The following is a 72,089-nucleotide window of genomic DNA, read 5'->3' on the forward strand; positions in this document are numbered from 1 at the left end:
CAGTCCAGCCCGACCAGGCTGGCTCTGCGGCCCTCTACCACTACAACGTCCAGGTGCCCTTCACGACTCTTAAACCCCACTGAAATGGTGGCCTCCCCCTTCACCTTGACCGGCGAATTCTGAAAATCGGTCAGGGTTAATTTAGTAGGCCATAATTTAATCCGTTGCTTGCTCCGGCTAATTATGTGGTTAAGGGTCTCGTCCGAAATAATCGAGACCGCTGATCCGGAGTCAAGCTCCATGCTGCAAGGGACGCCTTGCAAACGGATTGCTAATCTAATTTTGGGTTTGAGCAGCCGGCGGCTACCTGTGTGGTTAATGGCCAGCCGGCTCTCGACATAGCCAATTTTTGTTTTGGTGGGGGCCCCAGTACCTTCGAACGGCGGTTCCTCCAGCTGCAGCTCGTGGATCTCCTCCCGGGGGCGGCGGCTATGGCAGACGGCGGCTATGTGGCCTGTTTTCTTGCAGGCCCGGCACGTGGCGGACCGGAACTTGCAGAGGCTGCGCATGTGGTTCCCACCATACCCTGCGCACCTCTGGGGAATGGCGGTGTTGCCGGGAGGCCTGGGCCTGTCTTGGCGTCTGGCTCGCTGGTCGGGGGTCTACTTCCGCTGGAAGAGGTCGATGCTCAGGTCGTCCTCCTCTGTGGCCCCTTGTCGGTGGACGCTGGTTGCCTGGTTGCCGGGCCGGGTTCCCTGGCAGGCTTGGACGGCCCCGCAGGCTGCTTCGTGGGCTAGGATGGCATCCTCGGCTTCCTGGAGAGAGACCTCCACTCTTTCGAACAGGCGCTCCTGCAACCGCCTGTCGCGTAGGCCACAAATCAGCCGGTCCCGTAGTCGCTCCTCCAAATTTGTGAACCTGCAAGCGACGGCAGCTTCCCGCAGGGCGGCGAGGAAGTTGGCGCCGGTCTCGTCGGGGCGCTGGTCCATTTTCTCGAATTGTGACCGTGCGGCCACCTTGGAGCGCCGGGGCCTGAAATGTGCATTGAGCCTGGCCACGAGGTCTTGGTACGCGACGGTGTTGATGGCCTCCTGGGGAAACAGGTTCATGGTGACTTCCAGCAGCGCTGGTCCCCCAAGGCAGAGCAGGGCGGCCGCCTTTGCACCGTCCTCCGATATCTGATTGAACTGCATGTACAGTTCAATGTGAGCCAGGTAACGGGTCCAGGTTTCGGGGCGGCTGGTCTCGAATTCGCGGGGTTGTCCGGCTCTAGCCATGGCGGCAGTTGGTCGTGGATGTGGCGCTTGGCGTTGCCAGTTCGGCTGGCGGTCGTGGGGGGAAGAAGGAAAAATGCCTTTCCCTTCAGCTCGTGGAGCGTTTCCCCAGTGACTTCAGCTCTTGGTTGGCAGCAATCCCACCCTCGTCACCACTATTGTGTAGTGGGTCCGACGCAGGAGAGACGCCAGCCGGTGTGTGAGTTCAGCTCTTTATTGGAAGGGGAAGTGAACTGGGGAATGAGGGCTACCTGGCCTCCTTATATACCTGGCCAGGTAAGCTAACAGCCAATGGGGTTGGCCCTAGGTTTCCCGCCGAAACTGTCCAGGCCAACGCCCCCTGGTGGCTGTTGCTATGCAGGTGCCTGCATACATAACAATGTCCCCATTAAAAAGCAATGCTTATATGTTTGTGGGTTTCTTACCTTACGGAAGTAGAGAATTGCTAATAGTTTCTCCCAGGCTGATTGTATTGACAGGGTTGAATCTGGCTGAAGAAAACAGTTCTCAAAGTACTTTGATACAAAGGCATAAAGGCCTTTATATGGCTAATTCAACAGCAGTTTGAATTGCACTTGAAACTGGTAGGAAGGCACTGGAGCTCTGGTGTTAAAATGTTTACACTGACTTACGTCAACCAATAACGAATAACTGCATTTTGGATCAGTTATAGTATCTCAGTGGTTTTCAAAGACAACCTCACATACAGCATATTCCAGACATCTAGGAAGAAGTAAGTCACTGTTTAGGAGGTAAGTTGTTACATGAGATGGAGCTGGACAAAGGCCCTCCTTGGAGATAGTGTGTACCTGCCCATCCAACTGTAGCCATAAGTTCAGGAGGATCAGAACATCACTGATCAGCTTTCTAAAGAGAAATGCAAGAGACAGGACTTCAGCTGACAGAGAAACTTTATGCAGTGGTACAAATAGCAACTATTTTGTTAGGAAATACTCCTTATTCCTATAGTTTAAATATGAATAACAAGCACATCTTAAATTCCTAAATTATCTCCTGACATCTTTAACTTTCCCTAATAACATAGTTTTAATTGAAGGTTTGGCCTTTAAAAGAGAATCCATTCATTGATTTAGCAGTATAGAAATGTTTCAAACAAAAGGAAACAAACAAAAAAAATCAATAAATAATACTTCATGTTGATTTTTAGCTTCTCTGTTTAAGGCTGATAGAAGTCATTATAAACCAGTTTTAATCTCCTTAACATCTTTTAGTATTTTCACACACTTCAATTGACAATATTATGTCAAAACTAAATTTGGAAAGGAAGAGAGAAGCATATGAAAATTCTGAAGTCGAAGATGATCACTTCTTGCAAACCTGGCTAATGTTGCCATTTCATCTCAATTCCAGTCAAAATGATAATCTCCTTTCAATCTATGAAAGGCTGAATAACTTGCAATGCTTACAAGAACTTTCTCACACTGTTCATTAATTGTTCAAATGAAGCAAAATATGAGGGTAAGGCTAATAGGAGCATCACAATCTTGCAGAAATATTCATTTGCTTTTAAATGGAGCTAAACATGGCTACCGCATATGGGGACAATAAGATCTTTACCATTTAAATTTTCAGTTATGATGACTCTAGGGAAGGGTTTCTAATTTTAAAAGACACATCTGTTACGACTCCCTCTTAAGGACCATGTTGTACTTCAAGGAATTGGATTATAGCTTGGAAAGAGCCACATAACATCTTTGCCTATGATGGGGAACCTTTTGTCAGCTTTGCCTAGTAAATAGTTGTGCACAGTGGTGTAGCGTGGGGGGTGCAGGGGGGGCGGGCGCACCGGGTGCAACATCTGGGGGGCGCACTCGCAGCTCTCTGCCCCTGCCTGGCTCTTGCGAATCCGATCCGAGCCGCCGGGTCGCCGCCCACTGTGGAGGGGGGGGTGCCAGGCGTGCGGTGCGGTGCAGAGAGAGAGCGAGCTAAAATCCACGGGTTAGGGGGTGCAAATTACTTGCCTTGCCCCGGGTGCTGACAACCCACGCTATGCCACTGGTTGTGCAATAATCTGGAGAGAAGAGAACGGGACACGTGTGCTTATTGCAATGTGCTTTTCATGAACTGACAAGAAATATGGAAAATGCTGTTGACCCAAGTTGTCTCAAAGATGTCTCATATTTCTATGTTGAAACAGCTACATTGATAGCCAGTGGCTTTCTGCAGCTAATTCAAGTAATTCACAATTTGATATACAAAAGCTTACAGGGCTAGCCACCTGCACCTATCACTGTATTAGCTACCCTGTAACTGAAATGACACATAGTTACTCTGACACTCTTTCAGATCTCTTAATGGATATGTTTAACATCGTAATCAAGCATCCCTATTACATTTTAGGAGTAAGTTTTCTATCTATCTATCTATCTATCTATCTATCTATCTATCTATCTATCTATCTATCTATCATCTTCCTTCCTTCCTTCCTTCCTTCCTTCCTTCCTTCCTTCCTTCCTTCCTTCCTTCCTTCCTTTAATCCTTGTCCTCCTCTTCCTCCTTTTCCTCCTCCTCTTCCTCCTCCTCCTCCTTCTATACGTGTTCGGATTGTTGTTCCCAATCATACTCCAGAATCAATTATTGAGCCAACATGGAATGGAGTAAACTATTTTGGGCTAGCTTCATAGACAGTTAAGATGCATAACCTTGCTGAATATATGGGGAAAAAATGGCACAAACCAAAATCGATCGGGTCATGCATCAACTACAACAGAGTTACTTTGCTATAATCATGCTCATTTTTCTCTTAAGCGACGAGCATTCCATTCCAGAACTGCTCTGTCATTTTGATATCAGATTAATTCAATTCCAATGATATTCAATTTAGATGTTCAGATATCAGAACATTACTGGGTGGATGTCATGGCTCTACTTATTATCTATGTACTGTACTGAAGCTTTTCTGTGGTGGATGATAAAAGGGTTCATTCCCAAATGTTCCCAACCAATTATGACTTTGGAGTAAGTGGGAATAAAATGATTGAACTGCTTTTATTGGATACCCAAGTGACCACATTTGACATAAGCACTCCTTCAAATCTGGGCTCTGAAATCCATATCTCTCTCTCTCTCTCTCTCTCTCTCTCTCTCTCTCTCTCTCTCTCTCTCTCTCTCTCTCTCTCTCTCTCTCTCTCTCTCTCTCTCTCTCTCTCTCTCTCTCTCTCTCTCTCATACATTGCAGTTTATTGTCTCTGAAAGTCTAAAAAATATGGGCATTATGATAACACATGAGACCTTTCCCCCTCCTTCTTCATATTAGTGACTTGTAGTAATTACAAGCAAATGGAAGAACAAGTCTAGGTAATGCCTCTGTTGATTCTTTTAAAAATCTCATTTGGATTACCAAAGAATGAAAGTATTAAACTGCTCTTTTCCCCTCTCTCCCTCTCTCTGTTTTAGAAGGGGCAGATGGAGATGATTTTAAAGAGAGTTTGCACATATGCTTGTTATATTTATGTCAATCCTACACATTCTTGAAAAGCCAATATATTCTTAATTTGTGGGCTTGTTTGCTTTTTAGGTGCTTTCTAGGCAAGTTCCCTTTTGTGATTTTTCAAAGACAATGTTATGATTTTCACTGGGGGAAAAACATTAAATACTTCCCCTATACACAGTATTGCTACCAATTGTGGACAAATAAATACAAATGTAACATTAATCATATATTGGATGTAAAGTGAAATGTTTTCAAAGAAAAAAACCAAGTAAGCCCAGTTGCCTTTTGAAAAGCATCTGTAGGACAACCATGACCTGGATGATTGAGAACCTCCATAGATAAATTTGGGTGATACTTTAGTTTGCATTCTGAACAAAATCATTACAGTAACTAGTTCTCAGAAAGAAGCTGTGGTAGATTTCTATTCATCTTTTTACTGATTGGGTAAAGAAAGATACAGTAGTTGGGTGGTACAAAATGCAAAGCATGAAGGAAAAAGAACATATGAACATGGATTGTGCATTAATTAGAAACAGCAATGGAAAAAAAGTGTCACCCAAGATAATTACTATTTTCCTCTGCTATGTAATGGTATTTCCGATAGGTAACAACCATGTCAGCCCCTTCTAATAAAAATTACAGGTATCTGCATTTTTCTTTATGAAGCTGATAGTTTTACAAAAATGATATAGAGAATAAGACGAAAGTAGTCTGATAAAAAAAATATTAGCATTAACTTCCTTACCATAATAATAATAAAAACCATCAACTAAAGGCTTCAGTGAGAATACAGCTGGCAATGAAATGGAGACAGGTCGTGCGTAACATAATTATAAAAAATAGAACTAATGCTAAGATATAGTATTGCATGCTGAAAAGTCTTTATATGTTACAAAATAATTTCCCAATAGATTTCAGAGTAGCTTATTTTCTTTACTTGCAAACAAGAGTAATTACAAATAATGGAATTTTTGCAAAACTAGTTTAAGAAGAATATTTTTTAAAAAAATCTGTCATATATACATAGAATATATGAACTTCTCTATATATAGAAAATCTAGACTAACATGAAGCCTCAGGGTGAGTGATAATCTTGGTTTTGCCCACTCTTAAGTGATTGGAATAGTAGCTATCTCAAATAAATATCTGGGAACCCATATAGAGAAGAAGAACAGGGGTGTCAAACTTGCAACATCACATGATGTGTCGTGACGTATCACAACTTTTTTTCCATTCCCATCAATGGAGTGGCTGTGGTTTTAGCATGACACATCCAGACTGCGGGCTGGCAGTTTGACACCCCTGAAGAAGAAGAAAAAGAAAAAAAAGGAGGAAGAGGAGGAGGAGGAGGAAAAAAGTAAAAATGGTATTCATACTTGTTGATTTCATGTGTACATCTATGTACATTTTCTGCAAGCAATACAGAAAGCAGCGTATCACTCCTTTTAATCATTTTTAATCGTATTTTCAGTCTACCTAATAGCTCTGGTATTTTCTGACAGTTTCACATTCAAGTACAAATTAGGTCCAAAACCAAATTATGATTATTTTTTGGCATTGGTCAATAGTGGCTAAGTTCAAACAGTAAAGGCAAAGAAGGCTACTCTGTCCAGTAGTGTTTGACTCTGAGGGGAAGTGTCCTCTTAAGCAAGGGTGGCAGCATTGTCTGAAGAGACTTCCATGGTCATGTGGCCTACATGACTATATGCCAAGGTGCACGGTATGGTGTTACCTTCCTGCCAATTTACCTACCCACATTTACCTTCCTACCTATTTATCTAACCACATTTGCATGCTTTCAAATTGCTAGGGTAGCAAAAGCTAAAATTTAGCACACAGGGCATAGTTTCCTCTGATGGTGGAAGCTCTACCTCTAGGTCAGACATGTCAAACTCGCAATGTCACGTGACGTCGCGAGACATATCGGGACTGTTTTGTCATTGCCAGCAATGGGGTGGGCACGGCTTCTGGATGGCACGTCCAGCCCGTGGGCCAGCAGTTTGACACCCCTCCTCTAGGTCCTTCAGTTCGAAAAGATATTTTAAGATGATAATCCCAAATAACAAATAGAAGAACTTTGCCAGATTGAATGCATCCTCCAATGAACAACTCAACAATATCTCAGCAATATCTCACCTTGTAGGTTTTTCTCTGTTAGGTGGGCCATAGGCTACAACATAACATCAATTCTAAATGTCTGAGAGTGAGAGAATGATATATTGCAACAAAGGGTCAATATTAATGGAAACAAATTTTGTTCTTGTTCAAAAACCACCCAACTTCATCTTCTCATTTCTCACTTCATTAGCAGCAAACTGTATGATGAGATTTTGCCCTCCCCCCACAAAAAAAGCAAACAGGGAGATTTTCCAAAACCAGTGGAAGAAAAATGGGACACAATTTCACTAATTGCTGAATTAACCCTGACCTATTCTTGAAAGTGAGAAGGCAACACAGTTCCTATAATTTGCCACAATGACAGAGTCTCAGTTTCTATAGGGAATAGGAGGGCCACTTAAAGCAATAATCAAATTTAACCTATGCTGAAAGTCTTGATTTAGTTAAATTATATATTTTATTCCTCAAACCATTCCCATGTATTCACACTTTTACTAAGGAAGAACTGGGGAAAACCACAATGTACTTTCATATTTCTCCAGGGATCATCAGGAAGTTAATACTAATAATAATAAGTTGGAAGAGACCTTGGAGGTCATCTAGTCCAATCCCCTGCTCAGGCAGGAAACCCTATACCATTTCAGACAAATGGCTGTCCAGTCTCTTCTTAAAAACTTCCAATGTTGTAGCATTCACCACTTCTGGAGGCAGGTTGTTCCACTGGTTAATTGTTCTAACTGTCAGGAAGTTTCTCCTTATTTCTAGGTTGCGTCTCTCCTTGACTAGTTTCCATCCATTGCTTCTTGTCCTGCTTTCAGGTGCTTTGGAGAATAGCTTGACTCCCTCTTCTTTGTGGCAGCCCCTGAGATATTGGAACACTGCTATCATGTCACCCCTCGCCCTTCTCTTCGTTAAACTAGACATACCCAATTCCAGCAACCGTTCCCTATATGTTTTAGCTTCCAGTCCCCCAATCATCTTTGTTGCTCTTCTCTGTACTCTTTCTAGAGTCTCAACATCTTTTTTACATCGTGGTGACCAAAACTGGATGCAGTATTCCAGGTGTGGCCTTACCAAGGCATTGTAAAGTGGTATTAGTACATGATCTTGATTCTATCCCTCTGTTAATGCAGCCTAGCACTGTGGGGTTTTTTTGGCAGCTGCAGCACACTGCTGGCTCATATTGAAGTGATTGTCCACTAGTCATATTGAAGTCCATGCATTATAAAGTTGCCAGGATTGGAAAAACCTGTTTTAGATGGACTCATTGGTCAAAGAAGCAAGCTCCCTTTCACTTTCACTTATGCCAATTAAAAACAAACAAGGAAGTGTTTCAGAGAAGGCTGGTGAGGACTAGAAATTCTTTGCTCTTTTATCACTTAGGATTTCATATTTCATTCACAGAGGGTTTTTTATTTGTTTTGTTTTGTTAGTTAATTTGTTTGTTTTTGAGGTGATGGGCTTTACGAAAAGCAGGTCAGTCTAATGTCATTCCTAAGTGTTAAGACTTTAAACAAAAGACAGTTCTGCTACACTGGCAGCATTATAGACACCAATTGTTTGGGGAATACTTAATTAAATCATAATTACAAAAAAAATATCCTTGTCGGCTCAACAGGACTATAGGGAAAGCAAAAGACACGTAGAGGAGAATCTCATTATCAGAGATCTGTTTCCAGCAAATTAAAATTGACTTCTTCCAAACAGGCTAGATGAATTAGAAAGCCAGTCTCTTTATGAATTTACAAAGTAGTTTTAGAATACCACTCAAAGAAATAAAAGAAAAGGAAGAAAAAGTTCTGGAGATACAAAAATATTTAATTAAAGCATTATATAGGTGATTGATTAGGAGATAAAACCTCAAGTCAGACAAATAACCGTGAAATGATCATTTAAAGGAAAAATGTTTTACATGAACACAAACATGAACACACACACACATATCTCATATTTCCTTTTTCTTATCATCTCTTTATGGCTTGGGGAAAAAAAGAATGTTCTGTTTCCCAAAATACAGTTTAGATACATTAAAGCTTTGACCAAATGTTGTGACAGCTCAGATTAAGAGTTTGACAATATAATGCAACTGTTATCATTCACTATGAAGAAACTTTGAATCTTGAATGTTGTGGCTCCAAGTCTCTGCAGGTAAACCAAATATGCAGAAAATGGGACAAAATGTATTTTCTGGCCTTACTGATAAATTTTATGCATAAGTGCTTTTAAAAATATAGTTTATGTGAATTCAAAATGTGTACAACCTTTCACAGATGATGCATGGAGTTTCCTATGCAAAACATCAAATAAAGAAATAGAAAGTGGGTCCAAGGGATAAGTATGCAGTATTTCTCCACACACAATTATATATAGTGAACAGGGAAAAGGCAGAGAAGCTGAATAAATATTTGGTCTGGTAAAGATGACAAAAAAGCCATAGCATTCCATGCTGAAGAGTTTAATGGAATGATTAGGAGAGCAGGGCAGAAACTGGGAGACTGTGAGTTCTAGTCCTGTCTAAACCACAAAGTCAACTCGGTGATCTTGGATCTTGGGCCAGTCACTCTCTCTTAGCTCTATGAAGCAGACAAAAGCAAACCACTTCTGAAATATTGCCAAGAAAACTGGAGGGACCAATTCAGTCAGTCTTCAGGAATCAACACTTACTTGAAGGTACATCTCCACAAACAAAACTTCTATTAAACAGGTACTAGACTGACCTGCAAAAGTCCATTTTTATTTTCCAAAGTCCCATTTAGCTGTCCAGACAATTGGCACAAGTCAAGAATTGATTTGAAGACATGCATGCATATGTCCATATGCATATACACACACACACACAAACACACAGAAAGAGAGAGAAAGAGAGAGAGAGAGAGAGAGAGAGAGACAAAGAGAAAGACAGAGAGAGATCTGTAAGAGAAGTTGACTAAGATAATTGTCTCTCTTTCCTTCCATCTCTGTTTCTCTCTCTCTCTTAATATGCATGTGTCTTTATGCACACATTTCAAACATATATCAGAACTATGAATGTTAAATACTTTCATCACCAGTTCCACAAGGGTTAATTTGGCATTGATATCCTGCTGGACTTCCCAGGAGCATAAATATTAACCATAAACAAAATCTAATCTCTTGCCACTTAAATATCTGCAAAAAAATTAAATCCCTGTTAAATGAAAAGAAATTCCCTCATGAAATCAGCATGAGAATAAGGTACTTCTGTATTATTTAATTAAAACAAAAAGCAGTTGTTACATTTTTTTAAAAAAGCCAACATTAGAGAAAATACAAAATTATATCACAATTTTAAAAATAGAAATAATATTAAAAATGGATATTTTGAAATAAATAAATAAATAAATAAGCAAACAGTTGGATGAGCAGGTGCATACAAATGATTATTTACTATGTATCTATTTGTTTGCAAATATTGTTGTGCTCTAGAATTATTATTATTATTTATTATTTATTAAATTTTTATACCGCCCTTCTCCCAAAGGACTCAGGGCGGTGTACAGGGCAATAAATATCAAAATGTAAATACAAAAGTTAAAAAAGAGTTTAAAAGAATTAATTATGCCCAATATAATACAATAATAAAAGTGTGTTAAAACTAAATCCAACCCCAAACCCATCAGACCAGGCCAGATTGTTCAAATAAATAAGTTTTTAAATCGCGCCGGAAGGAGCGAAGGTCGGGAGCCATCCGGAGCTCAACTGGCAAGCGGTTCCACAGGTCTGGTGCGCCCACAGAGAACGCCCTCCCCCTGGGGGCCACCAATCGACATTCCCTGATCGGAGGCACCCTGAGGAGGCCCACTCTGTGGGAGTGCACTGGATGGAGGGAAGTTGATGCCGGCAGCAGGTGCTGCCGTAGGTAATCCGGACCCATGCCATGTAGGGCTTTGTAGGTCATAACCAGCACCTTGAATCTCACCCGGAGGGCAACTGGCAGCCAATGCAGCTCACGGAGCAGAGGTGTAACATGGGAGTATCGGGAGACCCCCAACACCAATCGCGTGGCTGCATTCTGCACCAGTTGAAGCCTCCGGGTGGTCCTCAAGGGCAGCCCCATGTAGAGAGCGTTGCAGTAGTCCAAACGAGCGCATGAGTGACTGTACGCAAGGCATCCTGGTCTAGATAGGGCCGCAACTGGCGCACAAGGCGAACCTGGGCGAAAGCCCCCCTAGTCACAGCTCCTATATGATCTTCTAAGGAGAGCTGTGAATCTAGAAGGACCCCCAAGTTGCGAGCCCAATCTACGGGGGGTAATAGCTCACCCCCATATTAAGAGATGTAATATTCTGCATTTCCCGAGATGCCAACACGCACAGCCACTCAGTCTTGTCGGGATTGAGCTGAAGCCTGTTCCTTCCCATCCAGACCCGGACCGCCTCCAGGCAACGGGACATCACGTCGAGGGCATCACTGGGGTGGTTTGGGGTTGAAATGAAAAGCTGGGTATCATCAGCGTATTGATGATAACCAACTCCAAAACCACGAATGATCTCACCCAGAGGCTTCATGTAGATGTTGAACAGGAGAGGCGAGAGGACCGATCCCTGAGGAACTCCACAAACAAGGGGCCTCAAGGTCGACCTCTGCCCTCCTGCCAACACCGACTGCGAATGCCCCAGAAGGTAGGAGGAGAACCACTGAAGAACTGTGCCTCCCACTCCCAACCCCCTGAGGCGCCGCAGCAGGATACCATGGTCGATGGTATCGAAAGCTGCTGAGAGGTCTAATAGGACTAGGACAGAGGAGCAGCCCCTGGTTATTGCCATATAATGAATATTCAATACCCTAAAATATATTTCCTGGCAATATTTTCAGAAGGGTTTGACATTTCCTTCCTAGGCTGACAGAAAGTGACTCAGTGACCCAGATGACTTTGTAATCAAGTTGGGACTAGAACTCACAGTATCCCGGTTTCTAACCTGGTGCCTTAAACCACTGCACCAAACTGGATCTCATTGCCTGAGTTATATGTAGCAGTTACAGGTTGTTTTTTTATCTCCATCATGTTTCCTCTTATAATAATATATTGGTTGGGGAAGAAAAGGAATGAAAAATACTCTGTTGTATCATACCTAATGGTGTCTATTCAAACTTTTTCTAAAAGTATCTTTTCTTTTATTATTATTAAAAATTTTGTTCTGATTGTTTTTGGTGTTCCTTCCCTCTCATTTCAAGAACACATCTGAAAATCTGCACTTTCTGACTGAACTTTTGATTCCTACTAATGTTAATAGAATAGGCTAAATAGAAATTTAGGAATGATTTGTTGATGACAGTAAAATAACACCTTAGAAGACAGAAGTAAAATTCAAAGAGCTCTTGACAGGGTATATAGAAGCTGACCTAAATTAACCCTAAATAAATTTCAACAAAGATAAATGTAAAACCCTGCATTTATATAGAAATAGAATCCTACACACAAATTTGGAAAAGGTGACATCTATCTTGATAGCTACATTACTGGATATAGTAAATTACATGTTAAAAATATTCACCACTGTGATGTGATAGCTTAAAAAAGCTAATCAAATTTAAAGCAATCATCCTAATAATTGTGTCTACAATATAACAGAAATGCCAGTTCTCTTCTGGAACCCCTTTATAGTTCTCAATTTTTATATTTAACTTTTTATATTTAAATACTTATATTTTTATATTAATTTTAAGAAAAATATTGATTAACAGGAATGCAATAAAATTAGTGAGGGCCCTAAATTAACCAAACACCTTCCTTCCTTCCTTCCTTCCTTCCTTCCTTCCTTCCTTCCTTCCTTCCTTCCTTCCTTCCTTCCTTTGGCGTCTAGTCATGCCGGCCACATGACCACGGAAACGTCCTCGGACAAGCGCTGGCTCTTCGGCTTTGAAACAGAGATGAGCACCGGCCCCTAGAGTCGGAAACGACTAGCACGCATGTGCGGGGGAACCTTTACCTTTTTTTTAGTTAAATTATGCTCCATACGGGGCTTATGGCACTTTTATTGCCTAATATGAGTGATAGTGAAGGCTTGCAATATTTAGTTGCCAATGAACAATGCATATGGTGAGGCATTCTTTCTCCCCTGCCTCCCAGTGTTTAAGGTCACTCAATACATTGATTAACTTTAGGTTTAAAACAAGGCAAAGGAAGTACTGTTTTATATACTATCTCATTATGTTATATAATTTGCTACCACTGGCTGAAGTTTTGTTGTCATCCTCAATAGCAAAGTGTTTTTAAAAAAACGTTGCCATCTTAAAAGTGTTTCTAAAAAAAAGAACACTTATGGAAAATATGTTGATCAATTAGTCTTTGACATGAAAACAACTGGAAGCCTATATAACAGGAAAATGATTTGCTCTAGTGATTAAGGCAGCAGACTAGAAAGCAGGAGACCATGAGTTCTAGTCCTGCCTTAGGCATGAAAGCCACTGAGTGACCTTGGGTCAGTCATTCACTCTCAGCCAAATTCACCTTTCAGGTGACAATAGGAGGTGGAAGATATGTTCACCAACTTGAATTCTTTGTAAAAAAAATAATAATAGTAAAGGTGAGATATAAACAAAGAAACTTTCAAAAGAGTTTGGCTAGCCCAAGTTGGTCATAGACCATTGAGTTATAGTATATAACACTTTGACCTTGACAAAGGAACATCCAAAATGCTCCTTTCTTTTAAATAAAGTCCACATTTGAACTTTATGGCAGGAATGAATTTGATTGTGTATTTAGCTGGGCAGTGTTAAAAATCATAGTGGGAGATGAGATAAAGGAGGTATTTGACTATTCAGTCAGAAATAGGAAAAATGTTGCCTCCAAGAATATTGGTTACAACTAATATGAAGTTCTGATGCAGTTTAGAACTTGGCACTCTACTTTGCTGGTCTACTAATTGGCTGCATAAAATTCTCCCAGTAAGGTGAACTGAGAGGCTGGTGAAAATGGTGGGTTGGAACCAAATGTGAACAGAGTATGTGCTTTGCTTTAGCAATCCTACAGCTTTGATGTTGGGTTGAACCTTGAAGTGATTCCTTACTAGAAGTCCCCATTTCAGTATTTCAGGTCTTTATCATGTTCCTGCCATCATCAACAAACTAGGCAGATGTCCAACCACCAAAAACATAAGCTCTATTTTTGAAATGATATTGATGATAATAATGTATGTAACAAAATCTTACAGGGATGCTGGGCAATGAAGAATTATTGGCATTAAGAAAAAATGGGAAGGCTTGCATGTGCAATTCTTTAAATGAATTGGGGAAGACCTCCTAGAAATATGAACTATGAAGACCCTCTTCCTTGTCCATATTGATAAAGTCTTTCCACTGCTGCTTGCCTCTAGGTTTCTTTTTTCCCCAATTACTCAGAAATAAATTCCTTCCTCACTGCATTTATTCATTAGTCTGCAGACTTCACACACTCCTGCTTCCATGCTGAGCAAAATAAGATTTCCCTTGTAAGTAAGAACTAGGTTCATTGCTTCTATTACTTACTCTGTTTCCTTAGATATTTGGCTGAATTGAACAGGCTAGCAACCAAGAAATTAGCTGTGGCAAATTACAAGTAACTTACCTATTTTTATTGAAATTATTTCCACCAACCCTAGAAAATATGGAGAGCCTGGGTATGATTAGGTCATGATTCCAGCATTTCCTGATGGCCTTCATCCCAGGTTTATCAACAAAGAAAGTAATTCTCAAGTAGAAATATTTCAAAACATGGTTCTGGCAATTATATAGTGAAACAAAGCAAGATAACACAGCTGCTATTGATCTTACTTATGGTAAATTCAAAAGTATTACTTGTGGTGAGATGGGCAGCCATATACATTTGTTTAATAAATAATATAAATAAGAAGAAAGGAATGAGGTAGAATTATAGCAAATCAATGCTTAGAAGCAGAACAAAACAGTAGTTAGTTAACATTGATTTTGTTTATGAATATACTTGCAAATTTTAGTAAGTTACAATAAAAAACAAATAGAAGAAATCTTCCTAGTCTGTGCCAACTCGGTTCAATTTGCACAACTCAATAAAACTGTAATAACTGCTTTTAATGAATCTGGCACCTGCTGCTGCTGCTACAAAAAAAAAAAAGTACCAGAACTCTAATGGGGCAAATTAAGGTGTGCAAATTCTATCACTGTTCCTTTTGCCTCATTTTTGCATTAAATGATTAATGAATCATTTATTTCATATACAGTACTTAAATAAAATATATTTATTTAAAGAATCATTTCAAAACACCTTTTCTAATAAATTGTCCTACAAAACATCATATAGATAGATAGATAGATAGATAGATAGATAGATAGATAGATAGATAGATAGATAGATAGATAGATAGATAGATAGATAGATAGATATGAATAATGTGGCTGGTTAGATTATGCTGGTACATATTTAAAGCTGCTTTGCAGAGGTGGAGAAGAACTACATTCTGATCCGTACAGCAGAATGATTTATTTAAAAAAAATAAAAGAAAATAAAAGAAAATATTTTATTTTTTTCTATCATTTTAGGAAGTGGCAAAATCAACATACAAGATAGTGGTGCAGTGAAAATGTTAAGGATTTAACAATACAAGTGATTTTGGAAACAATTCAAAGTTTTTCCTATGGTTCTATGTTATATGTAAATTTATGCAAAAGTACAACATATGAATTTAGAGTTTCTATTTGATTACTACCTATCTAGCTTTGAGCAAATTTATTTCAGTTTCACATTGGCATGGCCCATTAAATATTACATATACTTATTACCGAGATGAGGTGGATTAAAGAAAAACTACCTGCTTTTACTCTTAATAACTAAACATTATTCTTTAAAAAAAACCCGAAGGCTAATTATATGCCCTGTGCAAATCAACTATACACTTTTGTGTTTTTCTTAGAGTAATAAATGATCTATGTTTCTTTTTCCCAGATCACCCCTTTTAACAATATTTTAATGTGTTTTCAAAGTATGATATCACACTATGAAGCAATTGTTTTTTATTGCATTTTTAAGTGCTTACTGGCAAAGTGAGCTATTTACTAGTTTGGTAATTTAGATCACATATGAAGCACTTATAAAATGCATCTGTATTGAATAAAAAAAGTAGATATATTATTATTCTCCTTTTGGTTTTTTAATAAATTCTGATGGAATTGATTTCATCATAATATAGATACCACCTTAAATTCCACTTTTTTCTTCAGTTTAGCAAAGTTACAATTGTTCTCATTGCTTATATTAGACTCATGGATCCTCTCTTCCTCCCTCTGTCTTTCTGTCTTTCTCTCTCCCTTCCACCTCCTTCTTTCTCTATCATCCATCCATCCATCCATCTATCCATCCATCTGTCCACAATCTGTCTAGCTCTCTTGAGACTTATGGTCCACAGTTGCAATTTTTCCTGTACCAATTATGTCCTTTCCAGTTACTGTAAGAGAGCTGCGTTCTTGAATCTGTGCTTGTTAGCCTTCAAGTCTCATAAAATGTAACATTTCCTATGGTTCTTCTAGAGCACCTTTGGTTTGCTAATGGAAACAGGAAGAGAATGTAATGCTTTGCTTTGTGAAATATCATCAAAGCAAAACGTCCTTATGAAGTTTTGTGCAGCCCTCATAATTAGATTTTGTGCACAAATACTAGAAAGGATAACCAACAATCTAATCTGGGATGTTGGGAATAACCAAACAAGGAACCCAGACTAGATCGTGCCAAACAGCCATAATAAAGCTTTGAAAACTAGGGAAAGGGAAGTCTACAAAATTATTGATCAGCCCTAAATTGTGTAGCCCTCAAAAGCCCTGAAAATGCTATAACTTTATTTAGGATATAAAAGAAATCTGTTATGTTATGTTCTTTGTGTTATAAAGAAAACTGTTTGAGGAGTTACTGTCAGCCTTGTAAGTTAGATCAGATAGTAAATATGGTCAGATGAGCTAATTCCATTTTTATGGTAAGGTTACACTGACAAAATCATGCAAGTATATCTGAAGATACATTTCTTCTCCTCTCCCCTTTACTGCCTGAGAAACTAACGAAGGTCACTTCTGAGCCTCTTGCCCCATCCACATTCTTGCTGATAGCCTCCCAAGTTCTTTCCCAATTACCATTACACTTTCAAAGATGTGCATCTCACCATAAGTGCAGTAATGAGCAGAACTTCCCCTTTCTAAAGTCAGGTCTGTAATGGCAGTGAATAGTGATCTCCATGAGAACCACACACATGCTTGAAACATAAAAGCTTCTAGGTTGGAACCCCAAAAGCAAAGGCTTCCATGTGAGAGAATCTTGACCAAAATATATTGGAAGACAAGAAAACTAATGACAATGTGCCATGTTTTGCTGCAAAAAACACAGAAGATAGAATAATAAAGTTGAAAGGGACCTTGGAGGACTTCTAGTCCAACCCCCTGCCCATGTCAGGATATTCAATGCCATTCTCAACAAATGGTTATTCAGACTCTTCTTGAAAATTTCCAGTGATGGGGCACCCACAACTTTTGAAGGCAAGCTGTTCCATTGATTGTTCTCAGTGTCAAGAAATTTCTCCTTAGTTCTACGTTGAATCTCTCTTTAATGATCTTCTACCTGATACTTCTTGTCCTGCCCTAAGGTGCTTTAGAGAATATCAGTTGTATTTGCCAAGAGCCTAAAGGGGTAGAGAAATCCTTCATGTGAAACAAACTATGGAAAAAGAAAAGCATGGCCTGAATGACTAATTTAAGAAAAGCCAAGAACCTTTACTGAAAGATGTCAATCAAGCAAAGTACTTGAAAACAACAAGGTGAAGTTTGAATATAGGAAAAAAAAATTTTTGAAAAGCAATTATTAATTGGAAAAACAAAGTACGGTCAATGTATTATACCTCATTGAGATCCAATAATATCCATTTACTATTTACAATAATACAGTTTACATTGTGGCAGAGGGTTTTATGGTTTTGTTTTTAACATGTTTTTTCATAATGTGTTAAGTTTGTAGCTGGTGTTTATATTATGGCCTCCTGAATTGTTATCAGTCTAGAAAACAAATCACTACATTACAGTACATCTTTATCCTTGTGGGAGTTTTACTTATTTATTTAGAATATATTTACTATTCATAATAATGCATTTTGAATTCTAAGAGAAAAGAAGAAAATATTTATTATTAAAAGTCTGACATTTACCAAGGGACAAACAAAACCTGCAAATAAATTTTTTGTGGAAAGCAAAATGTAGCCTGCAAAGCACTCTTAGATCAATGTTCTTCACTGAAATTTCACACTATATTACAGGTATTCCTTGATCTACGACAACAAGTGAACCCAAAGTTTCCATTGCTATGCTAGATAGTTGTTAAGTGAGCTTTGTCCCTTACATTTATGACCTTTCTTGCCACAGTTGATAAGAGGAATCACTGCAATTGTTAAGCTAGTAAAATGATTATTAACTTAACAACTGGCTTCCCCACTGACTTTGCTAGTTAGAAGTTTGCAAAAGGTGATCACCTGATCTCAGGACACTGCAACCATCCTAAATATATGCCAGTTGCCAAGCATCCAACTTTTGATCAAGTGACCATGGGGATGCTGCAATGGTCACAAGTGTGAAAAATTTTCTAAATCACTTTTTTTGGTTCCATTGTAACTTTGAACAGTCACTAATGATTGTCAGTCAAGGATATAAATTGTATATAAATTGTGCATAATTCTTTCTACTTTGTCATCATTTATAAATGTGTACCTCCAATTTAGGAGCTATGCACAAGATAGGGAATTTTTAAAATATTAAATCTTGGGAAAGTTTGTACAGGTGGATAAAGTAAGAGTTATTGAATGAGAAAGTAGTTCTTTCTTCAGGAATGTGAAAAACAGAATCAGAGATGTATTGGAAATTCTAAATTCTGTTTTAAAGAAGCTGATCAAAAAAGAAGAGTTTAAGGAAGACCTCAGTCAATATTCAGCCTGTATTTGAAGCAACGTTTGAAAAAAAAAGCTTCTTCTAATCTAGATAAGCAGAAGTTCCCAACTATTGGAGCATTGCATAAGAATTAAATTATTAAAATATTCTAGATAATCTATATATATGGAATAGAAATACTATGTCATGTGTTAACTGCACTTGCCATTAAATATTTACAGAATAGTACAAGAGAAAAAAGATTGCAGAAAAATTGCCTAATAAAGATATTATTTTAGATACATTATTGGTGGTATCTGAAATATTTTACCAGTGGTTCTTTTGCATTCTAATACAGATATACGTATTCAGTTCATAACTAGCTATTAAAGTCCAAACTGTTCAAGGGGAGTATAAAAATAGGAATCTTAAAAAAAATCCAGAAGCCAAAGCAACTCACATCATCTAATGGGAATCATTATAGCCAGTGAAGTTGCCACCAACAAATAGATAAGTGACCCCTAGCTTTATGGAGATTCAACTGCCAGTATAAGAAAGTTGGTTTACAACTTGCATGGGAGATACCCAGGACTTTTTTTGTCATAGAATGCCTAGAACGGAGTTCCGGCACCTTTTTTGGATGGAATCTTGTAGGGTAGGCAAGGCAGGTTGTATGACATGTGTGAGTTCCGGCACCTTTTTCTTTTACAAAAAAAGCACTGGAGATACCACTGATAAAAGGAGTATTCTGGTTTTAGTGTTCTGAGTTTTATAGAAGACCAAAACCAGAAGATTCCTCCTTTCATCAATGGTATCTTCCGTGCAAGTTGTAAACCAAGTATTTCACTGGAGAATATTGATAAAGGAGGAATAACACTTTCCTTCAGTTTGAATCAAACATATTGATGTAGTTTATAATAGTTTAAAACTGGTAAAGGTTATCAACCACCCATGACATGTTCAGTTTCCTTGGTAAGTACAAAAGTAGTTTGTCCTTACTTTCTTTCAGAATGTGTTTATTCTAGTTTCACAATCTTCCTTACAAGTCTGTGATTTTCTGGCTTTATTTTAGTTAGATCCTACTTAGTTTTTTGATATTATCCACAGTGACATGAGGTTTCACTTAACTAGAAGTTAAAATAGAATGCTAAACAAATAAGGTAAAGGTAAAGGTTCCCCCGCACGTGCGTGCTAGTCGTTTCCGACTCTAGGGGCCGGTGCTCATCTCCGTTTCAAAGCCGAAGAGCCAGCGCTTGTCCGAGGACGTCTCCGTGGTCATGTGGCGGCATGACTAGACGCCAAAGCTAAACAAATACACTGCATTTAATGTCCTTCCCTGAATTTTCTTAATTTGTTAAATCTGCACCTATCTTTGGTCTGGGAGTTAAAGACAGGATACTGCACATATATTTTCTCCAATTCCTATTCCATAATAAAAATTATATGAACTAGATTAGACTTAAAGTTTATGACCATCTTGAAAATATCACCTTGGACTCTATTACAGAATGTGAACTTGAATTTTTGCAACCTGAGAATTGTATCTCACCATGCATTAATTAATATTCTACAGCCTTTTCTCTTAAGAGTGTTGTTTTTATCCAATTTTTATTCTGCTTGCCAAATGAAGGTGACTCTTATTATCATTTTTAAAATGACTAAGTAAATCAACATTACTGTGAACAGACATGTTGCCTGCACCTCATCCTTAAGATTTCATATCAGTACACAGAAATTTAGCAAATAAATTATATACTTGTTTTTGTAAATGCCAAGTGTTGGTCAAAAGTGCAAAGAATCCACTCTTGTTCATAAATTGTTCAACACCTTGCTTGACTGACAGAGAATAATCAGCCAAGAACTGCTGCTATGGAGCCCACATTCATTTAAATGTGGTTTATGTAAGCTTATTCTTGAGCAAGATTATTTGATAAAACACACACACAATCCTTAGAGTTAATTTGTGTCATTTTGGTAATGTTACTCAGTCAATATTTTTAAATAAAAGGCTCATGTTATTATGTCCAAGAAAACCAATACACCTTTCTGACACATGCATTTAAAAAGCAAATCAATCATTCAGATGAAAAGAATATTAAGTTAGATAAATCTTTATTGTGTAGGAAAAGATTATCGTGAATGCACTGATAATAAAGCTCATTTCTCAACTTCCTCTATTCTAATGAAATACATTCTTTTGGAAAATATGTTCCAGGTAATTTTGTATACTGTGAAAGAGCAATTCTAGAAGATTTTGCAGTCTGTAGTACATAATTATAAATAATATAATTGACTGCTTCATTCTTTTGATGGTGATAATATGATTCCATCCTGATGATAATAACACTGAGATGTTAGGCAATATGTACTTTTAAAATTTAATTAGAGCCATACATTTATAGTTCCTAGTTTAAGAGAAAAAATTCTTATCACTGCCAGTTTCCAGAGTTACATATATTTTGCTTTTTTATTTACATACTATTTATTTTTACAGTATCTTTCTTATTCTTTCTTCTGCTCAGAAAATATTCATAGCTGTTAACAGTAATGTATGTATGTATCTATGTATGTTAGGGAAATAAGGAAGTATTTGGCTTTGTTTATGAAATGTGTGAAAATAAAAATAAAATAAACTCTTAACTTTTTGTGAAATATATAGGGTGTGACTAACCTTGAAAGGTTCAGTCCCAAGAATAGTAGATTTTTCCTGAGCAGCTAGTTGAAACTAATGTGCATAATAAATCAAATTAAGAATAAAAGTAAAACAATAGAATCATACTCAATTAATTTAAAAGCATTAAAAACTTTAAAAAACATTATTAGCAATATTGGACAACTGAGAAGATATTGGTCAGTTTTAGTATTGAAACAAGATCAGTCAACAATTTGGGAGGAATCCAGAAGCAAGACACTGAGAAAGATTTCTTCAAAACCAGAATTTATTGACAAATATAATTATGAGACATCCAGTCCCTTAGTTAGCTGGTTCCTAAATCATGTAAAGTCTAAATATCAGAATGACATTGCATTAATTCAGCACTATTAACATGATTACTGATTACCTGATTATTTTTTAACAAATGTAATTTAGCAAATTTTGAGAAGATTCTGTCTTATAGATGATTCACATCTGGTTTCACAATGAAAGTTTAACTGACCTTTGAAAAGTGTTAACTGGCAACCAGTGCAGCTCTTTCAGGTTTGAGACTTCACTCATGTTGAAGGTCTGCTAACAAATTTGGCACTGGTGGATTATGCATCAGTTGAAATTTCCAGGGAAGCAGTGGGTATTTTCAGAATTTATACCTAAGAAATGTCATCTCTTTTTTATCCACTTCTTGATAACTCTTAAAAGTTTTCTGGATAGGCTTTGAATTTTTGATTGGATCTGACAAAAGACAAAAATGAGCTATCTTTTACACATCACATCTTACATTCTGAGTCTAATATACTTTCACAGTTCTCAGATAGACAAAATATTATGAATTCAAATCCCTTAATAATCAAGTTTCTCTTTCTTGAATAATAAAAAAGAAGAGCAATTTTTATTTAAAATATCCTCTCTTTTTCCCAATCTTTCTATTCTCAATTGCCCTTAATAAAAGTTGATCTTCTATGTCTCAAACTTTTTCTCAATAACTGGGTCCCAACCCTGATGTAAATTGAAATTAAGGAAATTTCTATCTTATTCCTTGTTTTAATATCGTTTATTTTGTTGTTAAAGTGTCAACTTTGTTTAATGTAGATAAATTGAAATAGACACATACATGCATGTTTCTAAAGCTGTAAAATATGCCAGTCTAGCAACCTGAGGTCATATAAATATGATCTAAAATAATGGAAACAGTTTAAATCAAAACACTGATCAAATATCTTGCTTTCAACAATATCATAAAATTATAAAAGCAATTCAGGCAACAGGATAATAATAACAACTGTCAATTTATGGAAAACACCCTGAAGTCAGAGACCCTCAATAAAAATACAAAGGGAAAAACAGTAACAGGAATACATAAATAGATTCTCCATCACCTTACAATTTAGTCACGCCTATTTGTAAATTCAATTTACTTTATTCAATATGGTAAGAGGTCATAAATATTATATGACTTCCCTAAAGGAGTATGGCAGTATCTTCTTTTAAGATGTCAATGAAGATTCTCAGTTATCCAGGGAGAGTTATTTGGAAGTTGAGTCATGGCAAGTGGACTTTTTTTCTTGATGGTTTAAAATGTTGCACTGCTCATACAAATAGCTTCTTCAGTCTGAGCAAATTGGTTAGGAAGACCCTATAATATTTGGAAAACAGCACATACATGTGTTCTTCAAAGCCACCAACACACTAAGACAGAGGCTTGTCTACCCTAAAGATCAGACACCAAAACGTATAATAATAATAATAATAATAATAATAATAATAATAATAATAATAATAATAATAATAATAATAATAATAATAATATAAAGTTGGAAGGGACCTTGGAGGTCATCTAGTCCAACCCCCTGCTCAGGCAGGAAACCTTATACCATTTCAGGCAAATGGCTGTCCAGTCTCTTCTTAAAAACCTCCAGTGTTGGAGCATTCACCACCTCTGGAGGCAGGTTGTTCCACTGGTTAATTGTTCTAACTGTCAGGAAGTTTCTCCTTAGTTCTAGGTTGCTTCTCTCCTTGACTAGTTTCCATCCGTTGCTTCTTGTCCTGCTTTCAGGTGCTTTGGAGAATAGCTTGACTCCCTCTTCTTTGTGGTAGCCCCTGAGATATTGGAACACTGCTATCATGTCACCCCTCACCCTTCTCTTCATTAAACTACACATACCCAATTCCAGCAACCGTTCCCTATATGTTTTAGCCTCCAGCCCCCTAATCATCTTGGTTGCTCTTCTCTGTACCCTTTCTAGAGTCTTGACATCTTTTTTACATTGTGGTGACCAAAACTGGATGCAGTATTCCAGGTGTGGCCTTACCAAAGCATTGTAAAGTGGTATTAGTACTTCACTTGATCTTGATTCTATCCCTCTGTTAATGCAGCCTAGCACTGTGTTGGCTTTTTTGGCAGGTGCAGCACACTGCTGGCTCATATTGAAGTGATTGTGTACTAAGAAAAGTAATGTAGTGTATACCATCCAAGGTGGTAAGGAAAGTTCAGAGGTTACACTGGATAAACCAAACAGCCTTCTTTACAAAAGAGGATGGTCCAGCACAGGAGAAGCAACACCACAGGACCAGAATCAGCAGTATACCTTCACTTAAAAGAAAAAAAAGACACTCTTTTGAGGACCATAATGTTCACATTTCAAACAGGGAAGATAGGTGGTTTGAGAGAGAGAGAGAGAGATTGAGAGAGATATACAACCAGACCTCCATTTTTTTAAATGTTGCTGCTCTTTCATCAATCCCCAGGAAGATTAAGACCACTTCACAGGTCCACCAGGGAGGCCACACTTAACAACCCACTCGAGTAAAGGATTTAGAAGTTGGAACATTTATATTCCAATGATTGTCTACCTACTTACCTGACAACCTATCTAGACGAGGTGAAAAATGAAAGAACATATATGGCCTCCTGGAGGACATATATGGGCTCCCTCTAACCAAATTGCTCAGACTCAAGAAGCTTCTTGAATTAGCAGTGTGGTGTTTTAAACCAACAAGAAAAGAAGTCCTGTTGCCATGATTCAACTTCCAGACATCTTCATTCAAGCTTCTCTTGAAGAACTATTGTCTTACAGAAATGAACTAAAGAGCTAACTGTGGTTATAAAAAACTGAAGTGGTTTCTCCCTAAAGTATGAAAGACATTGTTGAAAACAAGCATAGCACAATCCTTCCATTCCTCACTCTTCACTCAGAACTGAAGAAGCTTCTTGGATGAGAAGCAAAATGTCTTCAAGGAAAAACCAAGAAAGTTCAGTTGCCTCTTTAAAAAGTACCTTTGGGACAAAGGTAGAAGTATTTGTCAGAGGAGGTAGAGGTTTTGGGTTATAAATAACACTATCCATCATGTGTTTTGTGTATTTGTGTCTTTATATAATGTGTGAACCAACTCATTATTACAATATTGTGTATAAAGCAGGCAACAATGACTCTTTCAATATACTGTGATTTAAAAAGTCTTGTGTGTATTCTGAGTGTATGAAGTGACAGATTTATAGTTAATTTACTTGGAAATACTTGGATAGATTGCTTTAGTACTATAAGCCTGCTTGTCCTTCAGCAAATTGGATTGAATTCTTATAAATATTAATTCTGATTTTTTTTAGAAGAGATCAGATTCATTCAGCAACTGAATCAGTCAGTTGGTGAGCAAAAAAAATGCAATATAAGACAGAACACAAAGCAAATGTGAAAAGTAGACTGAAAAAACATTAATAGCATAATGCACTAACTTCATTATTTTTATTATAAAAATCAAATATATAATATTGCATTTGGAACAGTGATAATCTATCTTCAGCTAAGAGAAACTATTTGTTCCTGTCCTATCTCTTAGTCAAGAGATAATAAATAATGTCCTACGTCAGTGTCATAGTTGTTTCATATTTTCACTCAGTCTTCCCCTCTTAATGCTTCCTGGCTTTCTAAGTTATTACAGGACTTCCATTTTTGTTGCACTTCTACTACAAAGGCTAATTGGAAAAAAAATATTCTTTGGTTTTCCATGGACTCTTGGCTCAATATCTGATAATATATTAAAATTAGCAACGTTAGTTGCATTCTATGGGGCCACCACAAAGGGCAGTTATACATTTGTGTTGTTGTCTGCAAGTCACCACAATTGCAAAGGGCAGAAGCTACAGGATAGCCCCATTTGTTCAGACTGCCTCTGGATCTTGTTGCACCCGTGTGTGTGGTTTATTCAATGATTTCCATACTTCCCATGTTTCACTAGATCCAGGTGTTTACAGAAGGTGTTTCAATCACTTATTAGTACATCAGCATCTTTTGGAATACATCTTCCAAAAAATCACAAAGATCAAAAAGAGGGGAGGAAATCTAATTCATTCATTTACTCAGGAATGGTGAAGCATAGTAAATTGTTATCAATAACCATACAACTGACTAGTGTTTTATGTATGATTTATGCAGAAATAATGATTTTTTGGTATTAAATTGGATTAATTTAATGGTCAAATGGATATTTTCATAACTGAATTTTTTTTCTTGCTACAAGGCTCACATATTCCATCACAACATGGCATGGAGTTAATCAGTAGATGTGAAATACTTTTGAATTGATAAAACTAGACAACCTGCAAATAAGGAACTAGTTTCTGCTTTGAAATATGCAGGAATAAAATAAACCATGCATGAACACATAAAATACAATCACAATTATTAGTACACTACAGTAAAAGACATTTTGACTGATGCAAGCCATTTCTTCTTTCAACATGAAATACAGTACCTAGGAATCAATTGTTTTACTTCTACAATCAAAGGTTATGAGCTGAGTGAACAAATTCTCACATGAAAGGGCCATTAGTAAAATCTCATTAAGCTTTACAAATGGTTACACTAAAAGAAATTTCCTCACAATTCTACTGGTTCATAAAAAGTAATGATGGTAGACGAGGAAAGGTCACTAAACATTAGCTTTCAACTACACTTAACTCTGCTGAACTAGGTGACAACATCTCAAAAAGCTAAATTCACTTAGCAGAGTAATTCAAGAACAGAACACATTTCTTAGAGATGCCCTGACCAAACATGAAATTAGATAACTATTTCTTGTAATATTCTATCACTAGATGTCCTATATTAAGCAATGAATTAAACTAGATGATCTCTAGCTCCTGATTCTGTAGTTCTGTTCCACATATGGTGAGAAATTAAAAAGGGTCAATCACAAGCGATCATATAAAGAACAAGGAAACCGGAGCAGAGTCCAAGAAAGATACAACATCAGAGACTAAAATTGTAGAAAGAAGTTAAGAACATGAGCTTGACAGAAATGTGTAGGAAATGTTACCTAGGCTGAAGGGCTGAAACATTCTTTTAAATCCAGAAGAAAGAGGTAAGATTCAGAAGCAGCTCAGGAGAAAATCTTCCTAACTGAATATGAAGGAGAAAGAAATACAATTCAATCAGTCTTTCAAGGTTTATTATATCCGATCTGAATAAAAGTAGCTTTAGACTTCCATGGAATTGATTTCATGGTTTGTTCTACAGAGTGTAGCTGACAGAAGCATACTATCAGACATAATTCCTACTTCAATTGGTCAGAAATTTAAAACAACAACAGCCAACAACAATTTAAAACAACAACAGCCAACAACAACAGATCTTTCAGGCTAGTTAAACATCTGAACAAAATTCCTTCTAATAAGTAGGCTCTGGCAGTGGGTGCCTACTGTGGATTCCATCAACCAAAGAATTTCAGCTGGTGGGATCCAGGAGAAGAGCTTTCTCTGCTGTGGCTCCTGCCCTCTTGAATATTCTACCCTCTGAGGTGAGATTCGCTACCACTCTCCTGACTCTTCATAATAGCCTTAAGATCTGATTCTGCTAGATGCCTTGAGGTCCCTTATTGGAGGTGGTTGATTTATTAAAACTTAATCTCACCTCCCCCATCCCTCTGTGTCTGACTACCTCCTTTGCCATCTTGTGTTAACTATTTTATCTGTTGTGTTTTTTAATGATTGATGATTTTAATTTTTTAAATGTTTTTGTTTGTAAGTCACCTAGAATCATTGGATATGAGATGGACGACAAATTTATTAATAAATAAATAAATATCCAAATGGTCTTTCTTCTGAAAGCATGTTTCTTGGACACACATTTCTCCACTGTTCCAGAACTTTCATCCACCTAACTTTCCTGGAATTAGATAATACTTTGATCTTAATTTCTAAGGCAGGGCAAGAAGCAATGGATGGAAACTAATCAAGGAGAGAAGCAACCTAGAACTAAGGAGAAACTTCCTGACAGTTAGAACCAGGGCTTTTTTTCTCATAGAACGCTCAGAACGGAGTTCCGGCACCTTTTTTGGATGGAACCTTGTAGGGTAGGCATGGCGGGTTGTATGACATGTGTGAGTTCCGGCACCTTTTTCTTTTACAAAAAAAGCACTGGTTAGAACAATTAACTAGTGGAACAACCTGCCTCCAGAAGTGGTGAATGCTCCAACAGTGGAAGTTTTTAAGAAGAGACTGGACAGCCATTTGTCTGAAATGGTATAGGATTTCCTGCCTGAGCAGGGGGTTGGACTAGATGACCTCCAAGGTCCCTTCCAAATTATTATTATTATTATTATTATTATTATTATTATTATTATTATTATTATTATTATTATTATTATTATTATTATTATTATTATTAAATCAGGCATGAGGTCCAAAGTCCCAGAAAGCCCCAAACCAAAATCTTTTTTTTTTCAAGAACTGTTTTCTGAAACAAATTGCTTTTCCAAGTTATCCTTATTCCCAAGAAGCCAGATTTATATATTTATTTAAATTTATATGCTGCCCATCTTGCCTAAAGATAAGTCTGGGTGGTTTACAATCATTAAAACACCAATAACCCTAAAATGTAAAAACAAATAGCTACATTACATTTAATTAAAAATGATGAAGATGGGAAGGAAGGAAGGGAGGAAGAAAAATGTATGGTCTTACCTTAGTTCATTAACCACTTCCAGAAAAATGAGCCCCCATTGGGGCCCCAGACTAGTTGTCACAGCCAAACCTTTAGGCCACGGGTGTCAAACAAGTGATGTCATGTGATGTGTCGTGATGTATCGTGACTTTTTTCCCCATTGCCAGCAATGGGGTGGGCACAGTTTTATCACGACACATCCGGCCTGCAGGTCGACAGTTTGACACCCCTGCTTTAGGCCCTTTCACAAGGCCAAAAGGGTGGCTGCAGATTTCACCTGAGGAGGCACAAAGGCAGGAAAAGAGCCACAGAAGAAAAATCTCTTCTCTTGGTCCCCATCAGCTGGAATTCCTTGACCGATGGGGTCTGCAGCATGCCATTTCTGTAGGCACCAATCCCAGTTCTTCTGAGAGTTATGAATCTGGTTTACTATCTTTCAAATAATTAGAGATAGTTGTCCTAATATCAGTTGCTAGTATAGGTGTTCTTCAGGATCCAAGCAGTGGTTACATCTCTGAGCCTACCTATAACCATTTACATAAGAATAATGTTCTTCCATATATAGAAATTTATGCAGAAAACACCACGGATGAAAATAAAACCATATGAAGGATTTTTAAGAAGCACTTCCAGTGAATACATTTCAGCAATGTTTTATGTAAACTCAGGTCATCCTCGATAATGTTGACAAGAAAATTATAAAAAAATAACATGAACATCTGTTCTATGCCTGTGGAGTATTGAATGCTACTACAGGTTACAAGAACAAGATTGCTAAATTTGTCATTATTTCTACTTCCCTGGGTTTTTTTTTATTCCCTTTTAGCTGCTCATTATCAGATCATATGTATTCTTCTGTTTTATTCCATATTCTTCACACAGATGTTTAGTATCCGGAGGGAAAAACTGACATCTGCCTTTCCTTTTAAGTAAACATATTTTTATCTGAAGCATACATAGAAATTAGAGTGTTTAATAAATATGCCTTTCTAAATGTTAAGACAAACAGTGTAAAAATAGTTTTCTGCTCTGAAAACAAATGCCATAGATATGTTGAAATCAGTGCCAGTTACAGCTACGTTCTAGAAATTTACAAGTAATTTGTTGAAAAAAGTGTTTTGAGGAAATGTCTTAGTGCTTTTTTTGTAAAAGAAAAAGGTGCCGGAACTCACACATGTCATACAAACCGCCTTGCCTATCCTACAAGGTTCCATCCAAAAAAGGTGCCGGAACTCCGTTCTGAGTGTTCTATGAGAAAAAAAGCCCTGGTCTTAGTATACTTCAGGCTCAGTGGTGGGATTCAAATATATGAACTACCGGTTTTCTGTGTGGATGCTGCTTCCGGAAATCCATTCTGGGCCTGGGCAACAAAAAATTAGCTACCGGTTCTGCCAAAGTGGTGCAAACTGGCTGAATCCCACCACTGTTCATGCCCCTTTTAATTGGGGAAAAGTAGAGAACAATATGTTGGCTTGTAAGATATTCTCCAGATTAGTTATCCTAATTAGTATTGTATTTATTAATGAGAGGGCTAATATTTATGTCAGGATATATGAACTGTTGCCATTCTAGATTGTTTTTTTTAAATACAAGTTTTATTGATTCTTTTAGTTTTACATCCAGGTATTTATGAAGCAATATGGTGGTTGGGTAGTTAAAAGTAAACAATAGTAAATAGGAAAGTCATTTGTAGATAGCTCAAGTTACATCAACAAGAATTCCCTCTCCGATTCCCTTAGTTATGATAACATAGTCAAATTAATCAAATTAATACGTTTCTAATTATAACACAATCAATTAGAACAATTTTCCATATATTTTCACATATACATATCCATGTCCTGTTTTTGAGTTTTACCTAATTCGAATAGGATATTCTGAACTAGCCTATAATATATAAAAGAAAACTTAATTTTCGGGTAGCCCCCATTTCCCCCATTTCATTATATAGTAATTATCCTGTCTAAAATACATATATTGTTCATTTCAGTGCATTCTTATTTTATACAAGTTTATTCCTTTTAACATCTAAATAGTTCACCAATTATTGAAAAAGTGTCTTTTGTTGTATCCTTCCAAATTCTGTAATATAAGTCAATTCTAATAGCTAACATTCCTTTCCTTTAATGGTCTAAAAGTTAAGTATAAAATCAATGTGTATCTTTTAAAGATTCCCCTTAGCCCAACAAGAAAAATGTTTAGCTCTATCATTACAACAAATATATTCTATTTATTATCTTAACAGTTCCTCAATTTTTAAAATAATATCTTTTATTATATCATTGCACATTCTATAATATAATTCAAAGTTATGTTCTGATAGCTAATCTATTTCATTATATAGTAATTATCATATCTGAAATACATACATATTCTATTTGTCATCCTTACAATTCATCTATAATTAGCAAAGTATGTGTTATTGTTTGTGGCTAATTTTCATTCCCTTAAAAATCTAGGTCCTAAATATAGAGTCAGTTTATATCTTTTAACTGTTCCCCTTGGCCTGTTGAAAAAAAAAAATAAGCTTTATTATTACAAGTCCCAACACTTACAACAGAAAAAGAAGAAAAAATCATTTTTAAAAAAATCTAATTCTAGCTTTATTCTTGTGCCAGGCAGGCTTCCATGTCATTGCCTTTAACTTCTCAAATGTGTCTCCCTTTCTTCCTACGTACATTGTTTCAATCCAAGGAGACCATCCAGTTAACAATTTTTCATAGAGAGTGACCCCTTTGTAGTCATTAAATTTTCATTCCAGTAAATCCAATCTCCATGTTTGGCATAGTGCAGTTGTCATTAATTCAATCTGCTCTTCTTCTCCTTTCAAATCCATCTGGTGTTGTAGTTATTGTTTGGTTGGTTAAAGTCTTAGTGTAGTGTATTTGAAGGCCTTTGGCATCCTCCATCTTAGTATTGGTTTCTTCAGCTTCTGTTGTTTGTTGGATTGTAGGTTTTATAGTTGACATCAAAGTTTGGGCATCAAGGCTCTCATTAGATTGTTGTAGTTTAAAGTCCCCTGTTTTGTTGTTGATTTCCTCTGTTCATTTTTGGCTTGTCAGTTCATCAATTGAAGTAAGAGTCTCTTTAGGTGAGTTTGTGCTGTCTTTAAGTCTGGCTTTTATTTCTGCAGTCATTGCCAAAATTGTATCAAGTATGAGTTTATAGTCAAGTGGTGGAATATATTCTTCCATTTCTTTAGTATTTTACAGATAGGCCTTTAGTGGAGGCTATTTTAATAAAAGTCAATAAATGTCCACCTCCACTATTTCTAAAGGTTGTTTTCAGTGCCAGGTGTTCCCAATTTTTATTTTTAAAGATAATGTCAAGGACAAATCTGTCAGAGCCAGATCTCAGAGTAAAAAAAAAAGGTTTATTTGCTATAGCAGGTTTCACCACAAGATGTCCTCAATAGCACGTACAATCCTTTTGCAGACTAATATAATATGTCTTTTATCCAATTAATTCATTTTTAGCAGTAAATAGGGTAGTAGGTCTCCGTAAAAATAAGCAATAAAAACTTTTTAGTGGCCCAAAAATTCCAGAGGTACAAATAGGGTTGCTTAGTTATTTAGCTTAGTCATTTGATTTATTTTGAGGCTTTAAGGTTTTAAGTCCCCAAGTAAGCAGTCACTGATCTTTCAAGAAGGGGGAAAAAGATTTTCAGGAAAGTCCCACAGGAAAATAATTAGGGAAGTAAGAAAGGTAAGGTCTCACCCAACTCCTCCAGATTGCTTCATTGTGCTTGATAGTGATTTTGGCTTTCGGAAGGGATCAGTGATCGGCCATTAACATGGCCGATCTCTTCTTCTTCGGGCCAGAGGAGTAACTCCGGATCAAATGGAGGGCTCCCATCCTTCCACAATCGCAGAGAGATAGCTTCCTGACAGTGGTCACCCCTCCAGGGCGAATTTTAACCCTTTTCAGGGCTCTCCAAGGAAGAAAGACCGGACGGCTGAGGAGAGCTTCTCCATGCACGTCTGCCAGCACCGCACGCGCAAACCGGAAGCCTAGATTGTTTTGAATATGTAATAAATGAGAAATTCATAGATTAGTGAGATGTTAAATTCAGTGAATGGTGATGATCTCCGGGTGAGATTCAAGGTGCAGGTAATGACCTATAAAGCCCTAAATGGCTTGGTGTGATTATTTGAAATAGGAAAAAAATAACAAAATCCATAAAGAATAGAAGGTTGATAAGCAGTGCTTTTTTTGTAAAAGAAAAAGGTGCCGGAACTCACACATGTCATACAACCCGCTTTGCCTACCCTACAAGTTTCCATCCAAAAAAGGTGCCGGAACTCCGTTCTGAGCATTCTATGAGAAAAAAAAAGCCCTGTTGATAAGAATTTTCAATCATGGAATAGGTCATTATTTGATATATGAAGTCTGATCTTAGGGAAAAAAATAAACATGAAATATTAGGAAAAAAAGAAAGAACAAAAGAAATAGAGTGATTCAATAAAAAGAAAGCTTAAGTCCTGTCTGGAAAAAGTATTAGAAGATAGACTTATCTCCAAAGAGAATAAGAGGAAAAATGACATAAGAACAGAGGATGTGGAAATTACTTGGAGGAGAGTGAAAAGAATTATGACACCAAATGCTACAGAAGTGTACATAGGAACTCTAGTCTGAGGAACTCTAGTATGAGAAAGGATGTTTGGTGGATTGACAAAATAAGACAGGATCCAGATGAGAATGGAGGCAAATAAAAGAATTCTATAAAAACAAAGATAAGAATAAAATATTGTAATATGGGCAACATGGCCTACTGAAAGGAGTAAATAAGGCCTACTGAGAGTAAATATTTGCCAAAAGAAATGAAAACCATTTTATTATTTGGAAGTGAAAGGTGAATATATCAAGAGCAGTGTTTCTGACCATAGCCATTTTAAAATGTATGGACTTCGATCATCAGAATTCCCCAGTCAGTGACCCATTTAATATAGTGAGAAAACAGAAAAATAATCCTATACCAGATTGGTTGTCCCTGAGGACAACAAGGTCCATTTCAGTTGTCAGGATTCTTAGGCATCTGTTGACAAGTGGGCAAAAAGACTCAGAAGCTCTGGTTGCCTAGTCCTGCAGAATTACTGGAGGAACAACAACTACAGACAAAACAAAAGTATACTATGTTGAAAAATCATGCCATTGTAGCATGCTATTGTAAATCAGAAAAGCTGCACTTTGACTAAATTTTCATCTGTCAGTTACAAAAAGCCCACTGCTTGGATCCATACACATTCTATGCTAATACATTGCAATAGGGCTTCTCAATCTGGGTGCCTAAAGATGGATGGACTTCAACTCCCAGAATTCCCCAGCCAGTGATGCTTTTTGGAATTCTGGGACCTGAAGTCTACCCATCTTAAAGTTGTTGTCCAGGTTGGGAAACGCCGATCTAATGTCTTCCATATTTGGCATATTTGGCATATATATTTCTTTACTTCTAAGATTTCTATCCTGCCCACTTTCCTAAACTCTGTACAAGCTGGCTGGGAAATTCTGGAAGATAAAGTTCCCATGACTTAAATTTGCCCAGGTTTAGAAACACCCCCCACATTGTAACATTCTAAGTTGTTGTGAAGAATTCAATCAATATGAAGGCCAATACCTGTGGAGAAACTGGTAGCTGTGGTTTCACATTATTGTGTACTGTATATATTTGCTAATAATTATCAAAATGAAACATTTCTATGACAAACCTGCTGGTGAGATTCAGAACCTTAATTAATGAAGCAACATTAGAGTACAAGGGAATGTATGCATTTGCAATATTCGGTAAATATTCCACTAAGAATGAAAACATTGGCAAGCATCACTTCTTGCTCTGTCCCCAATAAATAGCTGGTTCTTTTTCCATAAATGCTATCTGGAGGAGTAGAAATAATTCCTCTCTGTGAACCAATTGCTTTTGTGGGCAGTTTATTATTTCTGACAGGTTAGTCAGCATACTGGAACTGATACATCCCTCAAGTCTCAGCAGGAGTCAGCGGAATATTATTTTAATGTTTTAAATCCTTTCAGTGGTGGTCCTTTGCCATTCCTGCTGTGCTCCTTGCCTTGCATTTATTCTCCCTTGGAATCATTGGAATAATAAGCAGCACTCAGGAAATCCAACAGCTCAGCAGGTAGGATATACCTCAGCAATCCATAGAGTAGTTGGGAGCAGGCAAAGCAGAACAGTGATAAAAAGGGAGCTGTAGTCCTTTCATGATTATCATATACTGCAGTTGTTTTACTGCATTGCTGTCTTGACAAAGGACTCCAGGCATCTTTTCTTTTGTATCTCCCCACACTAACTTTCTTTTACTACAGAGCAATTGATTGCTATTGTGTCTGCACTAAGATAAAAACAATCATTTGCTTTTGTACATTAGCCAGTGGAAAAGCGAGTATTCCCTAATATAGAGGCACATATGATCATTAATCCTTTCATCTTTGGCTGATGCAGAGAGAGAAACTACCGTAGTTCCTTTATGAAAAGCTAATTTTGCCTCCCCATTTATACAGAGAAAGAATTTCAAAACTTCAAGGGTTGGCTTATCCCCAGGTGGGCTTATGTATAAGCATATATGGGATATGGGGGTATAGATAAGTCCACCCATGAATATGCCAAGCCCAATTTTGTGGGTGTATTTTGACACCTAACATTCTTGCAATATAGTTGAGTATATACAATAAATGAGCTTTACATACACACAATTTTGCTACCTAAAATGAGTTAAAGATCCTAGATTTAAAGAAATAATCTTCAAAAGGGATTCCTACAAGGAAATGAAGCTCCTTTGTCCTTTAAAATTCTTTTTTTCTGGGTAAGCCATTTCCAAACACTCCAGTCAACTCCAGTCTGGCAGGATAATAGCTGCTATAGATCAGCCCCTTGGGAAGTAATCAGCTTGTGAACTCTTCAATTTTCAGAAATAAAATCAGTAAATTCCTTGGTGTTTCACAGAATATTTGCCATTTAACAAATAAGAATGACATTTTTGTGGGAAGAAAAATCTGGTCCTGTTCCAAGCTGGGAGGATGCTGTAGAAATGAGCTGAAAGCATTTTGGAAAGGAAATATCTGTTTATTGTTAGCCAGAAACTTGTGATGACAGCATGTTTCTGGAGTGGCTGACAAAGTGGAGTTGAGAGTAGGTGGATTTTTACAACTTCTTTTGGGCTTTGTGTTTGAGATGCCTCTTCCTGTGCAAGAACATGCCCTTTAATATTCCTAATGGCTGTGGCCAGATTTCTATGGGGTCATGTAGATGTCATGGCTGGCTGTACAGGCAAAAGGGGAAATGCAAAATTTAGGTCTTTGTCTCAACTAATCTTGTCATCTTTTGGCTTGCCTAATTATGTTGCTTATCTGGAATCTCTCTTTGCTCTTTGCTTATTTCATCCTCTTGGTGGGGGGGAGGTGCTGACTTCCTACATTTTTAATACTTTAGATTAAGAAGCACCTTTTCAGATCTAAGATATTTAAGCAGCAGCAAGCAAGCATCACTATGTACTGATGAAAAACATGTATGTTATCAATGAACTGTCTGATTTCATCCTTATTCACATCTGCTTTTTTATCTGGTAGAATGATTGTCCATTATTAGTCCTTGTATTTTATTATGGTTTTTCACACAGTCAGCCAAATTTTTATATTGTATTTGGCATTTTTGTCCACCTACTAAGTCTTTCTGAAGGACCTGGGATAGGCAGAAGCAATTTTGTAAAAAGTGTTGCTATGTGATGCAAGCTGTTCTAAGTAGAGCTGCCTTTTGCAAGTAACTGATGGTGATTTTGCCAATACCAATGGCATTCAAGTGGCACCTCAGATGTTTTGGGATTGCATCTAAGACACCTATTACTATTGGCACTATCTTTGCTTTCTTTTGCCCAGCTATTCTACCTATGTTTGAAGAGCCCTGTGTTTATTATTTATTATTATTTTAGCAAAACATTTATGTCGCTTAAATCAAATAAGAAAATATTTACTGGTTTGGGTGGATTAAAATCTTTGGCAAGATGCAGACATTTGTAACTGGCATTCTTTTTATGGAACAAGGCTTAGGTCTGCTAAAAATTGTTTTGAGGAACTGGGGGATTTCAAAACAGAACAACAACAAGAACAACAAAAAAGCTGGATTACTATGGGAAGCAGCTAAACTTATTCTCTTGCTCTTTCCTCTCTTTTCACTAGAAGCACCATTGAGCATAAGCCCCTTTATTATTATAAGCCCCTTTATTATTCTACTATATGTCACTCAATTCATATCATTTTTCCTGCTCTGAAACCATTTTAATTCTTTCTTCTTATTAAGACATGGAATAATAAGAATGAAAGTGTTGTGAACGTGATATCAATTACTGTACTTTAATTTTCTATTTCATCGTCAGCATCATTTTTGTATGATAAATAGCCTTAGATATTAGTATACAATGCAACATTGTTCTAGCAAAGGATGCTCACTGAGATAAGAAACACTGTATCATATAATCATATTATATATATATATATATATATATATATATATATATATATATATAATCATATTCTCAGATTTTAATGTCTTAATTCCACATGCAACCTGCCCATCCTATGCTCTGAATTATATCCCAACTAGTTAATCATTTTTCAATTCTCTCTATTTCTCTCTGGTATTTGCAGCACCTTCTGAACTTTGCATAATCTGTTAATTAGATTAATTAATGTTCTCTTTACTTCTATCCTCTAGATCATTAATGAAGATATTAAATAAATCTAAAGCTAACACTTGTCCCAATTTTAATCTCAGTGACATTACTCTCATGCCAGATATTCCCAGTGATCACTAGGAGAACTGAGTGAGCCTTTAGCCAATTTCTAGATATCTATGGAAAATAAGTAAACACAGAGGGAGATTCACTGAATTTCATTTGGCTATACTGCCATACTGTGCAGGATGATTTGTAACTTCATTTTGGATATTGAGCTGATTATTATTGATCAACACATACAGGTTGTATAATGATTGTCTTGACCCTAGATAGGAGATCATGATTCTATTATTGCTGTTTTTCACTCTTCCTGATGCTTTAAATTGTGTTCATTATATGGTTCTGAATTATCAGCAATCACTGCAAGGATCTAGATGGTTTAAACATTGGTTAAATAAATGATTAAAGGGGAAATTTGAAAACTATGTGCCTTTCAGTCCAACAGACATTGGTGTCCAATATGAACATTGAAATTTATATCTTTTGTGATGGTTCCGTTCCAGGTATGTTTGTGTGTCTCCCTTTTTCCTGCTGAATCTTTTGTCATATTTTGAATAGTTTTGAGTTGTAAGGTTTTTTTTTATCAGCACATCAGAGTCAGAAAATTTCAAAGAATTAAAACTATAGTTGTTGAATGAAAATAGACAAACGTAGTAAATAGGTCCAGGGGAAGACACTTTTCAATGAAAACCATTATTAGTTTCTTGGACTGCGAAGAAATGAAATTAGTCAGTCCTAAAGGAAATCAACCTAACTGTTATTTGGGAGGACAGGTGCTGAAGCTAAAATTCAAATACTTTGGTCATCAAATGAGAAGAGAACATTCCTTGGAAAAGACCCTGATGTTGAGAAAGAATGAAGGAAAAAGAAAAAGAGGGCAGCAGAAGATACAATGGTTAGATAGTGTCATTGATGCAATGTACAAGAATTTGGGCAAACTCTGAGAGACAGAGGAGGATGTGGGGAACTGGCAAGCTATGGTCCATGGGGTTATGAAGAGTCAGACACAACCTTGCAATTAGGTAAAGGTAAAGGTTCCCCCGCACATGCGTGCTAGTCATTTCCGACTCTAGGGGCCGGTGCTCAACTCCGTTTCAAAGCCAAAGAGCCAGCGCTTGTCCGAGGACGTCTCTGTGGTCATGTGGCCAGCATGACTAGACGCCAAAGGCGCACAGAACGCTGTTACCTTCCCACCAGTGGTCCCTATTTTTCTACTTGCATTTTTATGTGCTTTCGAACTGCTAGGTTGGCAGAAGCTGGGACAAGTAACAGGCGCTCACTCTGTTACGCAGCACTCGGGATTCAACCCACCAAACCGCTGACCTTCTGATCGACAAGCTCAGCATCCTAACCCACTGAGCCACCGTCTCCCTTGCAATTAAACAACACTAAATAGTGGCACAGTGGTTAGAATGCAATATTACAGGCTAATTCTCAAGACTGCCAGCAGTTCGATTCTCTCTGGCTCTCTGGTTCAAGGTTGACTCAGCCTTCCATCCTTCCAAGGTCAGTAAAATGAGGACCCAGATTGTTGTGGGCAATATGCTAACTCTCTAAACCGCTTAGAGAGGCCTATAAAGCACTGTGAAGCTGTATATAAGTCTAAGTGCTATTGCTGTTGTTAAATGGTTTTTTCCTCCTTTAAAACTAATATTAGTACTTTAATCCCTGTCTGTGACTGCTAAGGGACAATTGTCATTTCTATTTGTAAAAAAATGCCCATATAATGCATTTTCACAAGAGATATAATGGCTATCTCCCCCCAAAAAAAAATATAACTATGCAAACAAAATAAATGTCATTACAGTGGTTTTCTCCTGTCTTTTCATCCAGCAAAACAGCAATTATGCAACATAATTAAAAATAGCATCATAGTATGCAGCTGGAAGCTATGGAAGATTTTCCTTTCTGATTCTTTTTATTAAGAAATGCTGCCTTTAATTTTGCCACCACCACTCAACCAATCTTATTAAAAGGTAGCAAAACTTGGAAACAGTAAGAGGTTGTTCTAAAATTTTGTGACTTGGTACCAGAGCATGTTACACTCAAACTGTTCTGGTGGGGAAATCAATCAACTTTTCCTGTTATATAAAAAAGTGAAACTTGCAAAAAGTTTCATGAGAGTACCATATCCTTCCATAGCACTGTCATACTCTATAGCTACTAAATATGCTCAGATCTTTAAAAAAAATACAGTAGTCCTTGAAAACCAGAGCACTGTTTAATCACACCACAAAGGAAACTCTATAACTGATGAAAATATTTATACCAGATTTATTTCCATATATGAATAACAATGGTATGAACAATGCTGACATTTCTGCCAACCAGCATTCTGATGTATAATGAAATCCATTTAGCAATAGAAGTGAAATATTGTAGCACATGAGGAAATTATTTCCATCAATGCAAAATATAACTAATTTTCCTTAAGATTACAAGGTTTTTGCCCTGTTTAAAAGGATTAGTAACTCAATAATTAGTAACCGTCAATAAGAGGAGAAAACATTGACCTATTATGTATAATTTATTCCTCTCTGGGTTTCTGCAATAAATAATACATTCAAAGTATGTATTACATACTGAAACCTTCATACAAGGTTTGATGCAAGATTTTTCTTTAACAGCTGTGAGAATCCAAAACAGAAAATTGTCATGTCCTATTGGAGATGTAATAATGCCGCCCCCTCAACCTGCCATACTAACTCAATCACTGGTGTCAGTTAATGTTAACAACCAGGAAGCCATGTTTTCCCCACAGGACACAGAGATCTTTTAAAAAATGTCATTGTATTTATCAGCCCAGAATAAATTAGTTTTCAAATCAATTATTTGAAAAGATTCCTAAATGTTCTGCTTTAGTTAAGAAGTCAAGAACTGCTTTTAAGTTGGCTCTATTTGGCATGGGTTACTTTTTCAACACAGGTGCTGATACACAATCCAGATTCCAGGAAGATCTAAAAGGAAATGTCTTACTGTCACAAAAGGTGCCTTCACCTTTTACCCCAGCAGTTTCAACCCTTTTTCTTTACGTAGAAATGACATCATCACCAATAGCTTTTGAGAACTTTTAATCACAAATTCTAGCTACATTTGAGTAATTAGAGTTGCAGGAGTATTATGCTTTAAAATAGAAACCCTCTCAGGAACTGTAGGATAGAACATCATTGTGAGGAAAAAATACAAATGCTCCATCTTTCCATTTTTCTGTACTGACAGATATTCTGGCAATATCTTCATAAATTTAATCTACCATGTAAGAATAACACATGCATTTTAGATTAAAAATATATGAAGGCAAACCTGGAACAAGATACATTATAATGTGTAGGTAGAGGTGAACACTGGCTTATTTAACCCATTGGAAGGGATGTTCACGTGACTCTCCTTATATTAAAGCAGAATTATTTTCACATCTATAGGTAATCCTCAATTTATGACCTTTGTGACCTTTCAAAATTACAAAAGTGATGAATGATGGGATTTACAATCCCTGCCCAAAGTTTTGATTGCTGTGGTCATGTGATGCTTGGCATCACCCTTTCTTGCAGCACTGTAACACTGAAACTTCCCCCCCCACACACACACCACCACCCTGGGCTGGAAGGCTGGCAAGGCCCACTGCCACATGGGCCTCCTCCCTCCCCACCACCACTCCAAAGAGTTCTGAGCCTTCTCCCTGCCCCGGTTCATTTACTTTTACCTTTACTTGAGCCATGGTGGTGCAGTGGTTAGAATGCAGTACTGCAGGTACTTCTGCTGACTGTTGGCTGTCTGCAGTTTGGCAATTCGATTCTCACTGGCTCGAGGTTGACTCAGCTTTCCATCCTTTTGAGGTCAGTAAAATAGGGCATGTAATCATATATAAATGAATCACAGATCCTGAATATTTGAATATTCTGCTCCTTGGAACAGAAAAAGACATCTCCTTGGGGATTTTACCAGGCATAGGATTTGAGTCATGACATTTAAGTATGCTGGACTCAAGTCAATATCCTGAAGATCTAAACATCAGGCTGGGGCAAGGCACTGTTCTATCTCTGGACGGTGAACGTTCTTTAAATCAGAGCTGCATTACTTTTTCCAGGCTGATAACTGCATTTGGTCTTTGAATAGCATACTAAAAGCCCCATTTCACTAAAGTTGTGTACAAAGCACAAGGAAATTTATTTTGTTTGTTTGTTTCACATTTACTTTTAATGTCCATTCAGTGTATGGACTATCTCACTATAGAATTTTGCAGCTAATTTTGGAATGGCACCCAAAGAATTTGGAGGTTGTATGAGGTCTTGTGCACTTCCTTAATAAATCAATAAGAATGTGACATCCTTTAGTCCATTCTTCTATTCACTGCCTTTTGATTTGGGGCACAATTGTCAACATGATTTACATTAAAGAAACCAATGAAATCAGTGAAATCATCAATTACTGATCCGAGCAGATTTATACTTCCTAATAGTGCAAGGTTGAAGAAGAAAATTGAGCCTCTTCTAAATGCTGAGGAAGTCAATACATCTTTTATTTATTCTCAAATCTTCATTTTAGTTGGTAGAACTTAATAAAGATTCTTTGGCTCATTGACCTTTCCATTACTTATTTTGCAATTATTTAATGAAAATGATGGCATTTTTTAAAAAAATTAAGTAATGATAGGGAAAGTAAAAATCCCACAGTCCATAGACAACAATCTCCAGCATATTTATTGCCCACCATACATTTTGCATTAACTGTTTTTTAACCAATTTCACTTAAATGCTGATTTTCCCTTTTTGGGCATCTGTGTTTTCTGCATGTGCTATCTTTCTTCAATTGTATTGGCTAATATACCATGATGTCATACTAGAGCAGAGGTGGGGTATGATAGCCCCTTTATGACTTGTAGACTGAGCATGGCTGGCTCGAAAATTCAAATCAGAAAGTTGAAGTCTGCAAGTCAGAGTATCACTAGAGTATCACTAGCAGAAGATGTTATATTTGCAAAATAGTAGAAACATTATTTTACTGGTTTTTGATGTTATAAGCAAAGGAAACTTAAAGAGAGGAAGTTAGGATTTGCAAAAAGACAGACAATTCTTTTAATGATTGCACACTTCCAAAATTAAGTGTATCTTAACTTCAAGGTTACTATTTAATTGATAGTGCATTAGCTTTGCATAATTACTACCATGGAGACAGCAGGAATCTATTTACCTCATTGTTATGTAAATTTTATCCAGATTCCTTCTCCATAAAATATATGCAATTGGAATACATTGCATACCAGAATTTTGCAATACAGGGGTTTGGGGGGTCTTGGGGGGGGGAAGGTGGGAAAAATGGCTTAGATTAAGAAAATGTGAACATTTATTTTATTTTATTTTTTTATTTTAATTCCATTTATATCCCGCCCTTCTCCGAAGACTCAGGGCGGCTTACAAGCTTAGCAGTAGCCTTCATTCTATGTATATGCCTGCTTATTAGGGCTTTCACACACACCCCAAGCGGCATTATTACAAAGTCAGCTTATTGCCCCCAACAATCTGGGTCCTCATTTTACCTACCTCGGAAGGATGGAAGGCTGAGTCAACCTTGAGCCTGGTGGGATGTGAACCTGCACTAATGGCAGGCAGCTGGTGTTACTTAAGGAGGCATTAGCCCACTGCTCCACCAAGGCTCATACGTACATTTATTAGAAGAAACACAGATAGAAAAAGTAACTAATATAGGTGATGGAAAAATAGATTTAAAAGTATTATACCCTAAGAAAAATGTATGAGAAATAATTATATTAAGAGAAATAGTCAGAGATGTGCTACCATTTTTCGGTAGTTTTATGGCCATATTGCAAATGAATGCAGAATAAGTTTTTTTAAAGGAAAATCAGAAACTGATTCCCCACATTCTTTACTAGCATAGCTAATAGTTTAGATACATTAAATAGCATATTCAAAACTGTTCTACAATCTCCAGATTCCATAATTTATATACATCAGCAATAGATATAATAATATCTATTACCTTATTATTTACCATCAGTTAAGATAGCTAGAGCCATGTAATGATTAACCCCAGACTAGAAGCTGGGAGCATGTAAATTCTAGCCCTGCCTAAGGTGCAAGGCCTTGGACCCATTATCTCTCTCCCCCCTCCCTCCAGGAATGAGATAATGGCAAACACCCACATTGACATCCTTAATGCAACCTGGACATAATAACTCTCAGTGTGTGTGTTGTATGTGTGTGTGCATCCAATAAACGCATCAAGCATATTCATCTTTAATTCTGAACTGAGCCATATAAAATGTTTATAGGAGGCAGAAGACCAACTCTTCCTCTCACCCACTTGCACAACACATTTCCATAGATCTCACTTTTGTAAGAAAGACCAAACCCAAATCATTGCTAAAATGTGCTGAATAAAGTGGTATTTTTCTTGTAGAATCTAACAGAGTTAATTTGGATGCAAAACCATCAGATTATATTTTTTGTATTAATGGCTCATCATTTAAAGACACTGAGCTTGTCACCTGAAAAATTGCCAACTCTGGTTTGAAACCCCACACAAGGGATTCCTGCCCCAGCTCCAGCCCACCTAGCAGTTCTAAAGCATGCAAATGCAAGTAGATTAATAGGTACCACTTCGGTGGGAAGGTATATCCATGCTGACCATAGGAAATGTCTTCAGACAAGCAAGGGTCCCTTGACCAAGAAAGGGGAATGAGCACTGTGCCCTAGAATCGCACATGATTGGACAGGGAAACTTTTACCTTTATGCTATTTTTATACAATATGAAGAATCTAATAGATTTTAATTGTTTTTTTATCTAGTAAATCTCATGTTTTGTCAGAGAATTGGCTGGACTACAAGATTTATCTAAGACAATGACTTCATATTTCTTTACTGTGAGATTTAAGAACAAGTAAACATAATAGCATTGTAGGTAAGAAGGAAGGAAGGAAGGAAGGAAGGAAGGAAGGAAGGAAGGAAGGAAGGAAGGAAGGAAGGAAGGAAGGAAGGAAGGAAGGAAGGAAGAAAATGAGGGAGGGAGGGAGGGAGGGAGGGAGGGAGGGAGGGAGGGAGGGAGGGAGGGAGGGAGGGAAAATGTGATAGGATGGGGAAAAATCCATCAGTTCCCTTCCACTCCCCAATTATAAGTCATTGCTATAATTAAGCTAAACAACAAAAAATAAAGTGTCATTTAATGTTTGCAGTCATTGTTGGAGACTTTAACTTATACACTGTAAAGGAGGTTCTCAGGTTTAAGTGCTTTTATAAAATGCAATGACCTGACATCTCAGATAAATTAGATTTCAACCAGCCTGAAATAGTCTCCCAATAAAGATCAAGTTTCATTTAAACCTATCATCTCTGGTGAAAAGTATAAAGAGATAAAAGTATAAAGCAGTTTGCTTCCTCTTTATTTTATCTCTCAGTGCATCCATTTCTACCATCTTGCTCATTCCTCCCTTTTCTCCTTGAAACATATTTTTAATAATTTTGCTTCATCAAAAAGTATATGAATTTACTGTAAATACAAAAAATTAAAACCAGCCTGCTAAACTGCTTTTAAATCATACCAAGTGACAAAAAACAAAACAAAACAAAACTAATTGAGTTTCCTTTTGGGCAGGTCTCTGTTGAAGGTTTGATTGAGTATCCAGAAGATGGCAGCATATTATAGTGATTGAACAATGTACAAATGTATCATCATTAAATTATCTATCCATCTCATCTCACTAATTCAGATTGGTATTTTTCTGTTCAATGACTGCTTCCTTAGATGAAGGTGAGCCTGGGACCTGTATAATTGTTGTTCTTTGCTTCATCCTAAGAGTTAGAAAACAACTGTGTTTAAATATTATATACATTTAAGGATTTATTCCCTATTTTGGAAATTTTCTGAAAACATCATACAGCAATAAATGAGAAAAATGAGATTCTCTCTCTCTGTGTCTGTCTGTCTGTCTGTCTGTCTGTCTGTCTGTCTGTCTATCTATCTATCTATCTATCTATCTATCTATCTATCTATCTATCTATCTATCTATCTATCATCACCTCTAAATGGACATTCTTAAATCATTAATAAATGAGCAATGTTTAAAACTGAAAATATCTGTGTGATTGGTAAAGGATGCTTTATTTAATTACCATACATGCTGGCTTTAAAAAATGTTTGATGCATAAATGTAACGTCTAGATTTTTGGTTCTATGATATCAGTGACAGGTTTTATGAGGAGGGGATAATTTAGTAAATATACTATATAGTGCAGACTTCCTTAGAATAAAATTCCTTTTTTTCTATACAAATACTTCATTGTAATTTATTCAAACACTGGTATTTGAACAATGCTTTTAGTATTAAATTGCTTTACTCATGTGGTTAGAAGTTTTGAAATATTGAGATTTACATTTCATCCATATTGCTCCTTTTTAATACCATGGCTCAAATATAAAGAATCATTTCTACTCGCTATCTATTATATTTATCTGTGCTTTGTTGGCTTGTATAACATTAAGCATTAAGCCATTTAAAGCTCACACATTGCCCTTAGCCAAAAACCAAAAAATCACAATATGACTTAAAATAATCTGTTGCATCTGATTAAAATAACCCATAATTATTGTTTTAAATTCTTTGTATGGAAAAAAGGACTTTTTTCAAAGTCTTAATATCTTTTTTTATAATGTGTTGATGGAATGCAGTATTCTAAGTGTGGTCTTACTAAGCCTTTGTAAAGCGGTACTAATACTTCATGTGACCTTGATTGTATTCCTCTGTTAACGCATCATAGGATTGTTAATGCATCCTACGATGCCACTTACTAAAGGTTTGGTTCTAACCTCATAATTGCTGGAAACTCTCATAAAACCTTTTTCTCCTGGTGCAATAAAAGCTTAGGCTAGCATTTGAACTCTTGTTTCCATCTCTAATCTATGAGGAGGTGGCAGCTTACTAGAGTGAGAGATGTCTCCTCTTCTACTCTCCCTTCCAAATCATGTTCCATAGCAAAGTTAAGTAGCCCAAAACTCCAGGAGCATATATGGTCATCAAAGATTTTAGAAGCCCCTGAAGAGTGCCCTAGTGATATTCACTAGTTTTGATCATATTATAATGTTCAATATGACAGAAGGGAGATTTGATTGCTATAGCCATATAATCATATATTTTTTTAAAAAAAAATAAAATTAATTCCAATTGAAATAAAATCCAATTTACTCTTTGATCTGGTTCTACTCATTGCATTTTTTGGAGTAAGGTATCCAGATCACCAGTCAATAGACATGCTCTTGGCATAGGAACAATTGTATACTCCTTTTTGTAGAGCTCCTTCTGCAACCTCAAGATTTCATGGTTCAGGAACCAGCAGAAATGATGCCTTAGCATAGGTGTAACTGTACAAAGACCTCTTCTGCCACTACTGCCACTTGTAGTATGAGCAGGAGTTATGAATTCAAAAGACTCTAGATTCTGCTCCAGTTACATGGGAAAGTACAACCTCACTAAAGATTAAAAATGGAGGATTCCTGAAATCAGAAAGGTCAAGCAAATAAAGCCACTCAGTATTGAGCCTGAATCTGTTCTTCCCCATCTGGGGCTGCACAATTTCCAGGATCAATGACTTGGTTGGCCTGCTGTCAAGTTGTATAAGTAGGTTTTATCGGGACATTAATGATACCTGACTTCAAATTGACAATGGCCTTACCCAGCTTTTCATGGAGATTTCCACAAAAAGGATTGACAGAGTTGAGCTTTGAGGTTTCCAACCAATGACAGTCAACAGTGTGACTTCTCACTCCTGGTCAACACTGACTGGAACTGTCCACACAGAAAATAGGAAAATCTTACATTGGACAAGAAGTTGTATATACACTTTTCTTGGGAAAAAGATAGCCCATCAACTTTGAATGAAGCTTCTCAAATCCCTGCTCAGCATTTCATCTCATGGTGTGTGTCTCCATGATTGCTGTGCAATTAATGTAAGAGGTGGTTTTGCAGGGAGAGCATTTAGGGTGTTTGCATTAGCTCTGGAGGGGCTGGGCAGGTTAAAGCTAGACATAATTTTTGTAAAGCAAAAGTATGTATGTGTGTGTGGACTGGAGGAGAAAGGGACATACAAAACAAATGAAGAGTAAAAGGTGAGAAATAATTTGTGATGCCTTTTTTCCATTTAGGAGAAATAAACATTCACAGCCAACTTTTAGAAAAAAATAAAGGAAAAGAAGCCTGTTTGTAAAGGAGAAATGTGTGCATGTGTTTCCTAATGCAGAACAATAGAATACCATGGTCAAAAGCCACCAATAAGACATCAAGGAGCAGCAGAATGGATGCACCATCTGATCCCAGTTCTGTTACAGGTCATCAACAAACACGATCAATGTTTCTCCTTAGTGAAATCTGGCCTGAACCCTAACTGAATCTTGTCTAAGTAATCTGCTTCCCTCAGGATCCTATGCCACATATAGCTCCTAAATTTGAATAAGATTACTTCAAGGAATGATATGGACATAAAAAACCCTTTTACTCAGATCAAAGTCTTATCTAATTGACTAAGCAGATGGTAATTAAGCTATTAGGATTGTGCAGTACTTCAAATCTGATTTGGAAAATTGCTTTGGAGCATGTAAAAAAACAAATGCTGCCACTGCAAGTGATCCATTGTAGTTATTAGCTTGACTTCAGGAATCATCTGCAACCTTCTCCATACGGCTGCTTTACCGAATAAAATATTTCATATTTTCAAATAAAACTGCTTGTAAAGAGGAGGCTAACAGTCTACTTGAATTATGTAAACTACTGTGAGATTTTAATAATCACATTCAGTGGGGAGTCCCAAAGGTGTTAAAACAGTACCTGGAATCCAAGCACACAATCTGAAGGCTTGAAATTGTCCAGTTCTGGTAAACTTAAGAGTTTATCTTGTATATCTTACACTACCTCCCTAAACAGTTGCCATTCTTGAAAATTTATAGGAATGTGTCCCTGTTAAATTCTAGTTTTCCCCCAGAAAGAGGTTTTCTGCCAGTATTTTCTCTTGTAATATACATAAGAAAATGTAATGAACAATTTAAGAATAGTAGTTGTGCAACTTCCATGAATCTCAGGGTGCATTTGACATCAATAAAATGTAAATCTAGTGTACGATTCAGAATATTTCCCAGTATACAGGGATTTCATGACAAAGCCTTAAAAAATATCCCCTAAGGTATTTAATGCTCTGAACTCAGTGAAAGTCTTGTGGCTTTTAAATTATCACTGGAACTTGGAAATGATTAACAGCATCCCACCAAACAAGTATAAGAAGCTAGCATCTTAGGAAGGTCTTAAACTGAATGTTTCCTGTTAAAATAGAGTTTGGCAAACCAGAATATCTTAACAGAAGCAGAAGAAACTCTAATTTATTAGTCTGAGACCATGACATCTGAACAGGGCTCCTGTGTCTTATTTTGAAAATTCACCCAGCACTTTAAAATAAAAAAAAGAAGAAGCACAAGAAAACCGAAATTTGTAGGGTACTATAGCAAGGTTTGTACATTTTATTCAATAAAGTGATTTCAGTATTTGAATTAGCTAAGTATAATAATAATAATAATAATAATAATAATAATAATAATAATAATAATAATAATAATAATAATAATAATAATAATAATAATAATAATAATAATAATAATAATAATAATAATTTTATTTGTATACCGCCCTTCTCCCGAAGGACTCAGGGCGGTGAACAGGGCAAACATATAAAAGTACAAAAATACAAAAGTTAAGAAAGAATTAAACGAGATGCCCAAGTTATAACAAAAGGTTAAAATACATTTAAAACAACAATAAAATCCAAACCCATCCCCCATCAGGCCGCGTCGGAAGGAGCGAAGGTCGGGCGCCATCCAGAGCTCAACCGGCAAACGATTCCATAAATCCGGGGCGCCCACAGAGAAAGACCTCCCCCTGGGGGCCACCAGACGACATTCTCTGACCGGTGGCACCCTGAGGAGGCCCTCTCTGTGGGAACGCACAGGCCGGAGGGAAGTTGACGCCGGCAGCAGGTGATTCCCTAAGGTACTCCGGTACAGAAATACATGACAAAGAGTTAGAACTCTCTTGACTTGGTCACCTTCCAGTCCTGCAGGGTAACGAGGCTGTGATCTAAAACTGGAAACTCTACACTCCTTTGCAGCATAAATAATGTAAATCAAATTGGATGATCATTATCAGCTCAGAAGCTCCTGTCAGTTTCATACCTGGTATAATAAAGCATTAGGAGATCACAGTGTCCCTAGGGTGAGTTCATGGTATTTGAAATCAAAGTAGTATGTTAGTTCAGACCAATTTATTTTTAATCCTCATTCTTTTTCATATTCAAATAATACAGATTAATGACATGTGTTTGACATTGGGATTTTCCCCTTTTCAAAGAATATCATTTTCTTCTCCTTTTCTTAAATAATTAGTTTGTTTATATGCTTCTTGACATCCTTAACGCATATCCGTGTTCCATAATCTGTTAATTTTCTTGGAAGTGATTCCATTATAAAAAATGATCCTGCCCCACTGAGGGATTCTTATAGCAATTAGACTAGGTTAACAAATATTGTTAATTTCTATGAATACAATCCATGTATTCCATAAATAATATATCATTTTCAAAGTTTGCACTTGGAAATATATGTTTACATTGAGTTGTAAATGGTTAGATAGCATAAAAGAAAGCTCAGCATTTGGGAAGAACATAGCATATTTATTTGTTCTGCAGTCTTTGAATAGTGTTCCAACCTCTAGGGATTTGGCCACTCAGAATAAACAAAAACAAAAAAAAAGAAATCGCACAAAAAAAGCCACAAGTTAAATGCGATCTTTCTTATGAGGTAGAAAATTGTAAAGACTGTCCCTAACTTTCACCTCAGAGAACACAAAGATAGAGCCTTCAATTGATATATCTATCTACACAATTCTAACACAGATTCTTCTTCAGTAAAATAAGTACTATGGTCACAGGACAATAGAAGTGTAAAACATCTAGAGGGAAGCCCACCTGAGATGCCACTTTTCAAACTGAATTGCCAAGCCCTGGCACAAGAGTAGAGATCTAGAAGGGTAAAAAGTTGATATATTTAATTTCTTTCTTCCAATATTCTGAGAATCTGATCATTCATTCATAAACTGTTGTATCTCCAGGTTTGCTTTCAAGAAATATTAAAAATGTTGCTCCATTAAAGTTAGGAAATAATTCATCTGAGAAATTATGCTAAGAAGTCTAGAGACTTGCAGATTCTCTAAGCTACCCACCTATTCCATACCCTCTTATTCTTACTAGATATATTTTTGGATCTGTTCAGAATTATCAGAAGTTTAAAGGGAGAGTTGTCAGATTTCCCTTCACTTAATTTTTGATGAACTGATAGTGGTAAATTTCATTTTTGGTTTGATTAAACAGAAGGACTTTATGAATTCCTTAGAACAGTGTTTCTTAACCTTGACCACTTTAAGAAGTGTAGACTTCAACTCCTAGCATGCCAGTTAGTGGTCAAGGCTAAGAAACACTGCCTTAATGCAGAGGTCCCCAACCTTTTGGGCACCAGGGACCGGTTCTGTGGAGAGAAGTTTTTCCGCAGACTGGAGAGGTGTGATTTTGTGTGCTGCCTACATCCTGTGAATGGGGCTTTGCTTGTTTGTGTGGACCAGTTACTGGCATGCTGCAGCCCAGTACTGGTCCATGGACCAGGGGTTGGGGATCCCTGCCTTAATGCACCAATAATATATCTAGGACAGAAATGTGACAAAAACTCTGTTTTAAATAAATACTTGACTTTCTGATTTTAAAAAATGAAGATGTACACCAAAGTAGTGTCAAAACCCACTTGTCTGAATATCAGAGCCTTGCAAGAGTTGAGAAATTCAGAGACTTGCAAGAGTTGAGAATGCCAGCCTTTGACTGGAACATTGGAAAGTCTAATTCTTATGAATAAGTGAGACCATGACAAACAGAAATTTGTATTTCATTTCACTTTCTCTTAATTAAAATTAAAATCTCAATAAGATGATTCCAATCATTTACAAATAGTCCTCAATTTCTGACCATAATTGAGCCTGGAATTATGGTATTAACTCATCCTGGATATTAAGTTAATCACATCTGATTTTACAACCTTTTTTGCAGCTGTCATTAAGTGAATCACCATGCTCATTAGGTGAACATGGCAGTTGTTAAGCAAATCTGTTGTATGCAGTGGCCATTTTATTTCTGGAAAACAGAAATAAATACTACATTCTGGCAAAAAAAGGGCAGGGATTCTGCAAATGATTGTAAATATGGCCCAGTTGCTGAGCAGCCAAAATGTTATCATGGCTATATATGTAGGGGGGCAGCCATTGTACTTTGAATCTAGGTTGTAAGTAGCTCAAGAAGTCTGTCATAGCTTTGACTGGTAGTTAAGTACAGGTAGTCAAGAACTACCTGTACTGAATATATTTGCCTTTCTGTCCCATTAAGGATTACATTTTAATAATAACACCTGAAATTCTTTGGAGACCCTTTAAGGATTTGGGGTTATGGGGAAACTATGCAGCCCTGGGACTTCAGGCTACATCTCCACTATTTTTTTCTTAATGGTTATCCAGTCAAGTGAGAGAGAAATAGCACATAGCTGTTGTAGAACCTGCTGTCAAAAGAAGTTATGACTTAGATGGCTGGGGAAAAAGAGTTGGACTAATTCATTAAGTAGGAGACTACTGTAATTGTCAATATTATCTTCAGCTTCAGAAAGAGTGTTCCATTCAATATCTATAATGCCTGAGAAAGAATAGAATAGAATAGAATAGAATAGAATAGAATAGAATAGAATAGAATAGAATAGAATAGAATAGAATAGAATAGAATAGAATAGAATAGAATAGAATAGAATAGAATAGAATAGAATAGAATAGAATAATTCTTTATTGGTCAAGTGAGATCAGACACACAAAGAATTTGTCTCTGATATATAAGCTCACAGTGTACATATAAACAGCAAGTATCATAGTTACGTACAATCATAAATCATAAGTTACAAAGAACAATTGATAAATCATAAGAAACCAATAGGAGAAGATAGTAGGAAAGATGAGAAGATGAGAAAAGATGAGAAATTAGACAGTGCTGTGGGAATTAAGCGTTCAGCAGAGTAATGGCACAGGGGGGAAAAACTATCTTTGTGTCTAATTGTTTTAGCATGCAATGCCCTACAGCAACATCCAGAGGGGAGAAGTTGAAACAGTTTATGTCCTCGATATGTGGGTTCTGTAGATATTTTCACAGCCCTCTTTCTGCTTTGTGCAGTATACAGATGCTCAGTGGAAGGCATGCTGGTTGCAAATGTTTTTTCTGCAGCCATCACTATGAATGAATGAATGAACCTTTATTGTCAAAGTACAACCATGTATACATTGAGATTGGCTGAGCCTCCCTTTGTGCCCCCCCCAACTCACAGAGACAACAAATCCACCATCTTGTTACACCATGTGAGCTAATTGCACAGCATGCCAGCCTCGCAAGTCTATCATACATAAAGTTATTTCCCATTCCAGAGCCTGACAGTCCATGGATAGAAGCTGTTCTTCAGCCTGTTGGTACGGCTGGCTATATTCCTATATCTCCTACCCGATGGTAGGAGAGTAAAGAGTTACCAACCAGAGTGTGAGTCATCCCTGAAAATTTTCCTCACTCTTCCAAGGCAGCGAGCCCTGGCGACGTCATCCAATGGTGTCAGGGGACAGCCCACGATGTTTTGTGCTGTGCTCACCACTCTCTGTAATATCTTCCTATCCACAGCTGTCAGGCCAGCATACCAAACCATAATACAGTGAGAGAGGACGCTCTCTATAGTAGACTGGTAAAAGAAGGTCATTAGCCGTTGTTCTACCCTGTTCTTCCGCAAGACCCTGAGGAAGTGGAGTCTCTGTTGGGGCTTTTTGGCCACCTGGATTGTATTGACTTTCCAGATAAGATCTTCACAGAGATCTTATCTTTAAATTCCCAGGAATTTAAAGGAGGAAACTCTCTCCACACAGCACCCCTGATGTAAAGTGGGGCAGGTTCCTCTCTTTTCCTCTGGAAGTCTAGCACCATCTCCTTTGTCTTGCCAATGTTCAGGTGGAAGCTGTCCTCTAAACACCATACGGATAGTTTTTGTACCTCCCCCCTGTATGCTGTTTCATCTCCGCCTGTAATAAGACCCACTATCATCTGGTATCATCTGCGAACTTAATGATTGCAGTGGACGATACACAATTGTATGTGTACAGTAAGTACAGGTAGGGTCTAAGCACACAGCCCTGTGGCAAGCCCATGCAAAGATTCCGACCCTCACTGTTTGTAGCCAATCCCTTAGAAAGTCTTTAATCCAATCGCAGATGGAGGGGAGAAAATTCAAGTCAGTCAGCTTTTTAATAAGGATGCTTGGCCGAATAGTGTTGAAAGCCAAGCTATACTAAATGAAAAGCATCCTGACATAGCTTCCAGGTTTCTCCAGATGGCTTGCTACAGAATGTAGAGCAGTAGCTATGGTATCATCTGTCGACCTGTTCCCCCTGTAGGCAAACTGATGCTTGTCAAAGTCTGGTGGGAGGCATGTCCTAAGATGTTGGAGAACCAGTCTTTCAAAGCATTTCATCACTACAGATGTTAATGCAACAGGTCTGTAGTCATTCAGGCACTCAATTGCTGTTTTCTTTGGGACTGGGGCAATGGTAGCTACTTTCAAGCATGATGGTACACAGGCCGATTGCAAGGAGATGTTAAAAATCCTTGTCAGCACCCCTGCTAATTGATCAGCACAATTTTTAACCACTATCCCCAGCACCCCATCTGGGCCTGCAGCTTTGCTGGGATTCACAGGCTTCAATACAGCTTTCACTTGATGTTCATAAAAGGTGAGTGGCTGAGAATCAGAAGCCCGGCCAGCAGAGGCTATGGTATTGTGTAGTGGGATCTTGGCCGCATGGTCAGACAACAGACAAAGGATTCCTCATGGCAGCTCTTTATTGGTGGTAGTACTGAAGTGAACAAAGGGGTTACCTGTACCCCTTATATACCTGGCCAGGTGCACTGGCAGCCAATCCCTTATTTGGGTTTTCCCGCCGAGCGCTTACCAGCCAATCCTGTTATACCACAGCACCACCTGATGGTCACAATGAACTGCTGCTTGTATTTTTATTATCCCCATACGTAACATATGGGGTCTGGTCTATTCACCTCATAGCGAGCAAAGACTCTGTTGAAGTCTGTTATGTATTGGGCTCAGTTGTAACACCACATGGTTAGCTGGAGCAGCTAACACCTATCCAGCAGCTCAGACTCCACGTCTCCAGAGCTGTTATTGGCTGCCCCTAGGCGGCAATGGGTTGCTTCAAACCTATTGGCTGCTGCCTAGGGGCCAGGTTATAAATTGTTGCAGGCTGCAGCCCAATTCTCAGTTCAGATCCTGCAAGCAATAAACCATGAGCTTTGCTGAACTCACTTGCCTCGTCTCCTTTCCTGCGCGAAGAACTCACTACACAACAAAGTCTATACCTGTCCTGTTTGGTTGCTGTGCCAAACCAGACAGTTATTGAAGTACAAATGATTTTAAAGTGCTCAAACACTTATCCTTTCCTTAGTGATTTTCCAGAAATATCCTCAGGATCATGTTAGAAAATAAAATCCTATATTAGAGAGAGGATTGATCTCATTCAGCATGACCCATTCTTATCTGTTGTGGTAAAAATTATTTTTGCAACTCTATACTTATTTTTCTTCTGCAATCGGCATTTATGTTATAATCACTTATTTGTACAGACTGCATGCTGACTAGGAAATTCTAGGAGTTGAAGTCCACACATATTAAATTTGTTAAAGTTGAAAAACACTGGTCTAAAATAAGAATCAAACTGTCACACATATTGCCAGGACAATTTTGAACAGAAGGTCCTACAAGGTCCCTTCCATCTCTGTTATTCTAATTCAATATAATTGTCACTCTAGCTAAGCCAGTTGCTTGTTAGAAGACCAGTATGCTTTTCCCAATCACAGTGCTAAAAAGTGTTGGAAGAAAAGTCTTCATTATGGTTCATCCAAGCTGGGAATAAACATGGCAACTGCTTTGGGAAGAAGGTTGCAGTTTATTGGAGAGAGAAGCCAGACAGAAAGATGGTTCCAGCAGAAAAGAAGGACTGATCACATGTAGGAGTAGGTGTTTTATACCCTCTGGATCCTTTTGTTTAGAGTTGCTTCCTGTTCCTGTTTGTTTAGAGTTGCTTCCTGTTCCTGTTTGAGGCTATTTTCTGTGTCAGTTATTCTGACCTGAGTCTGAGTGTGCTCTTCTGGCATTCTGATGGTGATGGGTTAATCCTATTATGTCCAAAGGTCATGTCCTGCTTCACTGGGGCTGGGGTATGTAGATTTTAGGTGTCTTTGTCTTCTTAATGTTCTAGCTCCAACCTTCCTGATGGCTTACATTTACATATTTATAGAATTGGTTTTTCTGCTTGGGGAAAGGAGACTTGGGACTATTAAGAAATCTGGGTTGGGGTTTATATTGTAATTGGGGTTTATATTGTAACTTTTATAAAACTTTTTAATAAAAAAAAGAAATCTGGGCATGCTTTCCTGGTTCTTCAATATCTTTTAGGAAATATATTTTTCTGCCCTTTTAATATTTCCTTCTCTGGGGAGCTGACTTCCCACAAAAGGAACATTATTTAGTCTACCTCCTTGCATTGTGTATTGCAAACTTCATCCCAGCCCAGTTCTGCCTACCAAAAACTCAGCTTCACATTATTTTATTAAGATCAGAAGATTTATAAACCTGACATATCCATATAAGTTGCCTCACATTAGATAAAGTAGTCATGCATACACAAAGGGTCTGACTACTGTACTTCACTAGCGATCAAGGCATGTGCATATATAAACTCTGCTCCAGTGTTTACATTCTAGGCTTTTTCCTCCAGCCTTTCTGAATTAATATTTAAACATTCTCTTTAAAATCATGGGAAATAGCTAAAGCTGAAAGAAGTTTACATAACAACTCTGTCTGTCCTGAGAATTACTGGTTCTTGCTTCATACATTTCAGCCCTTATGTAAGGTATCTCCTATCTCGTTAGGCCATATGATATTCAGTTTCTCCTTAATTACTTTCAGCCTTCTCCAAAAACAATCTTCCATTGCCAAATAGCTCTGAGGTTTTAGAAGTTTCTTGTAATGTTTATCTAAAATCTGATTTTTCTGAATCTTTGTTCCAAGATTCTTTAAATAAAATTGGGTTAAGCTCTGAAAGAAGTTCCATATGCTCATGAGCATGAGCTTAAATGGACTCCAGAAGATGGTAGAGGACAGGAAGGCCTGGAGGAACGTTGTCCATAGAGTCGCGATGGGTCGGACATGACTTCGCAGCTAAAAACAACATGCTCTTTCAGTATGTACATCTGTATATTTGAACAGGCCATTGATTTTTATTTTATTTTTTAACTGACTACTGAACTCTCTTGGCTCTCCAAGGATTCGACACACCACAGCACAGCAAATCTGTACAAAATACATTACTGCAACACACAACTTCACCAACAACATGCTATTGTACTGGGTCAACTCCATCTTTCTAGGCTTTGCAAATTGATGTTGCCCTGTGAATATGCCTTTAATATTCAGTCCTTTATACTCAATTCAAACAAAATTCTCAAAGTAGCATGCAACTTTTGTCTTGTTCCAAACATTCTTACACTAGTTGGGATAAGATACTGTTCCAATGTGGTTGCATTTTGTTTCTAATTGCTGCTGAGGACCAGGTAATGCCTCAAGCTCCTTGCCATAGATTGTGGTCCTGGCAGTTGAATGAGTGTCCTCTTGCCTGCTTGTAAGAGTCACTAAACTTCAGATATTGCCTCCATTTCCATGTCTGTAAGCCATTTGCCTTTAGAATTCCTGCCCACACTCACACCCCTTTTCTCACTCTGTCTTAGCATTTGCTTTTGTAAGTTCAAAAGACTGGGTGGGATGAGGCTTCCTCCAGACTCAGCACCTTCTTGAAAATTCCAAGCTGTGGCTCAGTTAGCCAGGCAGCTGGAACACTGTCCTGAATGCCTGACTACCATTTTGGTGGAATGGATGAATGCCTGAGGGAAGGTGGGTGGGAGGGAAACTTGTCTGCATGACAGCAGCTGCTTTTCAAAGGAGGAGCTCCAGCTTCATTTCCTCACACAATGTAATCATGTTGTTAACCATAGCCTGATGGGTAGATAGCAGTGAGGGAGAACATTTGTTTTCACAGTATAAAAAGAGTTATTCCTGAAGACTAATTTTTCCAATAAAATTCCAAAAATCAGATATGTTCCTATTTTATTTTTCTGATCAGACTTTCTAATGTAGTGACAAATCAGAGGTGATTTGAAGACATTCCAACATAGATTATTAAAGATTCTTTAAATATCTTAGGAAAGAAGGCTGAGACAGGGAGAACCGATGGGATTCCCATTTCCCTTTCCACAATGAAGAGAATGAAAAGACTTGAATCAATGAGAGCTAGATCAAGGAGGAGGAGGAGGAGGAGGAGGAGGAGGAGGAGGAGGAGGAGGAGGAGGAGGAGGAGGAGGAGGAGGAGGAGGAGGAGGAGGAGGATTTATCAGAATTTGGAGAAATCTTTCAGGAGAAGAGATCACCCACCTGAGGTTCCTTCAGAATTGCCCCAGAATTATTGGATAGTGCAAATCTATATAATTTGTTTTATGTTCAGCAGCCTTATTTCTACCTAAAATTTTGCAAAATTTGATTTAACTAATTGTCTGTGATTGACTCATCACAGTTTTCCTCCATTCCATAAACAGCACACAATGCAAAGTAAAGCAAGAGTGAATTGAAAAGAGTCCCTTTCCCTCACAAGAAGGGAACAATAACTCACAATTTATGGGTTATTATTTCCTTCTTGTGAGGGAAAGAGACTCTTTTCAATTCGCTCTTGCTTTACTGTGCATTTAATTTCTGACCCCTTGCTTGTATCTTGAGACAATAGATTTAGCAAAATTCACTAATTAATCCAATTAAGAGGAGCTTTCCATTATAAATAATGTTGTCCTTTAAATGGCCAGCTTTCTAAGGGCCTTTATGGATGGATATGAGGGACAATCTGTTCCAGTTTATCATCTGAAATCTCCTATTCTTTCACCAGAAACGATGGAAAATGACAAGCCCAGTGACATTAACTAAAAAGGTCTTCCACGAATGGTCGAATAGTATATGAAGCTCAATATAAATCCTTAGCTTTTATCACTCAGAAAGGAGAATAACCTCTCTCTCAACCTGGCACTGTTAAAGCACTAGAGTAATATGTGCTTGATCCACATCAGGTCTGCTAAGGAGGACCATATTGTCACCTTAACGGTATAGCCAGATAAAAGCTCTGGTGCCATACTTGTTACATCAGTCAGCCTCAAAAGATGAAGCTTGAACATATGTTAATTTCAAATACAATGAGTGTAACCCAATAAGCTCCTATTATGGTTTAATATTAACTATGACTCCCCCACCCATCAGTACCTATTATGTGGCCTCATTGTCTCCTGGAATGAGTTAGCAGAGAACAACAACTTGCCTCCAGAGATTGTAAATGCTCCAACACTGGAAATTTTGGAAGAGACTGGACAACGATTTGTATGAAATGGTGCAGGGTTTCCTGCCTGAGCAGGGGGTTGGACTAGAAGACATCCAAAATCTTATTCTATTCTATTCTATTCTATTCTATTCTGTTCTGTTCTGTTCTGTTCTGTTCTATTTTTGTTTTAGCATAGCTTGGTGAACTCTCAGCAGGGTCACCAAGCTTTGGTAAAGCAAATGGTTACTGAACCACTGCAATATGTTGAACAAGTCATATGAACATGCTAGAAGTTTATGATCACTTTACTGCTCATATTGCACCATTTCTTCTTTTTTTCAAGAATACTACATGGGTAGATAAATGACTGCCAGCATAGTCCTGCATATATAGGTCCTTCATGTTAGATAGGACTCAACATGCTACAGAAGAAGAGTTGAGGATCTTTCAGAGTGCTAATGTTATTTATGATCCAGCTAGATTAAAACCTCTGTGGCATCTAGTTGCTAATTTTGCCATACAGGAAAAGAGAAAGAAAACTGCAAAGATGGAATTATAATGGGTACATGGAATATAAAGAGAACAAACAAGCCCAAGTCAATAAAAGATGAAAATATTCAGCTACTTATTGGCATGTTAGAAATCAGCAAACTGAAATGGAATGGACTTTCAGTTAGACGTTCATACTTTTTACTACTTGGTGCATGAAAAATAAAGAAGGAATTGCATTGTTTTCATAATCAGGAATATACTGTAGCAAAGAAAGTTCTTGGATACAGTGCAGTCAATGGTAAATGGTATCAGTTAGACTTTTCAGTCAACTTTTAATAATTAGCGGGTGAACAATCGGACACTTGGTGAATTCTGCTTCAAAATGATAGGAAGAGCCGACATTGAAGGATCAATTAGTGGGGACTTTTAATAAGTTACTCCAATTTATGTCTCAACAACTGTAGAAGGAGAAGAGGCAGATGACAAGTTTTACAGTCAGGTTCAGTCTGAAATTGATGGAATATGCAGTGTGCTGCTTGCAGTTGGAGACTGGAATGCAAACACTGGAAATGGTGTATAAAACATGTAAATAGCCTCATCCTGTGCCCTTAATGTTTTAAACACTGTAACTTATAGGGGTGGGATGTGTTTAGTTGTGTGTTTATGCCTTCCAGCCAGTCTTGACTGCTGGTGACTGCCTGGGTATATCCCTGCAGTTTTTTTTAGCAAGATTTCAGAAGTGGTTTGCATTGCGTGTTTCCTAGGACTAAGTCAGAGTCACTGGCACAAGATCACCTAGATGTTTTTGTGACTAAGGTGGGACTACAACTCATGACCTCCTGGTCTCTAGCCTGATGCCAGAACTTATAAACACTAAGTTATAAAAATGAAAAGGGGAAGGAAAGATGAGCAAGATGGTCTCACTAAAAATATTTAAGCAGTTGTTCTTTTTCTAAATATATCCCCTGTAATTAACCCAAAATACATGCTGACATCAAAGAATTTATTAAAGTAATTTAGATAATCTGTAATGATTGTATTTCAAGTTCTGTTTCACTTTTCCCTGTAAACCCCTTTTTCTACCTAGAGATTTGAATTTGCGGCTTTAATAAAATAATTTCTCATTAAAATCTTTCTTACAAGCAAGTCTTCATATTTAACAGTTAACATAGTTATCTTCTGGCTTTCAGGACAGGGATGTGTTTATTAAGATCTGGGCTTTGCACAGAAAGATCAAAGCATTTTCCTTTCCATTTTCATGGAGCTCTATAGATCTGTAAGGAGAAGAGATCTGTAGGAGAACTTTCTATCTGGGCAAACTCAGCTATAACAAGAAGTTCATCTATAATAATAATAATAATAATAATAATAATAATAATAATAATAATAATAATAATAATAATAATAATAATAATAATAATAATAATAATGATGATGATGATGATGATGATGATGATGATGATGATGATGATGATGATGATGATGATGATGGTGGAAGGGACCTTGGAGGTCATCTAGTCCAACCCCCTGCTCATGCAGGAAACCCTATACCATTTCAGACAAATGGCTGTCCAGTCTCTTCTTAAAAACTTCCAGTGTTGGAGCATTCACCTGGAGGCAGGTTGTTCCACTGGTTAGTTGTTCTAACTGTCAGGAAGTTTGTCCTTAGTTCTAGGTTGCTTCTCTCCTTGACTAGTTTCCATCCGTTGCTTCTTGTCCTGCTTTCAGGTGCTTTGGAGAATAGCTTGACTCCCTCTTCTTTGTGGTAGCCCCTGAGATATTGGAACACTGCTATCATGTCACCCCTCACCCTTCTCTTCATTAAACTACACATACCCAATTCCAGCAACCGTTCCCTATATGTTTTAGCCTCCAGTCCCCCAATCATCTTTGTTGCTCTTCTCTGTACTCTTTCTAGAGTCTCGACATCTTTTTTACATCGTGGTGACCAAAACTGGATGCAGTATTCCAGGTGTGGCCTTACCAAGGCATTGTAAAGTGGTATTAGTACTTTACGTGATCTTGATTCTATCCCTCTGTTAATGTGGTAGATCATCACAAAGATCTTTACTGGAGAGCCCTATTAAGAAAGGAATCCCCAATTAGGGTATACCACTGCAGTATAAAGCAAGTATTCAAGTATAACTAGAGTGCTCAATCCAATCCTTTTCAGGCTCTCTAATGCTTACTGTCTTCTGAACTGTAAGTAAATAAACTCATTTCTTTACAACTACAGGTTTTATCAAAATACTTATATAAAATACAGCAATCATATCCATTCAATACATCTCCTCTAATATAAACAGTACTAATTGTCAGGATGTACTTCTGAATTTTCCATGCCGCCATTGTAAACAATGCAAGTCTTCAGAATGTCACTTTTGATTTCAAATGTTATGGCTAAAATGAGACGAGAGTTTATTTCCTGTACGTTTCTCCCTCAACGTCCAAAATGTGACAGGGACCACGTTCATTTCCTCACTTTATATTCATTCATTCATTCATTCATTCATTCATTCATTCATTCAAGACAGTTACATATAATCACTCACTTTATATCAAACTCTGGTAAATTATAGGTATATAATCCTGTCACACCCTAAGAAGCTATTCGTGCATCTGCAAAAGCCCCATCCCTCTCCCATTCTTTCCTTGCTGTAAAGAAAGAAAACATTAAAAAAGTTAAATGAAAGTGACTAGAGGCAGAGTTGCTCAAGCCTCATGCGACTGACTGCAGATAGTCCTCGAATTAGAACAGTTTGATTAGTGACTGTTCTAAGTTACAACAGCACTGAGAAAAAGTGACTGATGACCGTTTTTCACCCTTATGACTATTGCAGCGTCCCCAGTGGTCACATGATCAAAATTCAGACGCTTGACAACTGACTCATATTTATGACGGTTGCCGTGTCCCAGGGTCATGTGATCCCCTTTTGTGACCTCCTGAGAAGCAAAGCCAATGGGGAAGCCAGATTCACTTAACAATTATGTTACCAACTTAACAAATGCAATGATTCACTTAACAACTGAGGCAAGAAAGTTCATTAAATGGGGCAAAATTCACTTAACAAATGTCTCACTTAGCAACTGAAATTTTGGGCTCAATTGTGGTCATAAGTCAAGGACTACCTGTAAAGCTAATGTAAGGAAGAAATTTCCACAAAGGTACTTAATCCCATCTATATTTTTTACTTGCTAATAAGAAACAATGGCTATTTTCTGCAGCCCTGCTGAAAAAATCACAGTGTTTCTTAACAATACAATGACTCCCTTACATAATCAAATTCATCCAGTTTTCCCTGAATGATCTCCACATACTGACAGCAAATCAGAGCCAAGAATTTCCCACCACACAATTTAAAATCCTCATCAAAAATTTTTCTATTGCTATCTGTTCCTTTTCATTTATAAGGTGGAACACCAAGATCATTGTTTCAATAAATTGTGATCTTCCTCCTCAGTGTTTCACTCCATCTTTCATATCCACCATGCAAACATTCTTAAAATTTAGGTATCTGATTTTGATAGGCAGGCTGAGGCTTAGAACAAGGAGCAGGATATCCAGATTCCATCAATTCCACTCCACCTTGAGTGTGAAAATATATTGTATTCCTTAATTCCTCAGTTCCTAAAGAAATTCATGGGGTCAATTTCTCACCTAAATATAACTCAAACTACAACTGTTGTCCCAATGGTGCTTTTCCAAAGGGCAATTGTACGTTCTTTGTTTCTCCTTGAAGATGTTTTACTTGTCATCCAAGAAGCTTCTGAAGAAGAACTGAATAGAATTGAAGAAACTTCTTGGATGAGAAACGAAATGTCTTCAAAGAAAAACAAAGAAAGTCCAGTTGCCTTTTGAAAAAGCACCTTTGGGACAACCATGTCCCATAGACATGCAGCTGTTGTAATGACCAATATCAGATGTTATACATCTGTTCTCTACCTTGAAATAATGATCTGGGGATTTTATTTTGTTTAAGGCTCACAGCATATTTTCCTACTAAGTCCAAATACCAGAAATCTAAAAACAAGAAAAGAAAAGGGCAAAAGAGTGATTTAATCATCTGAAGAATGCTTTACAGTAATAATGGTGACACAAATGGCCTTAAATTTCTTCTGTGATTCACATCAAATTGTTTGCCACTCCACAAACAGGGACATTTTAACTTTACTTTAGGTTTTACCTCCTGCAGTAAATTCTGATGAGGTATTTTAGACAGCGAAAAGAGGACAGATTCCCCACTCAAAGGTAAGTGGGTTTTAGACCTATTTCCCCTCCCCATTGTGCCAAAGTGCTAGTGGGCTAGGTGAATTATAGAATAGTCTTCAGGGTCCTATAGAAAAAAATGTGATATAATAGGGTGTTATTTAGCAAGGTGAACGACAAGTTTCATTTTAAGGGATTTTTATTTCATGTATCATGATGAAGAATGGGAAACAAAGCTAATATTTGCAGTAAATAAACAACATTTAGAGTGTACAAACAGACTACAGTACTACAGGGACTATAATAAAAGTATTTTCAGATATAAAACAATATGACAGTGACATATTGACTGAAAATATATATCTGAGAGGTTTTATAATAAGGTTGATAATAATGATAATAATAATAATAATAACAACAACAACAACAACAACAACAACAGTAGTAGTAGCAGCAGCAGTACTACTAGTAGTAATCTTAAGCCATTAATTCTAGCCATGAAATTGTTCCTTAGCTTGGATTTATTTTAATGTTTAATATTTAAAGAATTTGTCCTAATGTGCTTTTTTATTCTGTGAAATTGCACTTTTAGCTGAGAAAAAATGTTTGCCTTCAGTGACAAATATTATACAACTTCTATAATACTAATCTTTCTCGGTGAATCCATTCACAGAGACAGTGGTTAAGAGTAAACAGTAATATTTGAGTTTGTGAATTATTGCAATTCAGAAGAAGACAAATCCTTTTCTGTATATGGTATAGGGTTTCCTGCTTGAGCAGGGAGTTGGACTAAAAGACCTCCAAGGTCCCTTCCAATGTTGTTATTCTGTTGTTTTGTATTTATAAGGGTTCAGACCAGACTGAAATTTAGAATTTCCCATCACTGAAATTTTGAGTTTTTGAGGAGTTTTGCAGAGTCTCTGGAATAAATCTCTGCAAAGACCTTAAGTATGGAAAGTTACCAGCCAACACATTTCAAAAGTCATTCACACATATTTGCTTTTATTTCCAATTTCAAATCCTGAAATATTGCTTCTGATTAAGTTTTGACTTATCCTATAAACTGGGCAAAGTTCTGTGGTCAAAACATGGACTCTTAATAGATGTTCAAAAGACTAGCTGAGGGATGGGATCCAGAAATACGCTTGTTGCTTTTGATTCCTTCCCCTTGAACTGCTGCTATTGAGTAGAAAAATCTTGACAGGAGCTGGTAAGGCTGTTGCACTTGTCTACATAATTAGAAACCCCATGGCTCCTGATCACATGGAGGACTGTAATTGTGTAATCAAGGATGGTTTAATCTTTTCCATGCCTCTCTGCAATTAAACTTTTGAAAATCTGAAAAGAATTGAAGATTAAGGGGGAAGGGGAAGCAATTATGCACATCTTATCTATTAGAACAGGTTGTCCTCGACCACAATAGAGCCCAAAATTTATGCTGCTAAGCATGACAGTTGTTAAATGAGATTTGCCCCATTTTTGCAACCATTCTCACAACTGTTATGTGAATCACTGCAGGTGTTAAGTTAGTAACATGGTTGTTAAGACAACCTGGCTTCCCCTTTGACTTTGCTTATCAGAAAGTTGCAAAAAAATAAATAAATGATCACATGATTCTGGGACACTGCAACTGTCATAAATACATGCCAGTTTCCAGGTGTCAGAATTTTGATAACATGACCATGGAGGTGTTGCCATCATCGTAAGTGTGAAAAATCATCATCAGTCACTTTTTTCAGTGCTGTTGTAACTTTGAATGTCATTAAATGAATGGTTGTAAGTCAAGAATTCCCTTTAGACCATGAAATGACTTTTGAACACATAAAAAGTCCTATATGGTATTCCACAACATCAGGGCTGAGCTGTCTTCAGACCACATGCAGCCTTCACAATCCCATTTTATGGCTCCTGAAATGTCTTCTGTCCTTTGATATTGAAAATCAGAGTCAGAGTATTTTAAAACCAGTATCATTATTAATCTGCCTTGTTTTAAACAGGAATGCTAATGTGTGGTGCATTTTTGTCAATGGGATAGGGAAGGGGTGGTTTTATTTTTCTCCTTTTTGTGTGGTTACTTTATGTGATAAACATTCTGATACCATCAATAAGCTGGACAGCATTTCTTCCTGAATATGAAACCTGTTTTCCTTTTTGGTGTAAAGTACTGACAGAAACAGATCACTGGTCTGATAGAAGAGCTGTACATAGACTTCCGGTTCCTGTTTTTCAGTGGAGTAGTTGGAAGATTCGTAATGCCGAATCCTTCAGCTGAAATTTCTTTTTGTTGGGGACCCTAAGGGGCCAGAACCCACCCTGAAGGGGTGGAATGAAGGAAGGAAATCCCAGGGACTTAGGAGAGATGGCGGTCTGTCCGAACAGTCCAGGAGAAGCCTCCCAGAAACCAACAGAAGAAAAGGCTGGCTAACTTCATGTCCAGTCATAGCTGAAAACAAACGGAAGTCATAAGCTTTTAAACTAAGCGGATCTTAAACAGCATGCTTGAATCTGGGTAAGAATATTGATTTTCTTTATCCTACCTATTTTCCTGAAGAAGAAAGTCCCCAACATAAGAGATCTCCAAAGAAGGAAAGGGGGAGGGGGACTCTGCTCCCTCCCTTTTGGTTAGCGGCAAAACTTACCCTTTAGAGAAATAAAAAAGACTAGAAAGACCTGAAAAATGAGCAAATGCTGACACCTGCTGGTGGGTGAGGATTTTTTTTTCCTGACCCTTAAAGTTTTTAGAAAATGCAGCTGTGTAAACAAAGTGAGAATAACAAAGCTGAAGCAATGAATACTTCACAAAAGGAAACATATGATAAGCGACAACAATTTCAAAGGACAATTATTTTAAATTACATAGAAATCCAGAATAACTTTGAGAGCATGAATCAACTTATTTCCAATTTAATTGCACTCCAAGAAATTTCCCAGGAAAATACAGTAGAGATGACTGAACAAAATTCTGAGGATAGAGACTTAAAGATGGAATCATATAAAATGATCACTTCACAAAAGAAACATATGATAAGCGGCAAAAATTTCAAAGGACAATGACTTTAAATTACAAGGAAATGCAGAACAACTTTGAGAGCATGAATCAACTTATTTTCAACTTAATTTCACTTCAAGAAATTTTTCAGGAAAATACAGTAGATATGACTAAACATAATTCTGAGAATAGAGACTTGAAGATGGAGCCATATAAAATAAAAAATTATGATTTAATCCAAATGGGAAATATTTTAACATGTCTAAGCAACTTTGAAGATAAAGAAAAGAATGAGAAAAAAAATTCCTTACAGGGAAACAAATGATGCAGCAAAACATATTAATTAAGAAAGGCAATGGCCAGAGAAAAAAGACTAAAATGGAAATTCAGGAAAAAAATGGAACTTTTCAGAGAGAATACTTAAAAAAGAAACATTTGTTTGAATATGGCTAAAGAAATGGAAAAACTTTGAAATATATTACTCTTAAAAAGGTAAAGGTAAAGGTTCCCCCGCACATGCGTGCTAGTCGTTTCCGACTCTAGGGGCCGGTGCTCATCTCTGTTTCAAAGCCGAAGAGCCAGCGCTTGTCCGAGGACGTCTCCGTGGTCATGTGGCCGGCATGACTAGACGCCAAAGGCGCACGGAACGCTGTTACCTTCCCACCGCAGTGGTCCCTATTTTTCTACTTGCATTTTTACGTGCTTTCGAACTGCTAGGTTGGTAGAAGCTGGGACGAGTAACAGGCGCTCACTCTGTTACGCGGCACTCAGGATTTGACCCGCCAAACTGCCGACCTTCTGATCGACAGGCTCAGCGTCCTAACCCACTGAGCCACCGCGTCCCTTACTCTTAGAGAGATGATTTTCCACCCCTTAACTAATATAATGTTTTTTCTTCTGCAAAAAGTTGAAATGATTTAAACAAAAGCAAATATTTTAGTTATTTAAATGTGATGATAAGAAAAGCATAAAAATGTGTTTTGAATGAGAGTTAAAGGATTAGATGATTAGAACTATTGAATGGAATGCTTAAAGTTTAAATAGATTAAATACGTTCTTAGCATTGGTCAAAAAGAATAATGAAATTGAGGGAATAAATATATATTAAATTAGGAGGGATACATATTTTAAGTTATATGTTATTTTTTGTATCTCAGTGCTCTTGTCTCTTTTTTTGTTTACCTTTTCTTTCTTTTTTCTTTTTTTCTTCTTTTTTGTCTCTCTCTTTTCTTTTTCTACTTTTTCACTTATCGATTAAGAAATATAAAAGCATGAGAGGGTTTATATGGAAAAAATAGAATTAATTCCACCAATGTAAATATAGCTAAATGTTGAAAAGATTGCCACTTGTAAGAATATTTAGAATTTGCGGGGAGAAATAAACTGAAATAAACACGGTAACAGGATTTATGATAAGGCAACTAAAATGACTTATTGAAACTATATACTTAACTGTTGTTAATTAAAATAATGAGAATTGTTTTAATCTAATGTTTTGCAAAGAAAGATACTTTGGGGAAAGGGAAAATCAAATGAAATTAACATATGGCATATAGATTATAGAAACTAATTGTAAAGGACTGTTTTATAAATGTTACTCAGACAACATACTGTTTACAAATTGCTGAATGACTTATGTTATGTTAAAAAATTCTAATAAAATATTGGAAAAGAAAAAGAAGAGCTGTATATAATTTAGTCCCTAGTTCAATTATTCCTTTGTCTTCAAGTGATCTGTCCCCTCCCCCAAATCTCAGTATCAGATTTCTTAATTGAAAGTGTTAAATGTATTAAATTTATATGAATTCATTAAAAGGAACAGATGTCTTTTGTCATATTTTCTGCCTCCCTGTTATAGAAAAATATGTGAAAAAGAAAGAAAAAAATGTTCTGGCCACAAGTGTCTTCATTACCTTCCTCTGGAAGCCTCCAGTGTTGGGCCATTTAATTCAGTGTGAATTTCTGCTCTGATCTCAAAAGGCTTTGAACTAGCCTTTGGGCAGTATGGCTAAAAAGGATTGCACTGCAAGTGCACTGTCATAGTTTAGTGTCATTCAGGCTTTATGCTCAAGAAGTGATCAAAGCTTTTTGGCAGCGGGTAGACCACAGCTAATGGCAGATAGGTTTGTAGAAAATGTAATTGAACTGTAAAATTCATTTCATTAGAATTGGCTAGATTAAAACAGCAGCTGGGAAAATTTGAGATGATCAGAGATAACTTTTGTAAATGTTGAAACTCAAGGAGAAAGTTGTTATGATACAAGGTAGCAGCCTACTACAAGAAATGACAAGAAACTAACTTCAAAGCTTTTCTTGTCATTCTTGCAAGAGACCTCATCAACTTATGGAAATATAGCAAGTTGGCTGAACGACAGGAATACTTTTTTAAAGCTTTTTCCCAACCCATTTTTGCTGTACTGTTATTTTTTTTCTAGCTTCTTCCTCTCTCAGAATGACAATATCCAAAGAAAGATAATGCATCAAATGTGCTAATAATATGTGTTTTATACAGATGACACCCCAGAGAAGAACACAGTCAGTTTTACATGCATCATATTTTCAGGCACTTGCTGTGATTGTGAAGGAAATAACTTAGCAGGAAGGACTTCTATTCCTTCTTCCCACCCCTATCTATATACTGCATCTTCTTTAATAAGTCCCTATATATACTGGAGTGTGGTGCAATAGCTCAGCAGTTAAAGAAGCTGAACTTGTCAGCCGCAAAGCTGACAGCTTGGCTTTGAGATCCCAGCACCACATGACGGGGTAAGCTCTTAATACTTCCCCCAATTCCTGCCAACCTAGCAGTTTGAAAGCATGCACATGTGAGTAGATAAATAGGTACCACTTCTGTTGGAAGGTAACAGCAATCCTTGCACCTTGGCATACAGTCATTCTGGTCACATGACCCTGAAAGAGTCTTTGGACAATGCTGGTTCCCTCAGTTAAGAAATGGAGATGAGCATCCTAGAGTCAGATATGACTGGACAGGGCAAACTCTTATCTTTACCTTTATATAGTGGAATATTCTGTAAAGTTCTAATGAATAGATTTAGATTTATCCGTTATACATTCCCCAAAGAGAGTTATATGGGGATAACTAGGAAAACATTTCTAGTCCAACCCCCTTCCCAAGCAGGAGAACCTATACGATTTCAGATAGATGGCTGTCCAGACTTTTCTTAAAAACCTCCAGTGATGAAGCAACCGTAACTTCTGGAGGCAAGCTGTTCCACTGGTTAATTGTCCTCACTGTTAGGAAGTTTCTCCTTAATTCCAGGTTGCTTCTCTTCTTGATCAGTTTCCATCCATTGTTTCTTGTCTTACCTTCAGGTGGTTTAGAAAATAAGTTGATCCCCTCTTCAGTGTGGCAGCCTCTCAAATACAGTAGTACTGCTATTATGTCCCCCCTATTTCTTCTTTTTTTCAAGATTATAGCAATTCCTGCAACATTCCTCATATATTTTTGTCTCCAAGGCCTTAATCGTCTCAGTTGCTCTTCACACTTTTTCCAAAGTCTCAACATCTTTTTTGTAATGTGGTGACCAAAACTGGATGCATTATTTCAGGTGTGGCCTTACTAAGGATTTATAAAAGAGTGCTAATACTTCACGTGGTTTTAATTCTATGCCTCTTTTTATACAACCAAGGATTGTGTTAGCTTTTTTGTCTACATTCTTTGTTAGCCTGGTAATTAGTAATGCACAGTCTCCCATTGTTAGTCCATTCTGTTAAAAGTTTAAATCAGACTGTGATTTCTTTTTAAAATATCTACATCTATCTTTATGTAAGCAGCATTCTGAATATATTCACTTTAAATTTAGATTTTTACAGACATTTACATTTTTTCATATAAACAAGAAATATTTTGAGAGTAATGCAATAAAGGTTTGTAAATGCATGCTATACATATATTGCTGATGGTTGGACATAGGGATGGATAGAAACATTATCTCTATACAGATGTGTAATGCACAGTTCTGCACATTAAATAGATGTGTAGCAATTCATGAAGCACCCCTGATGATTTCTATTCTAAATATTTGTTTTAGAGAGAAAATCTTCCACCAAAGATCTAATATTGAATGAAGAATTAGACAGCACTTGTTTAAATATGTACAAATGAGTAGACAAGACACAGAACTTTCTTATCTGGTAACCACATCTACAGATTTCCCACCTCCCCATCAAATGCCAATTAAAATTCTTAATTCATCCACAATGTCTGCAATGAGTCCCAGAGAAAGTGATTGTATTATGAATTAGGCATAAAGTGTTGGGTAAAATACACTGCCATGAAAAAAATAGAAATGAAGAAATCCAATTAATGAAACAAGCAGTATGTTAGGTAAGATGTATATCATATGTATGTAGCGATCCAAAAAAAGAATAGATTTATTGATGTTTGTTAATTAGAAGAGGCAAGAAAGATAATCCTTTAAAGAAAATAAAATAATAAAAAACCTCATCCAATGATGTATTCTACTGACTTCTTTTGATAAGGATCTATTAACAAAGACCTGATGTTGCTAGGAGCAGTGAATCAGTCCTGAACACAGAGAACTCATTTGTAAAACCATTACTAAAGATGAATCCCTGATCTCAATTAACTACCAACTCAAGTCAGATCAAGCTAATACGATTCATTAGAACATAACAAGAGTAAATAGCTTTGCCACCAGAACAAATTTATTTCAGAAGCATTGCAAGCCTTACTTAAAATGTCAGTCAGATTATAAATGCATATCATGCAAGTTAATGAAAATATTAATATCCGGGACATCTGTGTTTTTGGATATACTTTTTATGTTTTCAGGAAGGAAGGAAGGAAGGAAGGAAGGAAGGAAGGAAGGAAGGAAGGAAGGAAGGAAGGAATTTTTAAACTTATTTTGAAGTAACAAAACTTGTGTTTAATTAATTAATTAATTGGACAGTTAATTGTCCAACTGCAGCAGCCCCAACATTCCACCAAAGATATAATCAGTGCAGTAGCTGGCATAATATGCAGAGAAAATCGACTGTAACCTGATTCTATTCCATTCAAAGGTTATTTGATTGATTCAAATTTATTCAAAATGAATTTTAAAAATTCATTAGCCTTGGTGGAGCAGTGGGCTAATGCCTCCTTAAGTAACACCAGCTGCCTGCAATTAGTGCAGGTTCGCATCCCACCAGGCTCAAGGTTGACTCAGCCTTCCATCCTTCCGAGGTAGGTAAAATGAGGACCCATATTGTTGGGGGCAATTAAGCTGACTTTGTAATAATGCCGCTTGGGAGGGGTGTGAAAGCCCTAATAAGCAGGCATATACATAGAATGAAGGCTACTGCTAAGCTTGTAAGCCACCCTGAATCTTCGGAGAAGGGCGGGATATAAATGGAATTAAAATAAATAAATAAATAAAGTAGTTTGAAGTGTGAAATTGAACCAGATGTCTCTAAAGCAGTTTGGAAACAGTTGGGCACAATTCAGAAGCCTTGAAGATGTTTATGAAATCTTTGATATTATCAAAAAGAAGATGCCCATCCTCCTTGATCTTGATTTAAATTTCTGACCCAATTAAAACATTCAATTTTAATTTGGACTTTGGCATCTTAGAAGATTAAATGACCTGTGCACGCATGTACATCTTTTTATCCAATCATGAAGCCCCTAACTATTTATAGTTTTGCCATTTGTCTCAGACTGCAAAAAGTGAAGACTTTGTCTAACATGTGGCATCTTATAAATATGAGTGGCATGCAGACTTGGTAGGTCACAATTTGGGAAAGTCTGTGATAAATAATAATTTCAGTGAGAAGTTCTAACCTTTGATGTGCTGCACTGATTTTACTCT

Source organism: Vipera berus (genome assembly GCF_964194415.1).
Source record: "Vipera berus genome assembly, chromosome: 3".
Taxonomy (NCBI): domain Eukaryota; kingdom Metazoa; phylum Chordata; class Lepidosauria; order Squamata; family Viperidae; genus Vipera; species Vipera berus.